At 34.7% G+C, this 60,948-nt stretch overlaps 3 protein-coding genes and 1 pseudogene across 3 annotated transcripts; 3 read left to right on the forward strand and 1 right to left on the reverse strand.

Moving 5' to 3' along the window:
• The first annotated feature begins 2,058 nt into the window (after positions 1 to 2,058).
• LOC128215183 (probable thiopurine S-methyltransferase) lies at positions 2,059 to 10,011 on the forward strand. Its single transcript, XM_052921894.1, has 9 exons — positions 2,059 to 2,107; positions 2,488 to 2,620; positions 3,606 to 3,698; positions 6,803 to 6,932; positions 7,578 to 7,633; positions 8,090 to 8,164; positions 9,102 to 9,187; positions 9,471 to 9,515; positions 9,711 to 10,011. Exons 1-9 carry the CDS (start codon positions 2,059 to 2,061, stop codon positions 9,821 to 9,823), a joined length of 780 nt encoding a protein of 259 aa, XP_052777854.1. The 3' UTR covers positions 9,824 to 10,011.
• Positions 10,012 to 12,618: 2,607 nt separating this feature from the next.
• On the reverse strand, positions 12,619 to 35,378 carry LOC128215184 (heat shock 70 kDa protein 1-like; annotated as a pseudogene).
• On the forward strand, positions 22,253 to 33,537 carry LOC128214303 (probable thiopurine S-methyltransferase). The gene is made up of 9 exons (XM_052920697.1): positions 22,253 to 22,298; positions 27,295 to 27,427; positions 28,428 to 28,520; positions 30,797 to 30,926; positions 31,692 to 31,747; positions 32,170 to 32,244; positions 32,600 to 32,685; positions 32,991 to 33,035; positions 33,191 to 33,537. The coding sequence occupies exons 1-9, from the start codon at positions 22,280 to 22,282 to the stop codon at positions 33,325 to 33,327; spliced, it is 774 nt and encodes a 257-aa protein (XP_052776657.1). The 5' UTR covers positions 22,253 to 22,279; the 3' UTR covers positions 33,328 to 33,537.
• A 7,140-nt stretch (positions 35,379 to 42,518) lies between the features above and the next one.
• LOC128214304 (probable thiopurine S-methyltransferase) lies at positions 42,519 to 59,884 on the forward strand. Its single transcript, XM_052920698.1, has 9 exons — positions 42,519 to 42,698; positions 51,313 to 51,445; positions 52,454 to 52,546; positions 55,104 to 55,233; positions 56,050 to 56,105; positions 56,641 to 56,715; positions 57,676 to 57,761; positions 58,067 to 58,111; positions 58,287 to 59,884. Exons 1-9 carry the CDS (start codon positions 42,671 to 42,673, stop codon positions 58,397 to 58,399), a joined length of 759 nt encoding a protein of 252 aa, XP_052776658.1. The 5' UTR covers positions 42,519 to 42,670; the 3' UTR covers positions 58,400 to 59,884.
• The last annotated feature ends 1,064 nt before the right edge of the window (positions 59,885 to 60,948 follow it).

Here is a 60,948-nt window from a genome sequence, read left to right on the forward strand (position 1 = left end):
ATCACTTTGCGTCGATCCGTCATGGTTTTTTTTTTCTTTCTTCTCCCTTCTGTTTAGATAGTTCATAAAAAGCTGTGAAATGAAAGTGATACAAAAATAAGACACGAACATACGTTAGGGTTAGAATATTTTTTACAAAATGAATTAATTTCTTGTGTTTAGTTCATTTAAATAGGTTTGAGACCGTAGTTATTCAAAGAATTCCACATTTGATTTAACAACTATTTTCCTTAATTTCGAATTAATTGATAAATTTCAGAACCCTTTTACCTAAGACAACCATACAACATTCCAACAAAGCAGACCAATGTCATAAAAGCCACACGTATATCTACGGCCATTCCATAAACCAATATACGTTCACTTATACTGGTGTACTAAAATTTGTAGAAAATTAATTGGCAAATTCATTTTTTGGAGTTCGCCATACGACAGACACATATACGTTCACATCTGGAGCACCGAAAGTTCGTCAAAAAAAGCAACCGCTGGTAAATATTTTATAAGTCATACGTTCATCATACGACAAACACAAACACGTTCACTTCTGGAGCACCGAACGTTTGTCTTTATCCATTACGCATGCATTTAAAAATGCAACCCCTTATAAGGTATGTATAAAATATTCGTATATATATCGTATGACTCGTGACGACATGACCTTAGCTTTCCATTAAGCGTTGCTACTTCAGTCGTGACGTTTGCATTTAAATACGCGATGTATACGTTTAACGAACACATATATCTTGTGATGAAGTACGTCTGTGTGGGTTATTCGATGGTCAGTTTTTATTACCACCATATGAATCAACCATTTCCTTTAAGACAAACATATTCTAAGATAGAAGTATGGAAATATTAAAGTTTGTAATTGATTCTGTATTGTATTCTTGAGGTGTTATTTTAAACATTTGTCATTTTGCAGAGGCGCTCGTGTAATATCGCGTTATGTTTGTAGATGTAATATACAATTACACGAGTTAAATGTATACCCCATATTGTATGTAATATACAATAACACGAGTTAAATGTATACCCCATGCTGTATCTTCATAGTCTACTTCCCGTCATCATTAAGTTTTTATGATTAAACTACATTAGTATAACGATAAATGTATTACAAACACGCTTATCCGGCCGTGAAAGGTTAAACAATTTGTCATTTCACTTCCTATTTCAGTTAAAATAAGGAACGAAAAATACAAACTGCCGTAAATAGTTCTAAAATGTATACTTCATCATAATGATTATATAGTACACATATATAAGCAATAACCTGTCAAATGATACCTAAATGACATGAGTGGCCAGGCATCAACATTCAATGGTATTGCCAATAGGAATGTATAGATGTTAGTTACTTGTCCCGACGAATATAAGGTTAGCAAAACGGACGATACACCATTTCGATTTCTAGCGTTGTAATTTCACCGACTAATACAAGGTTGATCAAAGCGGATGATATACCATTGTGATTTCTAGCACTTTCCCTTTTTTTATCACATACATTTCGATAACTGCTGAGTAATCTTTTGAATGTTGGTACAACATATCATGGAAGAAATTTTTCGTTTATCTTCCAATAAACACAAAGATGAGTACAAAGAATTTTACAGGGATAAAGCCAATGTCTTTTTGTAAATGTTACTGAATTAACTAGACTTTGTGATATGCCACAAACTCTGGCTAACACAAAGATGAATTGACACGAAATTACCTTTTATTGCAGATTTTGATGACAATGAACAAACATTATTAAAACAATTGCTAATTCTACCTTTACACATCCATCAGTTTTTACTACCGTGTACCATGCATCACCTAATGCTGGTGACTGCAAAATGTTAAAAAAGCGGTGAAGCGTTATGTCAAAGGTCAGAATTTTCCACATTGATTATCTTTTCCTTAAATCTACCTAGTTAACATCCAAAAAGTTGCAAATGTATGAAATGAATAAAAGTGCTTAGTAAAGGCCATAAAATTAGACCTTTAAAATGTAATGCCGAAACGGATTGTACGACACACCAACACACTTGTTGTAAATGACCACAAAGACGAATGGTGCGACTCACCATCAAACTTGCTGTAAACGACCACAAAATGGACGGTGCGATACACCACTAAGCTTGCTGTAAATCACATCAAAACGGATGCTACGAGACACCTCTAATTTGCTGCAAATACCCAAAAGTGAAGCAAATGAGTGATGGTGCGTCATGGCTATAACAGGAGATATAGACGTCCAAAACCTTTTCAATTTAATTGCAAAACAAAAGCAGTATGCAAGGATATAGTATTACGTTTTACAACAACCACAAGCCTTTTATTTCGAACGAATGGGAGACATCGCAATACTTTTCTTATGTAAATATTCAAAACTGGTTGTATCAACGGTAACACTAATTGATCTGAGGCTATGATCTGATTCCGGTATATAAGATTTTATTAACCTGTTGCAGTAACACAAATGTGCTTTTTTAATTTCAGACGGGTGTAAGGCGGTTGAGCGGAAGTTGAACCAGTTCGGAGATTTTGAGGATGTGACGAACATGTCAGTGAACGACTGGGACTATCGCTGGTCCCTCGGTCAAACCAAGTTCCACATGCCCAAAGTGCATCCGTAAGTTCATCTTCATGGTGTTTTCATGCAATAGAAACTTGTGTTATGCGTTCCAAGAGCTGTTTACTTCCCTCAGGACTTTGGTATGTACGGACATTCTTTGATCTCGTTTAGTAGCACAAATTTCAAAAGTCAAATAAAATCGCACCAGAACTAACACAACAATCTCAGCAAACGACACACAGTTGCATCAATGCATATAAATTGTATATCAATAATAGTTTGAAATCCACGTTCCGCCATTCAATACATCGCTTCGTCTTACTTTTTCAGAATATAAACCAAAAATATATCAGTCTATCATGTATAAATTATAGATATTCTCGGAACTCAAACTTTATTTTCGTATCTCGGTTAATTTATGTTTTGCTTGCTATAAGCAAAGAACACTTGCCGTTTGTTGGAGTTTATTTCAAATTGGGTGTTTGATTAAAATAATTCATAATTAAACAAAATCATACAAATTACATTAAGTTAACAGTACACAAGAGCTTATTTTTTTACTTTTTGTCCGATATTTGTTTCGTTTTCGTTGAATTGTGCGTTCCATTTACGTTGAAAATAACAGCTAATACAAATCCAGTGTGATGAATATTATGTTTGAAAGTTAAAAGCTTATTATTAAAAACACGTATGTAGATGTCATTGAACCATTTAAAAAGTTATTCTACTACATCTTCTATTTCCCTCCAATTCCCATTACTGTAATGCTCTTTAAGCAAGAGCATCATTATATTTTGCAGCTTACAGATAATCAAGTAGACTTCTGGCTGCAAGTTTCATTAAATTAAGCACAACAGTAATACAAAATGCCTACATCAGACATTAAAAGCGTTGATGTACATGGGTTGTCTTGAATAACAGATGCATTGGTATAAACCATCTAAAACAACAACGGTCAGATTTAATCCTGTGCAAATTTCCGAGCTCTGCTATTGGTAAGAAATGAAAGCCAAGCTATGAATGGTTTCCATTGTATTTACAGAATGCTGCAAAAACACATGGAAAGGCTGACTAAAGGCAAGAACAAAGCGTCCGTTTTTGTTTCTCTCTGCGGAAAGACACTGGACATGAAATGGTAACTATATTTAGTGAATATTGCGTTGATCTGGTGGAATAATGTATTCTAAACAAAATGTTTTTCAAACTTGAGCAATGCAAAAATAAACTAAATGAATGGATCCAGTGATTAAACAAACCGATATTAGCGTTCCTGTTGCCACAACAACACACACAGTCGGTGAAATTGTACATCATAAATACTTAGGTTTATTTTTATTATTTTGCTACCACTGACAAGGTTTCAGAATTCCCCATTTGTGTCAACAATGCATTTAATAATAACAACTAAAGTGTTTGAAATGCTCCTGTGTTCATCAAAAGGTAATCTTTTATAATCATTTCCCTGTAATGATTTGCTTTATGCGAATCTTAGGATTTCAGCACCAAACATTTACAGCAAAGTCATCTTGAAAATTGCAAACATCATTCTGTAGTATTTTCTGCTTCAAAGACCTAATTTGTAATTCATGATTAAAACAGATTTTGTATAATCTTTTTATAGCATGCTTACGCACAGATTGATTTATTGAAACCAATGCCTTTTTAATACTCTAATAAATTTTGGCCTTGGCGGTAGGCCTTTTCATGCGGACGATGTAAAACATTTTTAATTTAGGTAGCTTTCTTAAGTTAGATTATGCCTTCAAATATTTGTAAAAAAACGTTCTTGTTTATTTTCTTACATTTTAATCGGCTGGGGTATTAATGAGACAGTTCTCTTAGAAAATGGATAGTAATAAACTACCATAGGGGGGTAGGAAACTCGGGCCTAAATGAGATGGTAAACACTGAATGTGTAAGTTCATTTTTAAAGTACACCTTGAGTAACATAATGTGAAAGGCTTAAGTGCACATCCCTGCAGAACACCACAGTACGACTAAGTACTGAGATATTTAAAAATGCACCCACTTCATACAAATGTAAACAACCAACGTTTTCTTCACATGGTTAAGGCTAAATGCTGTGCATTTTTTATATTCAACTGAATGCCACTTAGAGCTGTTCCGCATTCAACCAGAGATAAACAATATACAATGATATAAGTGGGAAAGGTCGGTTTACCTTGGCTGATCCTCAATGCAAAATATTACTTGTTTGCGGAAGCCAAGGAAGTCTTTACCCAGTGTACGATTACCTACGGCACGGCTGATGTGCTATTTGCTGAAATGACATGAATGAAATTCACCTGTCACGATGACTAGTAAGTCTTCAGTCCTTCAACAGCATGGAATGTGTCTTGCGTCCCTGCTATGATTTTGAAAGCATTGGTACCAATCACACCTAGGCTCATTAATCGTCATTCTGGTGAATAAATTAATTTGGTGTTAGAAAATATGCTAAGTCTGTAAGTCTCTCTAGCATTGTATGTATTGTGTAATAAATCGAAATTGGTAGACAAGAAAATAATTGGTTAAAATTGGTATGTTTCAAAATTATTGAATTCGATTTTTTTCTTCAAAGCTACATCATGATGTCTTACTTTTCAATAAATGATGATAACTTTGAAGTAACTAAGGCAATGTGGTTGCAAAATGGTTCACTTGTATCAGTACAGTTTTTGTCAAACAGCGAAAGGTAATGTGTACCATGTACGCTAGCCCTACAAAAGATCACACCTTCATTACAAATCAAAGCACGGATAGTGCTGTACAGATTGATCGATGATTCTTTCTATGTGATATTAAAAAAGATCATATGAATGATAGCATGGCACTCGCTCGCTCGCTCTCACACCTGCCCGTCCAGACACCCACTCTGCCGACATCTGCCCGCCCGCCGACTCACACACTCACCACTCAAAACACACTCACAACCAAATCCAACCACTATATTGATTCGGTGTATATCATGAGCAGCATAATTGCACGTACATAATAGCATAAAAGTGGTATTCAGATTAAACTTAACTTGCATACTAGTCTGTTATTCTATTATGCCTATCAACTTCAAATTTAAGAGAATGTAAGTACAGTTGAAGTGTGTTTATATATACTCATTTAATTCCGATCATAGCTTAAACTAAGAGAGTATAACAAATTATTTTAAAATGTACATACAAATTATCCGTAACAGTACTATATGGAAATAAAACTCATAAAAGTGTTCATAAGCATATGACTTATATAAGCAGGTGTGGATATTTTTTGAACTTGCACACACATACATTGAAATACAGTTGAACATGATTAAGCTTACCAAGAAGTTGGAGTATGAACGCCAATACATGTTTGCAAATCTGAAGTATATATTAATTGATAATGATAAAGGATATAATTATGTTCTTCCATCTAACATACGATGCTACTGGGTATATATCGACCATTAAACTAGTTTCACTGCTAGAGCATTGCAGGCAGATGGGAGAAAAATGTACTGAATAAATTGTGTATTGTATATCTGAGTTCTCTCCGATGTATTATCTTATTTATAGAATTATTATGCAATATAGTTCCAGTGAGTTCAAACCCAGAACCGCAATGTGTTTTCCAGTTTCACCTTTCAAATCTATGTTTTTATGTGTGTTTTACTGTTAGTATACGCAACATATTACATACACGTACATGAACTTTTTTGGTAAATCAAACATAATTCCAGATATGTTTCACATATTGATTTTCATTGAAATATGTATTTTTTTAATATGATGTTCAACTGCACATGGTCTCCGTTGAATTTCTATGGTCTATTACAAAAGTCTTGAGCTAAAGATCGAGCCTAAAATCACTTATATAAACAGAATGTTAAAAATAAAATAGGCAACCAATGCTGGCCATGACATTTGGGTGAATTTTTTTCCATTATATTTGTTTAAGAAGTGATGGAAATAAACATTTTGCAGGACACAAACATTTTTTTTGGAATTGTCGATGATCTAGCAATCAGAACGTTTTCGAAAACAACTCGCAACGATGTCCAAGAAATGGGGTCACAGTTGTAATACAATGCTTATGTTATAACAACTAGTGTCAAAAAACCAAACCGGCCCTTAGTAAGAGCCCGGCTTACAATCATAAACATGTCGAAGGTATTAGTCAATGGTAAATGGAAAAAAGAAGCAAAGCATAGAATAAACATGCTTTATTTACCCAGGTTGTTTTAGCCAGGAATTTACTATACAGGTTGTTGGACGAGGGACATGAGGTCATTGGTAACGAATTTGTAGACAGTGCCTGCAGGCAGTTCTTCGAAGAACACAACATTCCTTACACCAGTACCCCTCTTACAGGGATAGAGGGCGTCCTGTATCAGGTATAAAGACGCTTCTATTATACTGTATATGTTTAGTTGCTTAAGTGGCACAACATACGCCATTCCAGTCCTCCCCTTTTGTCGAGCGTCCTCTAGCAAATGTAAGACGTAGGTTTTAAACAAATGCATACACGTATTATTCTTTGCGGTCCGCAACAAAGACCACGATTAGGCAATGATTAAGGTCATCTTGTATAACGTGTGTTCTATATATTTATCATAGTGTGAAGTATGTGTTAAAACGTTCTGTATGGTACCGGTCTTTAGTGAACACATCAGACCATGCACAAGCAAGTTTCAGATAGACATAGACAATGTTATCAGTTATCTATGGCGTTATCTACGTTTGAAAATAACACTACACATGAAGGTATCTTGCAGAGCACAACATTTCCCATACACCATGACCACTCCCGAAGAAGGAGTACGTCCAAATACGTATGATGCCTAAGTTGATAGTATTAAATAATCACTATGTGCAGTCGCTTTTGTGTCAAAACAACCCCGGTCGTTTACAACCCATTACTTTTTGACGTTTGAAACATGTCAAAATGTTTAAGTATGAAGTGAATAGCTTAGTCTTTACGAACGTCTTTAAATTGAACTATGTACTAGTAAAAGCATTACGATTGTTTTATTTTTCAGGCCACGGATGGTACTCCAATAAAACTATACCGATGTGACTGCTTTGATCTTTCTAGGTAGTACAACGTTATCTTAGTATATAACATATGCCCCGTGCAGTATCAAAATATCAATTAAGACATATAATAATACACCACTTTGATAATATATATCAGTACACACCCATAAATAAATGACGTACTTTTGTAAAATCAAGAAACATGTACTTAGTATCATTACCATATAACTCTATTCCTTACCGCCTCCTTTGTTGACTTGAAGTTATCTTTAACTTTAATTACACTGTGTATAATATACCGCGCATTTCTTTTATCACACATGCTTTTATGTCGAAGTTACCCTCAATCAACGTAACATACTCCATTGAAGAAAACTCTGCTCAATGTTGCAAAAATCTAGCAAAGTTTAGAATTCTGATCACGACTGCGCATACGCTTCCTTATCAAAAAGCATGTGATTAAGTTAGTACATGTCCTAAGAGGAAAAAAAATATGACTTTATTGAAATTTCAGCAAACTCTGTGGACAATTCGACTGCATGTGGGACAGAGGCGGTTTTGTTGCACTTCCGGTGAAAGACAGAACTAGGTAAAATCCAGTTTTAACGTTTTGTATATACATTTATCATTTTAAGAATATTATAACTTAAAAGGTTACGGTGTTAGTAGGTGAGAACTGACGTATATATCACGTCGACAACCTGTTTACATTGATCAACTTATGGGAAATGTTTCAATTATTCTTCGGAATGTGAAAATAGGCGCCATTTTGGTAAGATATAATTTAATGTCTCAACATGGAAAAATATGAGATCACCGCATGACCCGTCTTGGATCAATGGCTTTCCGTTAGTAATGAATATAAACGGAACTATGTTCTCTATATGACCTATATGACCGCCCCGATAGCTCGGTGGCAGAGCGTTCGCTTCGTGTGCAGAAGGTTGGAGTTTAAACCCCTGCCGCGTCAAACCGAAAGACGTTAAAATATGGTACCCGTTGTTCCCTTCTAGCGCTCGGCTTTAAAATGGTAGTAGCGGGAAAATGGTGTACTCTGTAATGGTTCAACGCAGGAAAGTTGTATCCCTCGTAGTGGTGCTTTAGACATAGCACGTTGACAAACCAAAAGGTCCCTTGCAAAGAGCTTAGGTATCGCACACGGATCTCTTGTACTTCACTCTGTTTCTTCAATTCGTCCAATATCGGGATTTGACTGCAAACACGCAGTCACTTCTGTCTTATGTCAAATTTTGCATCATATTCGAAAATTAAAAAATAACTTCTTTAAGAATGTATACAATAGACGTTGGCAGACGTTGATAAACTCAAATAAACAAATTACTATCTATGGCATGAAACAAGGGATGGTTCATTAATGGAAAAACACAAAAATCATCGGTTAGCCCGCATGCAGTGTCCCTACTCCTTATACAAACGTGACGTGATGAGGGATGTTGTATAAATTTCATCAGTTTTAACATGAACAGTTATTGGCATCTATAATATTGTCGTATACTATTCTCCAGGTACGCCCGGGTGATGGCAGACTTGATGAAGAAGGACGGTCGATACCTGCTAGATTGCTTCCTAGTGGACAACAGCGTATTCGGGGGTACGTTCAACCTTTAGCTCTATCATATTTTAAATAAGTCAATGGTGTACATGTTGAAATAGACATATCAGAATTGTATTTCGAATGCTTACAAACTATTTTAGAGACTAGGAAATAGTTTGAGCAAGATTATATGTTTTGCTCGAAACTCATAAATAAATTTTAAACTCAAATTAGTGAAAACAAATCCACTAAATGGGCCACAGGCAACGACCCATGAGGTCTGATTTTGAAATACATCGTCCATTATAATGCAATATTTGACTTTACCTTAACTCTGCAGGTCCTCCGTTCAACTGTGATCAAAACGATGTCAAACAGGCATTTGGTAAGTATCGGTATACTTAGATTCTGCATTCTTTAAACATGTATCATATATTTTGTATATTTCAACGTTTAATTACGTGTTATTGAAATATAATTGAACTTATACATAATTATATAGTTCGTTTTCTATTTTGTAGTATAATTTGCTATATCATATTTTGTCTCAGTCATGTAAACATTGTGTCTTTTCCTACAGGGAAACTTTGCAAAGTGGAAAAGATTGATACCGAGGACGCTTTTACAAAGTGGCAAGAGGCATGGGGAATTGACTCATTCATTGAAGATATTTACCTGCTCGAAAAGAAATAGCTTCGAGAAAATGTACTACAAAGTTCATAACTTCATGTCTTGCATTGGTGGGGTAAAAGGGAGTTTTGACAATGATAACGGCGCTTTTTCGGCGTAGTGGTATAATATGTGTTTTGACATAAACGCTCTTTATTTCCTCTGAACGAGACACATAATTATATTAAATAACATAACAAATGCATCAAATAATGTAAATTGAACGCGGTGTTTAAATGCATGAGTATAACTGTTTTTGATTGGACGATATAAAAAAGTGAAAAGGCACCAAAAGTGTAGGTTAACAAGTCTTTATTTACACTGAACGGTATATGAAACATATTGAATGCATGCTATGTATACGTTTTTGGATATTTTTTATATTTCACTCGTAGCTTTCGGGACCACAACCTTACAAAATTATATAGAGAGCAACATGGTCAATCCTAAAAGCAACTATTAAAAAAGCCCTCCCCGATATACAGTATACATGTATATTAAAACAATGCACTAACGTCCAAGTCACTAGAATTACAGAACTGCTAAAATAGAAAATGATTGAAAAATAATGGTATTCAAATTTGAAAAACAGAATAGCCGTCTTTTCGTTTGAATAAAAATTGTATTATTCTGCGCTTATGTTGCGCAGTTTGACTTAAAATGGCACATGTTTTATGTGTTTCCTTGTTTGATAACCATTGAAATGTCTTTGAAATATGTATTTTAATCGTGTGTGTTTTTGCAATTCATTTTAACTGTTTGCAATCTGATTGTTATAATAAAGATTTTTGTTGATTTCATCTGAGTTGAACGCCAATCGGAATACTTGGTCTGTATCCCAAAATTTTGCCAGTCACGATTGTTTTCAGACCCAAAGATGTTATTTTTCAAACTATATTTAATTCGGTGTCTTAACTTTATTACACGGAACCAAAAAGGGGGAGGCAAATGTAAAAGCATATCTTTCCGTGCAGTTTACAATTTAACAAATCGCAAACATCATTGCATCTGTAAATAATATTTCTTTTTCTATCCTTTTATGGGCAGTATTTTTATATATTAACAGCAATTACTAAAAATTAAGAATTTATGACAGTTTAGCTGCACTGTATAATCACGATTTGATATTGTAAATAGATGTGTACATAAAATGTATTTTGTTTTATTTTTACTTCCATGGTGGTATTTCAACAAAGCTCTTGTAACTGTGATAATATCATATCACCAACACTCACCTAATGGATATCATGTGTATCGTCTTCATCTTAATTGTTTCGCTTTAACTTTGCTTTGCAATTTCTATCATGTGTTCATGAATAAATTTGTATACATCGTGACTCGTGAGTTTGTGTTTCAATGGAATGCAGAAGCGTGAATAAACAAATTATCGCATGTTCCTTTAAATTAAATTAGTATCTACGTATAAAAGCAACTTCTATTGAAAGCAAACTTAATACAGAAACTAATTTAACTCACAGTTGCGAATCTAAAATAAATAAATTATGGACCGCCTAGGGGCCCTGTGTTCACCTAGCATCGTTTAATCTATACTTTTTTTAGCTCGATTGTGACGAAATATGAACTTAGGAATCGTAATCGAGTCCGTTTTATTTGTAAAAAAACAGTACTGGGATCCATTTTTGGGTCTCAATGTTTGTGACTTAGATAGAGAAAGAACACGTGACTTTTTAGGTGAGGGGCTGTGAGCTCTACCATTAGGTAACTTGCACTCTCGACAAGTATAGATGCGTTACGAGTATTTTTTTTCGCATGGTGCTCAGCAATGGAAGGTAATTTTGGGGTACTTTGGGTGTTGATTACTCAGTACTGGTATAATTTTAATTATTATATGACCTATAAATAGACAGTCTTTCCTTCTAGTTGAACATTAATTATTGAATTTGTTGAATTCTATATGATTCTTTGCAGTTTATAGTGTTTTTCTTAGTCTGAGTCTGTAACTCACGGAATAATGACTGTTCGAATTCACGGTCCTGATAAAGTTCGCGAATTGTTTCGTGTTAACCACTTAATTTTCGCGATAATAATCTAGCTATATAGTTACGTTTTCGGTAAGATAAATAACATAAGACTAAAACAGGATTGTTTTCCTAGCCATTGGTATATTTAAATTTTGTATAAGTACACAAACTATGCATCTGTCTATAAAAGGGACATTTAATAAGCTTGGAAAATATACTCCATACCATAGAAACATTTAATCTGCCTCTCCAGACAACATGACAATCTTGCGAGCCGTCCACTACTTCAGTACTTTGATTTTATTGTCTAGTTATGCTCGGTCTTCTTACTAGTGATTTATATCAGAACGAGTTGCTAGCATTTGACTTTGGAAGCATTTTGCACTTCCAAGATCTTTTTTCAAGATTATAATAACACAAACATATAAATATATACCAAATAGTGAAATAATAACAATGTTATTTGTGAATGCACTGTTGCTTTGTATATGATAAAATCAATTTGTGCAGAATCTAACTCTAATATATCAATGGTGTGTATTAAATACTGCAGAACACAAGTTCTTCGAAATAACAGTTGATGTGTTATTCAAGATTCAAAAAATATATACTGAAACGTATTTTGATGAGAATTTTTTTGTACGAAAGTATTAGCTCTGTCAGAGCCAAATATCTATTTATATTATGGTTTTTGGCATAGAGTATATAACGCCGAATGGTATTATATGTTGTTGGATTTTTTCAACACATGACACTGAATTAAAGCTAAGGTATACCTTCATACCGTGTCGTTTGCGAGCGTGATGCGGTTTTGTTTTTTCGTGCTTCTTTCTTCCGCTAAAAATCATGATGCCGTTGTCCGAGTAGGTCGTGAATGTCTGAACGGAATGCCTTCTCCACTGGTTCCATGGTCGCCCGGAACAGGTCCGCGCATAGCTTCTCAAACCTCTCCCTTGTGATTTTGGTGTACAATGCAATACCTTCAAACAGGGAGTAGATCTCGATGCTTGTTTCTATGCTGCTAGACAAAGTTCTTTTGGCGCGTTCACAGATGCTTCGGGAGTTCTTACAAATGTCTTTGCCAGACTGTCGTTTGAAATTCTGCGCAGAGTGATTCATTATTCTTTTGTCAAAGTCCTCGCCATCCAGATGTGTATGGATACATCGCAGCCAAGATAAAATAAATAGTTTTTTTTCGCCGCTCAGATTATTGTCATGTATATAAGGGAAATCGGCGGCTGTCATTGATGATTCTTATAACGTTTATAACGTTATGTCCCGCTATGACACCGGCGTTTTTGGTGGCTCGCCTCTGGCCGTCGTTGAAATTGAAGGGCACGATGATCACGGTTTACCGAGGTACGCTTCCGCCGTTTTTTTTTATTTTGGTCAGCACAATTGAGCTGATCTCTTCCGGTGCCAACTTCGTCGTCTCACCCCAGTACTCGGCCTGGACATTCGGTTTTCCGCCATCGTTTTTAACTTTGAACAGTCAATGTTTTATGTCGTTCTGACCGTTATATCGGCTAATCAGAAGCTTGGCGTCGAAGACCGTATTGGTGGGGGCTCATGTCCGCCTTGATTTTAGCGGCGTCCCCGATCAGCCACTTGGAGTCTATGGATGCCAAATAACTGGGTCACGTGCTGTTGCCTTGGTCGTTGACGATGATCTCCACGTGCGTGCCCAGTAGTTCGTGCCCAGGTCGATACCGATCGCAGCTTTGCTCATACTTATTCGGTGGATTTCATTATCAAAATCAAATGTTGACACAATCTGAAGTCAGATTCTTCGCTTTAGTATTCAAATATGCTTCACAGATGCAGCTTCGTTTGATAAATACTCTAACGATGTTTCGGGATCATTCACATTATTACAACGTTCTTCTCTCGCGCCGTTAAAACGATTCTAGAGCCATGGGGAACAATCCATTAGATACAACACTGTAAACCACGATGTCAATTTTGTATCATTAAAGAAGATAATTCGTAAATAATACGACTTGGTATTTATTAAGTATTCTCCCGTATCGAAGAAAAATTGAAAGACAGCGGCGCTCATTTTGATTGAAATCTGTTTCCCAATTAAACTTAGGATGAAAAATGAAATGTTAAGAACTTTAAACAAGTTTTGTCTCTTTCCCACCTGTGCTTGGTATTGATGTATACGATAATTTGTAAACTATTTTGTTCTAAAATTTATTGAACGTGACCACTGTTTCCGGTGCAATGACAAACCGGTGTAAGAGAACAAACAATGCGGTGAAAATAATAGAAGATCCAGCATGTTCAGTCTGTTTTTGAAATCACATACCATTCAGTTTCAAAACCTATAAATATAGAAGGTAACCGGTCTCAGATGTTATAGCCATGCTTTGATTCACGGTCATGTTTTAATTTGAAGGAAATAAAGCATGTAAAAATGTGTCGGTACTTCCGAATTGATGTAATTTCCCCTTAAACGAAATATTTGACATTGACGGATAAAAACGAACTGATATAAATATATTTACAAGTAGTTACACTGACCTCTTGTATACATGATAAAATATGTATTAACAAGTAGTTACACTGACCCCTTGTACACATTATAGAGGGTCCACTTTAAAGTAGTTGCGATTGGGAACAATAATTTCACGAAACTTCAACTCAGATCGCAGGATTCAAAGTACAGTACACCTAGGGACTTCGGTGAGAAATAACGCATGCAATGAGTTTATAGACTAAGTGGACCGTTACCACCTCTATGAAGCATATATTGGTATTTCAAATTATAGCGAACAAATTGCAATTAATTTGAATTTAGCTTGTTGCATTGGTGGTTCAGTGGTAGAATGCTCGCCTGTCGAGTGGGTGGCCCGGGTTTGATTCCTTGCCTATGAATAGTTTCACTGGTATCTACTTTGTTGTTCTTTTTTACTTCTACTTTCACTAATAACCTCCGCTATGGATACCACTTATACAGTATTAAAAATTTACTTAAAATATTGGACAATCTCAACAAAAAAATCGATATATGAATCTAATGATGCATACGAGGCTACATTCTTCTTAACAGGAATAGTTAAAAAAAACATGATGCCGTCCGCCCACCGTCTGGCATCGCATTCAGGAAATTATATTTATGTGTGTTTGAATGCTCGCCTGCCATGCGGGCGGCCCGGGTTATTTAGCGTTATATTCCTTTTGCTGCTTACTTGGCTTTTGTCGGTATAAAATCAGGAATTTGCACTTTTAATACAATTTTATTAACACTAACTGATATCACCTAATTGCGAATGGGAACAATATAATATATAACGTCGCATTATTATATTATATAAAAGCAAAACATGGTTTGAACCAATCATTTTAATGGAATTTGCAATACTTCGTCTTTTAAAATATGCACTCACAGTAATTTTTGATAGTTCTCTAGCAGGTAAAGTACTTGATACTTAAACACTACGCAAATGTGTGGAGTCAGGGAATCCAGCACGTTTCAAAACTGTAGGAGTGTTTAATTTTCTATTTAAACCTTGGCTGACAATTCCAGGTTGTGTTTCATCAAATTACATTAACCCCAAATCATATCATTATATACAATGTAGTTGGAAAATAGGTAATGCTTTTCATCCTCAATTTGACCTAGCTGACACAGTCTGCATATTCTCTGATCGTTGTTGTTCTCCAATATAACGTCCAGATTCTACTCTCAGGATAAGAGTCCCTTTATCAATTCTAAAATTAATAGTAATGGACTTCTCTGTATTAACTGTTCTTTTGAAATGTCCTTAATTTTGGCACGTGCTGGATTCTCTGACTCCAGACATTTGCGTTGTGTTTTTTAATCAAGTCCTTTGCTTGTTGGAGGTGTTTTTTTGAGACGTATTTGTTATCTCTATTACACTGAACATTTCTTGAAATCGTTTGTCCAATTATTGTTGTGAATATGGCTATTGAAGTGAACGATATACAACTTGGTTATTCTGTCGTCTTCATTTATGTTGATCTGTTCCAGTATCGAACCAAGCAGTACCAGCGTCAATAAAAACTTTAAAGACATCCAGTGTCCCCGACCATGGAGAGAATGGGTGTGAAGCGGTGAACACCAAAAACATATTGCATTTTCCTTTGTTATTTTTATATCCCCAAATGGATAAACAATAATCATGAATTGGCATAACAATGGTTATTTTTCTCATGAAAAACTATTCTGGGGTTCCTCTATTTGCCGACCGTCTAAGGGTATTATCTCAAATTATGATAGTAAAAGCACTCCTCTGAGTTAAAGCGTGTCAAAAATGCATGAATTTGGATCAATTCTGTCCATTTATTTGGATAACAACCCGAATTCAAAATATTTAAATAAAAAAGGTGTATCGTTTTATCCTATTGCGATCATCATCATACACAAAGGTACGTTTCACCACATCGCAGTGCCAAATGTTATTTCTCAACGTCCTGGTGGCAGTTTTTACAGACTATTAAATGGTCAATTTGTAGGAAAATATAAGGTGGTTATTTAAGTTAAGATATATTATTTTTACATTAATTAACATTTCGTCATTAGCAGATCAACTTGATCGTTTTTTATCATTTCCAAACGGTTCAAGTTTCGAAATTATTTATTTTGGTGCATTTTAGAGACGTTAATAGCATCATCATGGCGTAATAACAACACCTATTTTTTAAACTACAACGTTATTAAAAGCAAAAACATGATGACGTATGATGAAAAGGCGGTGTCTTGGATGTTGAAATGTGGAACCTTATATTTTGAGTGAAAGTTATAAAAAATAAAGTACCAGCCTTAAAATAACAGTAGTAAAACAGAGCATATACTCTGGACACACTGTTATTTGCAAATGAATATAGAGAAATTTTAAGAAGTTTTAAAACATTGTTCTTGCCTTGAACACCACCTCAAACCTCCAAGTGGATTCGTAAAATGCAACATTTATAGCATGCCTTTCAATTGACCGACCGATTCGGCTAAAACTGTTTCGTAAAACGTAGAACAAACTACTAAAGAGGTGGGCTTTCCCTCACAAAGCATCCGTACGTGTACAGTTTACACTGGTTTCACTTATCACCACCAATTCATTCATAGCTATAAATACGCTCGCAAGAATGTTGAGGTGACAAACAAATTTCTTTAAAGAGTTGAAAAATATATAGTGCAAAATGATGTACCTGAAGTTAGCGGTCTAGCGGCGTGAAGTTGGCGGCCTAGCGGCGTGAAGCTAGCGGCCTGGCGGCCTAGCGGCTTAGCAGCGTGAAGTTGGCGGCCTAGCGGCCTCACGGCCTAATTTTTTTCTCTATTTGCAAGCAATTGTTAATGCGTTTTTTTAAAACAATGATAAATCAAAGTTTTTAGTCATACAGTTACATAGCGGCATTAAATTATTTTCTATTCAGAAGATTTTTCTATACGTTTTATACAATTTTAATTAACTGTTTTATGCACAAGTTATCACTCTGAAGCGTTTTTAACTTTTTTCAAAAAAGTCGATCAAGCACTTCAGCGGCCTAGCGGACTAGCGGCGTGAAATTAGCGGCCTCAAATAGAATCCTATTTCAAAGCATGTATACATGCATTTTCAAGAACTTTAGTTAGGATATCTTACAGTGTTAAAACTGCATTTGTTCCAAGTGGAATCAAGAGCAATGTTGCTGTAATTAAAAATGGTTTCAGGTAAATATATTTGATAAGAGTAGTGAAGTGATGAAACTGTGACAGGTACATCGAAAGTATATTCGAGAACGTCGTTTTCGATCGATTTCATTGTTATGGCCATGGTCAAGATCTATGATACTTAAGCTAAAATGCATAATGATGAAACTGGCTGTGTAAAATGCTTATGTGAATACCTACTTAAGTATTTCTTTGAAGGTAAATCGGATTAGAGTTATTTTCGCTGTTGCCATAATTTACTTAAGCTCAATAATTAACCTTTATACTTGAAATATATTATTGACATCCGTTTATGCATTGTGTTGAGGTTGAACATCACTTAATTTTATAAGGTTGGAAAATCTATTTAATGTTTTGAAAGTTTTTTAGTTCAAATGTTAGAAAATTAAGAAAATGATTATGCTAAAAGCTACAATGGATGCTGTAGTGTTCACAGCTGAAATTGTTCTTCGGAGCAATATTTGCATTTATAGAAAGTGCCGGCCATTCCATAGAACTCTACCATTACTGCAACTATCTGTAATAAACAACCCTGATGTTGCATCAGTGATATATGTGGATTTATTTGCTTCTGTTATGAACACAAAAAAAAATGAAAAGAGTCGAACCAAGCAAAATATCGGGCCTGAGTAGTCCTTACAAGACCTTGTAAAATATTTATGGCGATTCCAGTGAAATCCAATATGAATGACAAGTGAATGTGAAGTTGTATAGGGAGTCAAAATCAACATGTTTTGTTGTGTTTTTTAAACATATTTTTGTACTAAATTCAGAATATCAAGCACAATTACAGACAAACAATTAACAGAAGTATTGTGGAGATACTACACATATTCAGTACAATAAAAAAGATATACGTACTATCTGCGAGGATGCAACTTTAAATTTATGTGGCAATAAAGTAGCGCAAGATGGCATTTGCAGACCGAATAAAAATAAGTTATTATTTTCAGTTTAATTTTAAAGACTTTACAAAATCCTTCAATAGGGCACATCCTTGAAATCGCCATATCGTGAATTGGGCTCTTTAAAATGTGAAAAGGTGGAAATTGCGTTTTCGGTTCAAGCCTTACTTTATCATGGCCTCAGAAAATTGACTTCGGTACTGGTAACAGACTCGAGAGTGATTCTATAAGCTTTCAGCTCAAGTTGCAAGCTAGCAAAAAATAAAATGATAGCTGATTGGCAAATAATTTTACCATGTGTTTTCACTTGTTTTGCAATATATCGGAATGTTTAATAGAAGTGATGAGCATTGCTTACTGCAACCAATATTTATATTCTTTATTAAGTTGAATTAAACATATATTTAACATCGCATGTTATTTTACGGATTTACATTTGTATTTCATTGATTTTTGGTTGATTTTCTAAAATAATATAATAAAAGCTATTCTGAATTTCCATGTTTTTGTTGAAGTTTTGGCAAAGCATTTGTGTCATAATAGTCATTGTTGTATGTAATTTAAACATTCAAGCAATGTAATACAAAAAGGCAAAGTCAAGTACCCAAAGAGGCACAAGGTCATTGCAAAAGAGACATTGAATAAATAACTATAAACCAAAAATAACACAGTGACTGGCAGCAAAATTGGCCATAGTATTAAGTGTTGGGGTAACTGCCTTGGCATGATTAGTATCACTAGGTATTCAAACTAGTTAATTAGCGTGCATCCAACAAAATTATTATAAGCTTCAAAATAAAAATTGAAGTCTACAAATTTGTCGAATATTTTTAAACAAAAACAACTACATTGAAAGATTCATAACTCTGACTAATACTTATGCTTTTTGATAATAAAGATTTAATTTTTGTATTTTGTATTGGCAATTCAAATTCATCAGGGAGCAAAAGCTTTAAGTATACGCAATAGTAAATTGCAGCTGTGCAAAAGTGATCAAAAAGTTTTTAACAATGGTAAGTAACTTGACTAAATATTTTGTTTTAGGCCTTTTAAGTAAATGTTCAATTGAGTATCTTTTAGTTACTGTTTTTGTTTGTTTATATAAAAGATGGTTTACTCAAATACAATATTAACACTAATCGATTAAGACAAATATATTGTTTATGGAAAATTAATGAGTGAGTTTAGCACAGCCAAGGATGAAATTTGAGCTCTATGTGAAGCATGATCTATCATGAACAAATACTGTATGAAGATAAGTCAAGTTTTGCCTACTTAGCAGACTCGAGGATTTGGCCGCAGTACCAATCACTTTGTATGGTACTCTACCTATTGAACTACATGTAACTTTATGGGTTATCACCACCCCATCCCAACCCCACATGACTGGTAACGCAAAATAAATGTTGAGTGTGCAGCTAGAACCCAATAATGCCGAGACAAAGGCATGCATGGCAATCAACTGATAGAGCTAACTGAGCGTCAAGCTAACGCCCACCCTATCAACACAACCCGAAAAAAATGTACACACTGCATGCAATGTTTTACAGATCGAATAGTAATGTTGTTTTAGCAAACTATGACTTTATACCTACATTTCATAAGAAAATCCTACGATGATTGTGAAAATGCTGACATTTAGTCCATGGATTAAATCCGATGTATGATTTCATATATGCCATGAACTTTGTTTATTTCGATTACTGTCATTTTCTTCGATTTTTCTAGTGGAAACAGTGTGCTTCAGGTAAAAAACAACAACATCTAAACATTCAAATGCGAACATTTTTTGATGTAACAATAAATATCTTCTCTTAAACAAGAACATTTAATGTATCAACACAATTCATTTCCATGTTGTTCATTCAAGTTCTTTACGCGGTTTGAACATTTTCAATCGCCTCATCGCACTTTCGTAAATTCTTACTGCTTTTTACGAGGTCTATCTCGAAACTTGCCGAAGATGGTCGATTTGTTACGATTGTGTCTCTCTATGTCTGATGGTATTTACTTTATCAGGGCGGGTAATCGACTTGCTTTTTGCATATATATTGCACCGTGCTATTGAAATTGTAAACAAAACACCGCCATCTTGGATGCAAAAGGGTATGTTTTTGACTATGTCTTCGTTTATTGAATAAATTTGAAGCAGAAATATAATAATGAACCTGCTCCCCTCTTTTTCTAATTTGTTGGTGCCTATATCGAGTACAAACTCATTTAAGGACAAAAGTTACATTTGCATTGAAAAGTGACAGTCAATTTATACAACCTCCATGGCGGCTTCTGTCGTCAGCTTCAACTGTTCAAAGTATTTTGTTCGTCTTTCCTTCGAGCAAAATCAAAAGCTACGATTTCATTTGCCGAATGCAAACTTAATATGGATTGTTTGCAAGGTAATAAGCCCATAATTTATTACATGTGATTTGCAATTGCTGACGGAGGTAGACAGTGTGACCCTTTACGTTGCTCTATGGTTTTAGGCGGAGCAAGGCGCATTCTTTCAATTCTTCAAAACATTGAAATGCTTACTTCATTTGGAAAAAAGACGTATGTCCCTTTGTAAAAAGTTGTATTTGGCGAAGCAAGGCGAGATCTTTCTATGATTCAAAACGTTGAAATGCTTTATTCATTGGGAAAAAGACGTATGTCCCTTTGTAAAAAGTGGTATTGAGCGGAGCAAAAAGCAAAGGTCATCAAATGCTCCAAAAATCTTAAAATGCTTATTTCATTTGAAAAAAAACCCAGACGTTTCTCCCTTTGTAAAATACTGGTTTTGGGCGGAACAAAAGCCACGATCACTCAATGCTTCAAATCAACATAGTCACAAAACCTGTTTTGATATAGTATATATTATGTACTGTGTTGTTTGTGGAGTTTTGTGCTGTTGTTCCGTGATTCTTGTTTATGATGTTTTGTCTTTGGCGTTTACACTGTGCCATTAAACGGGGTTTATTTTTTTTACTTTTGGCTACTGAGCTTGTTCCTGTAGCTTTTTATACAAGTGTTTAAAAGGATGAAATGCTTCATCTAGTTCATATTTTGGCATACACTGTATGCGGAGAACAAACTTTAAGACGTAAGCCTCAAACACCTTTACTGAACGCAAGGCAGGTATGGTGAGTTTTCAACTTGTTGAACCGTTGTTGTCTATACCAGAGTCGGGAGATATACGCAATCAAAGTTGTGCACGGCAAAATTAAAACACAATTTACTCAGGTTTGGTCTGAAAAGAATAAAATTATTAACGAAAAATAGTATCGTACAATTTGAATATTTAAAATGCCTTTGTAGGTGTTAATAACTTTGAAATAATCTCTACAGTCATGAAAAGAATATAACATTTACCTGTGATTACTAAATAGCTTTGTAAATTTTTCGCTAAATGACAAAATCATCACTAACACAGACCTGATGTTTGTTTCTTTAATCGGTTGTGATGTATCATAAAGATTGCACTTATCAGGAAATGCGGTATATTCGGTGTAAGTGCACTTAACAGGTAATAAGTGATAAATTATCATTGCATGCACAATCACCGTAGAGTGTATTAAATCAAACGGGCGATGACAATTGCGATCATAAATCAAATTTTCAGACTGTCAATGTCATACTTTTTCCTATGGATTATTTCATGTTGCTCCTTCATTTGTTATTTACTGTGCTGATTATAATACTTTTTTTCATCTGAGTGAATCAATTCTGTACTATTCAGTGTACAGCTTTTACTTGAAACCGATAGAAGCGGCTTATAGTAGATATGTACTAAGGGTCCATGTTATTTTACCACTAAACCAAATATATCACGGTTACTTCGCGCATGTGCATTGGTGTTGCAAATTCGTTTAAAAGGAACATATAAAAACCGAACTGCATCAACCAATTTTGTTTTATATTTTGCAGGCTGAAATTGTCGGACATGCAAAACGAAACCACTAGTAAGATTTTAATGTTATTCTTAGATTAATACTTTAAGACGAAGATTATGATTTCTAACTACAGTATTAAATAATGGTACTGATGTAACACTTTTGAATTTCTGTTATTTTCAGACTTGATAATTATCAAAAGATTTTAAATATTTAAATTTATTAAGAATGTTTGAAATATTTACATTATAAAACCGTAAATTAAGTTACCCATAAATGTTAGGTGTGGTTTCCGCGCCATTTCATTTAAAATTGCAGATATATATCGTTTTTATGTTTTCACTCACAGCCACTAACTTTGTTCGTTAATTCGATATTTTATATAACGAAAAATGCATGATTTTGAAACAGACTCGATTATTAAAACAATCCACATGGATGAAAAGATAAATTAAAATATAATTTGAATAAACTGTTTTGATGTGTGTACACTTTACATTACTTTTGAATAGTCAAGTGTGCCTTCGTATTTATGACTAAGGATCAGACACTATGGCCATAGAGTGCAATCTCATTGCATCAACAATACCACGGATATGAATATGCTTCATTATTTCAAAACAAATTTCAATAAACAAACTACTTTACATATTATAAAATGACATTTATATTGCTTGTTCAAACCGATACGCATTTTTCCGGAAACGATCTATTCTCAATTTGAAAAATATAGTTGAGTTCATCAAACGTCGTGTATCTTTATTACTACTTCGAAATTGACATCAAATGCAATTAATATATCTTTCTTTTTTAAGAATAAGTTTACAATATTTGTTTAAAGATATATGTCAGTGTGTGTATACCGCGTGATCAATTACGTCATATATGCTAAGTCGGAAGGCCACAATTTGCTTAAAATAAAGACTTTAATCAAAGATAACTTTTCCTTCACTACACCATTTTAAATAAAACAATGGGCATCATATGTCTCTTAAAAAGCACCGCCGTAGATTTATTACCGAAGTTTGATAAGGTGATTAGTTTCATCAAACACTTCGACAAACCTGTTTACAAAATGATGTTTTAAAGTGCTCCTTCAGACGGTCGTATAGTGAAAAGGTTTGTCGAAATGTTTTAATAAACTAAACTCACAATCAAACTCCGGGAAAAGACCGAAGGTGAGGTCACGTAAGCGGCGTAGACTGCGCTATGTTTCATATAAATGGTCAAAAATAGTGAAGTTCTCTTTGTTTAAAGTCTTTATTAGAAGCAAAATATTGCAATCCGACGTAGCATTTATGACGCAATTTATCACGTGGTATACACACGCTGTATATGTAACGCCGCTCTTTCGAAAACGTTCGTTCTGATACGAAATGCCCTTTCTAAACCTTTTAAATGAAACCTTTAAATCAAAACAGTAAGTCAAAAATGTAACACTTCAAATAGTATTCGGTGTCCACTCAGGTCACTGTCGTCGTATCCAGAAATTTCAAGAAAAACCTACATTGTTCATACTTTAAATTGACCATAAAAGAGGTATTTATGGTTGGATGATGTGGTACGACTTTCATTCGATAAGGTACATTTTCCAGCCTAGGTCCATGACTCCGCTAATGGAATCAACGGACAGATTTACCTTTGATAAGTTATCATTAAGCAGAGCTCTGACAACACAAAATCTTCCAGCAAGTAACATTACCACAACTGTTTCATATAGTACCGAAAGTAATCGTGGTCTTCTTAACGATACGTTACTTATTTCCTTACATCGTATTTATAAGATGATTGTCCAGGAATATCTACTAGGGAGATATTTTATCCTATTTATCAATTAAGTGTTTATAATAATAATCGTGTTCCAATTTCTACTTTCTTATATTGTTTAGGTTGGTGGAGTCGTTTATCAGACTTGCAGATTTGGTTTTAAGGTTATATGCCGCTAGGCCTGTAGACTTTTATAACCACATCTCGGAGATGGAATCGGCAGATCGACATAACAGTTTTAACTTTTGGCGAATTAATGCGCGCACGGGCGTATCAGCCCCAGCACGGTTAAAACTGCGTTGGTCACCGACCTAATTTACATTTACATCGAAAATACCCAGTAAGAAATCTGCTCTAGTAGCTACGTACTGCGGTCTGCATATTAATAAGCTTGGACTATAATGAGTTTCCAAACTATGTTATGCCTTAAATATAGTTTATATAGTTCGAATAAGCTGCGTTTTGCCTTTTGCGTAATATAACCCAATTCAAATTATACAAGAAATTTAATATCGGCGAGTTACAGAACGCAATATAAAAAGCAGAATGAGCAAAACGTTTCAAATTAAACGCGTACTGAATCAAATAAATACATGTATTATAAATCTGTGTTTAGATTTTGCTTCGGCCGATGACCGATAATTATCTACATTTCATTGAAGTTAAGAATAGAATGTTGTTCATCACATTTGGACAGGTTTATTGTCTGGAAATAAACTCTGAGAATTCGTTAAAACCCGGAAAAATATGGATCGTATTATGATGCAATTAAATGTTAATTAGGCGTAAAATATCGATTCATAATGTTTGAAATGAAATTATAATACTTCATTTCATGCTACAATCAGTTTTTTGATGATTGTGGTTCATTCATGCGTATATTTTCTATTTTTTTGATTGCCATAATCGGCTATTACTTGAGCCTATTGAGCCTAATCGGTTATTAATATTGCTATTATCGGCTATTATTATTTGTTTTATTTTTAAGTTTCCTCAAGTTAATGCATACTTTGATTAGATTTACGTTTTACGTTTTTTCTTGTTTTAGGATTGTTGGGATAAGAGTGAGGTTTGCGCACGTAAACTGGTTTAAACCCCGAGTCAATTTACATTTTACTGACCGTTCCACGGCGGTACCTAACAATCCTTGATAAACATACCCGGTTTTTAATATATTTAGCATGTATGCACTGTGTTGTTTGTGGTGTTTTGTGCGGTTCTTCAATGTTTCTTGTTTGTGATTTTTTGTTTTTGTGTTCTATGTCTTTGGCGTTTACCCAGTGCCATTAAACCGGGTTTTTGTTACTGAGCTTGTTTTCACATAAGTGTTGAGATTTTTTTTATTGAGATAGTTAGTTTTTACTTGTGTTTGAAAAATATATGTCGCATAAAACAATTCTCTTGTGTAAGTACATACAAACAACCTTTTAACCATTACTAAATGAGTATTTTACACTTTTACAATTCAAATCCAATCGCGAAATCGTTGACAGGCTATCGACAATTTGTGTCATATAATGCCGAATGAAACGAGATGTACGTGAATATTTTTTCAGTTTGTCTAAGTAATTTCAGTCAAATATCTTGCATATGCATATTTTTTTTCAGATATAGATCTGTTCATTTTCTCCGCGAGTGACATATGTTGAGGCATTATTAAGATACATGTACATCAAAAATACAGGGAATAAACAGTATGTGGGTGATTCGATCCAGATGTATTTGGTGATGTAGAAAGAAGCCTTGAACATAAACCTCATTAATATGTCCAATTCATTTTGTTGGGAAGCATTTGGTTTAGCTGGCATACACTGGTAGTAAAATAAATACGCCTAAGTCAAGTTTGAAGGGTAGAGTAGATTTTACTAAATATTTCTTACTGCTTTATCCGTGGTAGTTCATTGTTTATGGAACCAAAGCTACAGATAAGGTTTTATATGATATTGAGAATTACTCCATACCATATCAGTAACAATTTGGCGTATTCGTATTTCAAGGGACTTATACTTCAAGATCTCATGCAGAATCAACATTAAACTCTAAAAGTTTTCGCAAAGGAAATTATGAGCGAGCATACACTATCTTTAGATGAATATGTTAATAATTATGTTTTACAATTGCATACCTATACTCACAAAACGTTGCAGGCTGAACGCCATTCAACGCTTTAAGCGCTTTGATTATTTTATTTTCTTCATTAATTATGTGAAAAACTACAGAATCAAACTCAGTAGCCAAACATTAATATTAGTGTGTGCTTGATTTTGAGAACTTCTAATGGTTTATTCCTGCTCCTACCAAATCCGTGCCTTATTTTCTATCTGTGAAATTGACATTCGCGTGGGTTTTGCATTAAAATCATTTTATCTAGAAGCAGAAATGAGTGATCACGCTTAAGACTTGAAAACGACTAAACTGATTCCAGATGAGAAGCTCAATAAGCAATTATTCTATGGGCGACAACGGGATGCAGATCAGCAACCATTTGTATACAACCAGGATAATGCGACACACCATCAAACTTTCTGTAAATAACGACAGAACGGATGGTACGAAACACCATCAAACTTGCTGTTAAAGACCACAAAAACGGATGTTGCGATACACCATCAAACTTGCTGTAAATTACCACAGACACGGATGGAACATTACACCACCAAATTTGCAGTATATTACCAAAAACATGGAAGGTACAATACACTATCAAACTTGCTGTAAATGACCACAAACACGGATAATGCGATACACCATAAACCTAGCAGCAAATTACCACAGAAACGGATGGTACGATTCTCCATCAAACTAGCTGTAAATGACCAAAATAAACGATGAAACGAATAAACATCAATTTGTTGTAAATGACCACAAAACAGATGGTGCGATACACCATCAAATTCGCTGTAAATGACAACATAAAACAGATTGTGCGATACACCAAACTTGTTGTAAATAAACAGAATAACTGATGGTACGATACACCATCGAAATTGCTGTAAATAACCAAAATGGATGCAAATGAATAATCGTGTATCATGACTATAATTGAAGATCCAAAACCTTTTATTTATATTGAAATACAAAATGGTATACAGTGATGTATAAATACCTGTTACAACAACCACAACACTTTTATTTGTATATCAAACGAATGGAAGACATCTCAATACAAGTCTCCTCCTGTGAACACGAAAAACTGGTCCAATCAACGGTAAAAAATCGATCTAATGCTATGCTCTGAGGCGGGAATACAAGATTATGTTAACCTGTTGCAGTAACAAATTCCTGATCTCTATTCTAGACGGGTGTAAGACGGTTGAGCGGAAGTTGAACCAGTTCGGAGATTTCGAGGATGTGACGAACATGTCAGTGAACGACTGGGACTATCGCTGGTCCCTCGGCCAAACGAAGTTCCACATGCCCAAAGTGCATCCGTAAGACCATCTTCACAGTGTTTTAATGCAATAGAAACAGTTCCCTTATATTGTTTATTTAAATCATTCGAACACTTGTGCAATGGATTCCAAGTTTACTTGTTTTATCTTGTTTAGCGGCACACAGATCAAAAGTAAAATAAAATGAGGACCGGACAAACATAACAAACATCTCACCACACGACACACAGTTACATCAACACATGTAAATTGTATATCAATAGCTGTTTTAAATTCTCGTTCCTCCATTCGATACATCAATTCGTCTTACTATTTCAGAATGTACTTCAACTCTTTATCCGTCTATGATATACATTACAGGCAGACTTAATTATTCTCGGCACTTAAACTTTATTTTCGTATCTCATTTAATTTCGATTTGGAACACTAGCATTATGTTTGATTTTATTTTATAATGAAAGTATGACTGAAATAATCCAAAACGTAAATAAAAATATCATACAAATTACTGTGTAAAGTTAACAGTGCAAAGTAGTGCTTTATTTTGCTTTAATGTCCGATATTTGTTTCGTTTTTGTTGAAATGCGCGGTGCATTTACGTTAAATTTACCACCATATTTAAATCAAGCGTAATAAATATTATGTTTTAAAGTTAAAAGTTTATCAATACGGTAATTTCTTGGCAACCCAGTTGTCATTTCCTATGACGAGGTCATTGAACCTTCATCATAAAGGTGTTCGTACTTCATCTTTTGTTTCCCTCAATTTTATATCACTGTAATGCTCTACAGCTAAAAGGTAATAAAGTTGACTGCTGGCCGTACCTTTCCTTAAATTATGCATAACAGTCATAAAAAATGCCTATTTCAGACATTGAAAGCGTCGGTGTCCATGGGTTTTCTTGAATAACAGATGCATTTGCATACAACATCTAAAACAACAACCGTCAGATTTTAACATGTGCAATTTACCATTTCAGTGCTCTGCTATTGGCTAAAAACAAGGGCCAAACTATGAATAATTTGCATTTTATTGACAGAATGCTGCAAAAACACATGGACAGGCTAACACAAGGCAATAACAAAGCGTCCGTTTTTGTGCCTCTCTGTGGAAAGACACTGGACATGAAATGGTAACTAAAATAAGTAAATACAGCGTTGTCTTCAAGGGACGATGTATTATAAACAAACAAATTTTATCCAAACTTAAGCAAGGCAAAACAAACAAAAGGAACGGATCCAGTGCCTAGGCCTCCTAGTTGGCACAATCAAACACAGTCAAACTGTGCATCCTACACACTAAGTTTATTTGATGAATTTGCTACCTCTGACAAGGTTTTGGAATTCCTCATTTGAGTCAACATTGCATTTAACAATAATAACTAAAGGGTTTGAATTGCTTCTGTCTTCATAAAAATGAGTTATTTTATATTCATTTCCCTGTAATGATTTGTTTTATTCGAATTTTAAGAATTTCAGAGCAAACATTTACATTAAAGTCATCTTGAAAATGGGTGAGAGTGGTCTAGTGGTAAGGGTGTCCGCCTCTCACCCAAGAGGTTGTGGGTTCGATCCCTATCAGGGGTATTTTCTCATGGCCTCTCAAAAAAGGACACAGTTCTGGTTTCTGTCCGGAAAACGGATTCGAGAGTGATTTTATAAGCTTAGCTTTCGTCACAATCGAACTAAAATAAATTTGTATATCTTGAAAATTGAAACCATCATTCTGTACACAAAAAATAATTCAAAGAACTTATTTGTAATTCATGTTTAAAACACATTTTGAAACGCACAGATTTATTGAAACCAATGCGTATTCACACGATGAAGTCTAAATAATGTCTTGTTTATTATTGAATACCAATTAGAGCTGTTTCACATTCTACCATCGAGATGTACAATATACAATGATATGAATTACATTCACATGTCACGATGACTAGTCAGATCTCAAACCTTCAAAAGCATGGAAAGGGTCTTGCTGCCCTGCCATGATTTTGAAAAGCATAACCGTCATTGGAGCTTATATTTTGACGGGTACTGTCATACTTAGCCTCTTTTATCGTTCTTTTGCTGAATGAATTAATCTGATTTTAGAAATTATGTGAAAGTCTCCTAGTCTCTCTAGCATTGTATGTTTTCTTGTATAATGAATCGAAATTGATAGACAGAAAACAATTGGTTAAAATTGATACTTTTAAAAACATCGTTGAAGGAACATAATGATTCTGATTATTGAGCTATTTGAATGTTCTTTAACATGAAGATTCTTTTTTACCTTTAACTGCATAAAGTCAAGTCCATAAGAGCATGTCCATCGAACAACTTATGATTTCCTAATAATAATGAATATGCTAAACAATCTGAAATTTGGTTGAACTATGAAGCATGATAACTAAGGCAATGTGATTGTTGATTTCTGCACTTGTATCGGTACAATTTTTGCCAAACAACGACAGACAATGTGCACCCTGTACGCTAGTATTACGAAAGGCCACACTTTCATTAAAAAAATCATATAAGCAGAATGTAAAAAATAAAACCAGCAACAAATGCTTTTCATGACATTTTGTTGATGAACAAATGCTCATATATTTGTTTAAGAAGTGAAGGTAATAAACTTCTTACCGGACACAAACAGTAAAAAGAAGGAAGTAGAAAACCCATCATAACGAAAATATTACTCTATTTTTTAAATTGTCGACAGGGCTTTTTCTGCCCATTTTGGTAAAAAGACCCTAGACATTTTGGGAAATTTTGCGTCGTGAAAATATGAAAATTGGGAAATTTTACAGTGAAAAGAAAAAGCTGTCTAGTCTCCTGTGAATTAGGAAATGATTAGGATATTGGTTTATTTTCCCTTTAAAAGACCCACAATGGCTGAAATATCAATCCTTGGGGTGTAAATATCGATTGCAATAAATCATGACAGATAATATTTCATTTCTCTGAATGTGATGAAAACAATGATTTCTGATTTCAATTACTAAAAAAACTTCACATCACATAATTTATTAGGATGTTGAAAAAAGAACCATTACAGGTAAAAAGAATTTCTAAAAAAAAAAAAAAAAAAAATTGGATTGGGATTTTTTTCTGAAGAGTGGGAATATCTTATATTTAGCTTCGGGAATGGGTCCGATAGTCGGACCCGTGGGTACTATAGAAAAAGCCCTGGTCGATAACCTAGAAATCAGAACCTTATCGAACACAACTCGCATAGGATCACTATTTAAATACAATGCTTATATTACAACAAATGGTGTCATAGAACCAATATGGTTCTGAGTAGGAGCCCGGCTTACAGTCATAAACATGTCGAATGTATTTTAAATGGAAAAATGAAATTAAATAATAGAATAAAACATGCTTTACAAATCAAGTAATGTATTTACTTTTTGACCTACAGGTTGTTGGACGAGGGATATGAGGTCATTGGTAACGGATTTGCAGACAGTGCCTGCAGGCGGTTCTTCGAAGAACACAACATTCCTTATACCAGCACCCCTCTAACAGGGACAGAGGGCGTCTTGTATGAGGTACAAAGACGTTTCTGTTATACTGCATATGTTTAGTTTTAAGGGGCACAACATACGCCATACCAGTCATCCCCTTTTGGCGAGCGTCCTCTAGCAAAAATAAGACGTCGGATTTAAGCAAATGCATACACGTACTATTCTTTGTAGGCCATGCCTTAGCAGTGTCAGACGGCATCTTGTATAAGTTGTTTTTCTATTTATTTATCATAATATGTACTATATGTATATGTTTAAACGTTCTCTGTGGTACCGGTCTTTGAGGAAAACGGACGACCATGCACAGGCACAAGCTCGCTTCAGAAATACATAGACGATGTTATTAGTTATCTTTGGAGCTACTTCTGTAGCCGTACAAAGAACACTACACAAGGAGGTATTGGAGAGAACAGCATTTCCTATACTTCTTTGCCTATACCGAAGAAAGAGTACGTCCTAAATGCTTATGATGGCTCAGTTAATAGTATTTTAAAATCCCTATTTGCAGTCGTTTATGTCTAATAACAACCTCTGGTCGTTTACAACCCATGCTAGATGTACGTGGGGTTATTTCTTGGAATAAAGTTTTGTTGTAAAATTTAAAAAAGGTAAATCAACGCATCCATCAGATGAGTAAGTGTTAGAACTACATTGTTGACATAGGAAACATGTAAAACGTTTTAGTATCATGAAGTACATAACTTTGTCATAATACCGGTACTTGCCTTTACTAAGTTCCTGTAATGGAACTATGTACTAGTGTAAGATTATAGATTGTTTTATTTTCAGGCCAAGGACGGTACACCAATAAAACTATACCGATGTGACTGCTTTCATCTTTCTAGGTATGTAAGTTAGTCTTATAGATAAAAATGGCCTCCTTAAAATGTTGTTTTTTTACTTAAATTTCACATTTTAATATATATTTAATTTATAAAATATCACGCATTTCATTTATCACACGTGCTTTGAAGTCAAAGTTTGCATTAATAAACACAAAATAATCCGCTGAAGAAAACTTTGCTCAATGTTGCAAGTATCTAGCCAAGTTTTTTTGTCGTCTGCAATCATAAAGGTTTAAGCAAACCTTTTCACGTGTTTAGTTTGGTACTACACAATTCTGATCACGACTTTGCATACGCTTCCATGCCAATAAGTGTAAATAACCGACTCATATATTTCACTGTTGCATTTTGTATACTACCTAGTATCAATATAATTAAACATGTCCTCTTAGGAAATTGAGTATGACTTTTGGAAATTTCAGCAATCTTTGTGGCCGATTCGACTGCATTTGGGACAGAGCTGGGTTTGTTGCACTTCCGGTTAAAGACAGAATCAGGTAAAATCCAGTCATAACGTTTGGTATGTTTATATTAGTTGGTGACCCATAATGTATATATCACGTCGACCACCTGTTACATTCATCAATTTATTGAAATCAATGTGGTTAGCGTGTGTCCCGTCCTGGACCAAAATGCGTTGCATTTATCATGAATTTAATCGATATTATGTTCTTTATTCTCTATCTGACTGCCCCGTAAGCTCAGTGGCAGATCGTTGTACGGAAGGTGGGTGTTCAAACCCCTGTCGCGTCAAACCGAAAGACGTTAATGTATGGTGACAGTAGGTCTTTTGCCTACCGCCCGACGGTTTAATAACGATAAAAAAACAGAACCTTGTGTACTCTTCTCCAGGTACGCCCGGGTAATGGTGGAGTTGTTGAAGAAGGACGGTCGATACCTGCTAGATTGCTTCCTTGTGGACAACAGCGTATTCGGGGGTATGTTTATTTTTTTACCTCTACCATATTTTATGTAAGACAATGTTGTGTATGTTGAAAGGGATTTTTCGGAATCGTATTTCAAATGCATACAAACTATCTGAGAAACCAAGAAAAAGTTTACATTAAGTTTGAACTGGATTAAATGGTTCGCTAGAAACTCATAAGTAAATTTTAAACTTATATTAGTGAAAACAAACCAACTCAATTGGTCATATGTAGTTACATAAGAAGTATGATTTTGAAATACTTTAGCCTACATCTTAAAAAATAATTAAATATTTGACTTTATTTTTACTTTGAAGGCCCTCCGTTCAACTGTGATCAAAACGATGTCGAAATTGCATTTGGTATGTATCGGTATACATAGAGTGTTTGCTTGAAACAAGTATCTTTTACGTTGTATATAGTTCATTTTATTATGATCATTTGTTTTCTTTCTTCTAATATATTTGGCTGTATGATATTTTTCTTAGTCCAGTTAACATTGTGTCTTTTCCTACAGGGAAACTTTGCAAAGTGGAAAAGTTGGATACCAATGATGCTTTTACAAAGTGGCAAGAGGCATGGGGAAAGGAATCATTCATTGAATGGGGAATTGACTCATTCATCGAAGACGTGTACCTGCTCGAAAAGAAATAGCTACGAGAAAATGTACTTTATGATTTAATGTCTAACTATACTAATCAGGCAATGTAAATTGAACACAGTGACTAAATAAACGAGCATAACAGTTTTTGATTGGTTTATATAAAAAGTGAAACGGCACTAAAAAGGTTAGGTTGCTATGTATTCATTTACACTGAATGCCAGAAGTAACATATTGAATAAATGATATGTGTAAGTTTTTTATCATAACCAGAAACGATTTCTTTCAATATGTTTGCTTTCAGAAGTGCATCACTGAAAAAAAATAGGTCGAAATAGGGCGAATCTCTTGAATCCATGATCTGGATCATGCTCGGCTATTTCCGTGAGATTCACTTTATCTTCCGAGCTTGCCGGATATGGCCAAGTTGTTCCGATTTAGAAATGCATTCATGCACATATTTTACTTATGTCCACTTGCGACAATTGTTCGCCTTTGTAAAAATCGCAAGATGCACTCACCAGATTAATGTCATCATCGGTCTAGTATATAATATGACGTCAGCGGTCAATATTATATTTTTGGTGAGGTCCGGACCGGCCAAAACAATTATATGGACCGCTGACGTCATAAAACTAATGCCAAGTAAGATGCATCGCTATTAACATTTACAAATGTCTGTAATGTCTGTACGGTATCTTAAAAAATATGTTCAAACCCTTGTAGTATTTAAGACATGTTATTTTAATCTCAGATATGAAAACTGTGTACGTGATACATCAGTAAAACAGCTGAATATTGAATGACCTCTTTCCGTTTGGAGGCCAGTCAGGTATGGATCAGCCTCCAAAACGAATTAAGGTGCTCTAGATATGAATAGGCTGGTCCGCACCTTAACATGTCCCTCTTGTAAGTGCTCATTGTGTTATTCAACTTTTTGAATGAGATTTTCTAACAAGCTAAAGTAAAACAATTGTAAACAAATATCATTAGGCCCTAAATAGGATGAACTATCTTGATCGTTTGAAGGTAGACAAATTGCCTTATTGTGTTTCAAATAATGCAGCTAAAAGTTCTTGGCTTTAAAAGTTTTAATGTGCTATTTAAGATAAAAAAAAAATGATCGGAAATTTCCCAATGTAAATTCACCGTCCATTTAGAACTGTTAAGGTGAGGCCAATTGTTTTTTCGTATACAAATACAAATTATTTTGACGAAAGCATTATCCCATTTAGGGACAAATATTTCGCTTTGTTTCGGTTTATTGTGAAGAGTTGATAACGCCAAACGGTGTTACATGAGTTTATGCTTTATCAAAACATGACACCGTATCAAAGCATAGGTAAACCATTTCAGTAAATGGGCTGCTTTCCATTTGTATATCAAGCAGTTCGCAGATGGCCGAAGCTTCGAGAGTTCTTACTAGCGTCTTTGTCAACCTTCCAACTGAATACCTGCGCAAAGTGGTTCACCATTCTATTGTCAGTCCTACCCGACAAAGTGAGTGTCACTGGCAGTAGATTTTACCTCAAATAATGATCCCTCATTAATGGACAATATGGACATCTTTGAACGTACCGTCTCCAAGATCAAAGATAAAAAGGTTCTTTTCACCACTCAGAGCGCGATGACACCGGCGTCTTTTGGTGGTTCACCGATTGGTGTCGTAGGCAGGCACGGCGACAACGGTGTTGCGGACGGATTTCCGATGAAAGCTTCCGCCATCTCTTTTATCTTGGTCAGTACCATTGAGTTGACCTCTTCCTGTGCAAACGTGTTCGTCCCGCATTTGTTCTCCGGCTGGACATTCGGTTTGCCGCCAACGTTTTCTACTTTGAACGGCCAGTGCTTCATGTCTCTCTGGACGTTTGGATCGCTGTAAACCTGGCCAATCAGACACTTGGCGTCGAATATCGTGGGGTTCATGGCCGCCTGGTTCTTAGCGGCGTTCCCAATCAGCCGGCTCGGAGTCCGTAAAGACCATATAGCTGGGCGACGTGCGGTTTCCTTGGACGTTGGTGATGATCTCATTTTGCCTTTCCTTGAACACACCCACGCACGAGTAGGTCGTATCGAAGTCGAAACCGATTGCAGCTTCGCTCATAGTCATTCCTTAAGGTTCACTAATTATTTCTATATGTATATGTATATTGTTATACTTCACAGTTTTACAGTGATCTTCGGTAAATAAAAACATACATGGCTACATTCTTACTAACAGGAATATATTCACATGTCACAGATGATAAATGTGATGCTGTCCGTCAGAAATAACTGTCAAATTTCTTTTCGATGAGAATTTTGACAAAATTAAAAAGAAGGTATTTTAATTCGGTGTGGTTTAGTGGCTGCCACATAGTTGCAATTGGTTATAAATATATTCATTACACTGATTATATGACAATTAATGGTATGAAATCGGCATTGTGCACTTTTAACATCAGTTCTTAGTTTGAACTTATTTATAGTACAGCGATAGTGAAAAAAAGGTATTACAACATTATATTATTCACTCTCGTTGGCACAATGTTACGCGAGAGAGTGGTCTTGTGTTGTGGAAACCGAAGTGTCCCGGTGGAAACCCACTTGTCCGGCTTTTGGTAAAAAAACGTTCTACCAAGTCACTTGAAAGACAAGCGTTTTACCCATTATACCATCTACGGAAGCAGCGTGAGAATTATGCATAAAGTGAGTTTATTCTTTCATTGGGTGGATACCACCACTACGAAGCATTTTTTGGTAAATTCTAATTTGCAACAAAATTGCAACTTTTCGATTCAGAGTACATCAATGACTTTAATGAGTGAGTTTAAAAATTGGTAATTCAGGCAGGACCATATAGTTGTGTGTGTTTGATGGATGATAGTAAATAGCTTTCCAATGTCGTATTGCCCGGAAGTCGGCAACAGTGGGAAATAAAAATTAAAATCGGTAATTCAGTGGTAGAATGCTCGCCTGCCAAGCGGGCGGCCCGAATTCGATACCCGGCCGATGCACAATTTTATTCCCATTTTAAACGTAAATTTTGTTATTAAGCGTGATTTTCCTTTCTCTGCTTAGATTGCTTTCGATGGTAAAACATCAGAAATTTCAATAGTTCACATAGTCGAAATATTCTCTGAACTTATTATTCTCCTATAAACCTAGAGTGTCTACCCTTATTAATAAGATTCCCATTCTCAATTGACACAACTGTGATCTTTCATTCTTTCTAAGATTAAGAGTAATGTACTCCTCTGTATTAAATGCACTTTTGAAATGTCTGAATGTCCTTAATTTTGGTTTATTAGTGTATTTATTAACATTTCTTTATTAGCAGATCAAGTTGGCCATTTTGTTTTCATTTTGAAATTCTTTCCTTTTGATGTATGTTACTTAAGAGACGTTAACAGAATCATCATGGCGAAATTTCAATACATATTCTTCTTTAACGACATCGTTGTAAGAAGCAAGAACATTATGACGTCGGATCAAAAGGCCGTGTCGTGGAATCTACGTTTAAGTGAAAGAATTAAAAAAATGCGACCCTTAAAAGAACAGTTTTAAAAAAGAGAATATATTCTCCGGACACACTGTTATTTGCAAATGAATATAGCTAAATAATGTTTTTTTATACATTTAACTTGATCTTGTCATAAACACCGCCTAATACCTCCAAGTAGATTTTAATAAAAAGTGCAACATCTATAGCAAGCCTCTCGGTTGACCTAGCGATTAGGCTTAACCTGTTCCGTAACACGTAGAACTAACTACTGAAGAGGCGGGCTTAGCCTCTCAAAGCATTCGCACGCGTATAGTTTGCACTGGTTTTACGTATCACGACCAATGCAATCATGGCTATAAATACGCTAGAAAGAATGTTGAGGTAACAAACTAATTTGTATTACATATTGGCGAGTAGTAATAGACTGACAAGAAATAAAATATTATTAATGAAGAAAGGAAAAGAAAAGTTCGACCGTCATAAAGATCACAAAGCTTTGGGGATTGAAAACCAGGTTTTTTTTAAAGAATATTCCTGGTGTTGATATTGGATACGGCGTTTGGCAGACGATGGACATGCGTCAATCTTTCCGTAGAAAATGTTTAGTAGGAATTGAAAGATATTGAATAAACCTGGTGTCCATGTAGTTTATGTGAAGAAGTAGATTTTTCTTGCCCTTGGGTTCATTAGGGTCATAGTCAAGGTCGCCGTTACTATCATGCTTAAACGATTTCCGCTGATAAATTTCGAGTATTGTGGGGTGCATATCCCAGTTACTGTTATTATATATACAAGGAAATGGTTGTCGTGTTGGTAACATATGTATGTCGCACCTTGTTTTTAGGGCTAGTAGGGTAAAGGTGGCTGTTCCTCAAAATTGAAACGGTTTCTGCTTTTGGGTTTGTAGGGTATAAGGTCAAGATCGCTCTTGTTAAAAAGGTTAAACAAATCGCCGGTTTCTGTTTAAAAACTTTAGCTGGGATATCATACAGGGTAAAAACTGCATTTGAGGTCAGTGGAATCAGGATCAATGTTGCGGAAACTAAAAATGGTTTCTGGTCAATGAATTTTGTTAGGGTAGTGTTGTGAAGGAACTTGTTATATGTATATCGAAAGCTTATGAGAGTTCGTTTATAATTGATTTTTTATTTCATTGTTATGGCCTTGGTTAATGTCTATGTTACTAAAGCCAAATGCATAATAATGAAACTTGCCTTGTATGAAGCTTATTTGAATACCTACTTAAGTATTCTTTTAGGGTTGGTTGGATTAGACTTATTTTCGCTGCTGCCACAAACTGCTTCTCCTCAATAATTAAACTGTATAGTTGTCATATATATTTGACACCTGTTAAAGCATTCGTTGAGGTTAAACTTCACTTTATGTGATAAGGTTGGAAAATCTATTTAATGTTTGGAAAGTTTTTATGTTCAAATATTAGAAGATTAAGAAAATAATTATGATAACAGCTAATCTAAACAATGGATAATATACTGTTCATAGCTGAACTTGTTCTTCGGGGCAATATTCGCATTTATAGAAAGAGCCTGCCCTTCCGTAGGACTCTAACATTACTGCAATCATTTAACAGCCTAAGATCTTCTTAGGTCTCTTGCCTTTGTAGAGCTGCATGTGGAAATGTTTTCAGTTGCTGAGGATTGAGGTTAGAACCCAGGACCGCTGTTAGGATAATAGACTAACTCCTTAAGCCTTACATTTGCTTGGAATTATCGTTTAAATCGTTGATACAAATTACTCTCCAGCTTCATGGGTAGAACCTTATACTAGTTTTCTTTTTGGAAAGATCGACTGAGCCACTATCCCATCAAACAAGCAAATCAAGCAAAACATGACAAAATTGTTCTAATACATCGAAATATAAAAATACTTCTTTATTGAAAATTCGATTTTACTTCGTTTTCTAATTATTGTAGTTTTCTTCCGTTTTAAAGCAACACCAGCAGCAAAAACAGAAAAGCATAACAAATTTACTTCTGTTACCACATAATGAAAAAAAATAAATAAACGTTAACAACCATGGTAAGTTATATAAAAATAATATCGATGTCTTGTTTTGTGCCGAAGATTTTTAGCCGCAACGTCCTCGATCTTTGAAGCAATGGTTGACCGTGCATGCACATCGGGTCAGGTACACGGCTCGGCGCTGAAGCGAATACGTACGGAACATGCTCAGTCATTTTTTATTGTAAATATACGTCTTGCAAATCGTCCTCATTATTAAATGCGTAAATTCCATTTTTTATTGTCCACAAGCGTCTAATATCATTGCTATCAAAGGTGTAAATTGTTGGTATCGGATGTGTTCACTTTGTGGGTCTACTTTCTTTGGTATTTGGAACGTCTCTTACTTTTATATCGGACGTCATTAATAAATTCTCAAAATGCCGTCAAATTTCATGATTTATCAGAGTGGCATCATGTCAACTGCATTCTTTACACACGAATTTCCTAGAAAACTTACTTATAGTAACTCTCTATAAAATACTTATTATAAAATTCTATAATGTGTTTGGTGACATTTCAATCAAACGCCATTACTGAACGTGCAAAAATAAAGACATTTTTGTGATCCGTCGAAACTGACGTCACGTCACGTCAGGTTCTATCCTAAACACAGAGATCATATTGTAATATTTCTTAAATGTCAAATTTCTTTCCTAAAATATGTGTTAAATAGATACAATCATTGATCTTAAGTAGACCTTACCGGATATAACGACACACAGCGGAGTCGGTTGCAGCCATCGTAGTATTCAACTCCGGGAGTTACAGGGAATCCAAAACAGTCAAAACACGGTCCTTTATACAGATTTGCAAATATATGGGGATATATTTCAACTGTCAATCAATAATATATATTGCAATAATAACAATATGTTGCGCACATACAAAAAATATAATTAAACCAACATTGTAATGTAACTTATCCAATATATTACAATTTATTGTATTTTAAATTGTCTTTATACTGATTCTATTTAGTTTCATCAATAAATAATGAAAAAAACAACAACAAGATACTTACGGAAGACAAATGGCACAACTGAAATTTGAATGTAAACTTATTTTATACAAGTTTCTTAGTGACCAGACCATCCTGCGATATAAATAGTTATCTGACATCGGCTAAACTTGATTTTAATCCTGAAAACTTTTGATTACAATTCATATTGATTGTCTGTTTATATCCTTCTTAATGGTAAATTTGATAACTCATAATCCCGTAAAAGGAGGAGTGGAACACTATATTCATACATGCGGATGTTCCTGCAATAAGCAAGCACACAAGGACAAGTGCCACCTTCATCTTCGGAGTCATGCACACACCGGCTGAATCGCACAAACTTTTATACGTATTGTAAGATACGCATGGTGACTTCTGTTGATTGATTGATTGCGATGAAGGTGCTTTGTTCAGTTTATCAATTTCATTAACAAGAATAAACCTCAAAATGTAAATCATTGAAATTTAAAAGGAAATAAATCAGTGAAGCAACGATGACATCCGTTGACAACAAGATACTGGCATGCATACAAATATATTTTTTAAAAGATATATGATCGATTTTCTAAACAAAGCAAGAAACGTCTTCATCTAAAATAACAGATGGTAAGTTTCAATGAGAGTTTTTTAGTTATATAAAGGTAATAATAACTCTCTGGAAAGCGTAGAATTGTGTCGGTTGAGCTTCTCGTTTAACATGAATATACCCAAATTGTCGGTACATAAAATGTAACCAATAAATGCCACAAGGCTATCAATTCAATGCAAGAAAGGAAAGAGTTTGAATTATAAGATGACATTTGATCACATTGCTAGCTGGCGGCTAGCGATTTGTTTGTTTTCGTGCTGATGAAGTAGTAGTAGTAGTAGTAGTTGTTGTTGTTGTTGTTGGTGGTGGTGGTGGTGTTGTAGTTGCTTTTTCGTGTGTTTTTTTTTAAAACCTGATCGTATATTAAATAACATATTAAACTTCTCAAACTCGTTATGTGACAACCTGTGACCAACCGGCTTTAGTGTGCACCATCAGGTCGTCAAGGATAAAAAAAAATGTGTATTTGCATGTTCTATATTGTAGTTTCTCGGCTGAAGTGTGGTAAAGTGACTTGAAGTATATCTAACAGCCTCATTAAATTACAATGGCATCGTATTGGCACGTTATTAGAGTTCCGAGATATTGCTTGACAGATAAATATAATTTGATCGTATAACAATTTTGGTTATCATACTTGATTTACGTAACGTTTATATTAATAGTTTCGCGGTAGACCAATAGGATGTAGTATCTTTCTATGACTTGCAAAGCAAAATCCTCATTATTGTAAAATATTAAGATGTCTGATATTTTTTATTTCTATTCAAAGAGTAGAAAACTTATAATCCCTTAAACATTGAATCGACGACTAACTACTTCCCTTTGATAGCATTTTTAAAGCAAGTATTGTTAATTCAGACCGGAGTTTTCATAGTCGCACTAACAATGGGATTTCCTTGGAATGATGGTCTTCATTTGTTTTTGCAATTGTGTGACTGCAATTTGAATGAAGGGTTTGTTGAGTTTTCAACTTCTTGAACCATTGACGTCTATACCAGAGTCCAGGGAGAATCGCAATCAAGATAGTGCACGACATAGTGAAGAAGACACAATTTACTCCGTTTGGGTCTGAAAAGAATTAAATTACTATCGAGAAATATTTAAGTACAATTTGAATATTGAGTCAATCAAACAAATCATAGTGTAGTTAATAGTGAAACGCCTTTATAGGAGTTTTGAAAAGCTAGATAATCTCTACAGTTTTAAAAAAACAGTTTTAGATCATGAAACGTACCTGAGATTACTTAATAGCATGAAGAAATGGTCGGTAAATGACAATACCTTCAATGACGTAGGCTTGATGTTTGTTTCTTTCAGCGGTTAAGATATATAATTAAGCTTACACTCATCAGATAATGCGGCATATTCAATGTATGAAAACTTGACAGGTAAAAAATGGTAAATTATCATGGCATGTGCCCACAGTATAGAGTGTATTTAAGTAAACGCATATCGTTAACTGCAGACCAGAATTTCACTTTGGCTAAAAGACTTAATGATAATATCATGTTTGTTAATTAGACGGCCTAGAGCATTATTTTGCACTATGTTCTATGAAAACGTATATGCAATTGATACATTACATTAAACACTATCGCCTTAGGGCCTCTAACCCGATAACTTCACTCAGCTAGACCAATAATATTCCTTCCTTTGAGAATTATGTTTTTGTGTGAAAAATAAAAATCCTATGATTGTATCTTATTTATATAATTTCAAAACTAGGTATGTCATATTTAAATAGTGTATATGTTGTTGTTGTTGTTGTTTTAAAAAAAGGTAAAAAGGAAAAGACGAGCGTTTACCATACAGAATGAAAGCAGAGGTGTATTAAAAACATAGGATGATAAAATCAGAATAATCGCTTACATTTAATGTGCCATTGAACCGATACCAATGGCGTTGACAATTGCAGTCAATAAATCAAATGTTCAGATTGTGAATGATATACTTCATCCGATGGAGCTCTTGTTTGACTCGATATCTTCAAGTGGCCTCTCTATTTATTATACCTTTGCTAATCATAATACTCTTTCCATCTAACTGAATCAACTTAATATCATTGAGTGTCTCGCTTTTACTTAAACCGAGAGTAGCGGCTTGTAGTAAATACGTACTCTGATCACGGGACCTGGTGTATAGGTCTACGCTATGATTTACCACTAAACCAATTATATCACTGTTTACTTCGCGCATGTGCATTGGTGCTGCAAATTCGTTTAAAGGAACATATATAAACCGAACTGCATCAACCAATTTTGTTTAACATTTGATTGGCTAAAATTTGTAAACAAAATGTCGGGCAAGCAACACGGAACCACAAGTAAGATGTATATTTTATTCTCAATCCTTAAATCGAAGATCATTATTTATGAGTGGAGTATTAAATTATTGTACTGATGTAACGTCTTTGAATTTCAATTATTTTCAGACTTAGTAATCATCACAATATTCTGAATAATTATCTATAATAATAATGTTTAAAGTATGTATATTATAAAATCGTTATTGCTGTAAGCCATGCATGTCAGATGTGGTTTCTGTGCCATTTCATTTAAAAACAGTAGATATATTGTTCTTATGTACTCACTTACAACCTCTATTATTGAACGGTTTTTCTATATTTTATATCACGAAAAAAATGCTTGATTTCACAGTCAGGAATAGCAAAACAATCCACATGTAAAAATAGATGGATTAAAAAAAGTTGAAAATAATTTTGTTAAACTGTATTGATGTGTGTATTTCATACATTATAAATTATATTTGCATTGTCAAGAGATGGTGTAAGAGCTTTTATATGACACTTCTTCGTATCTATCTGTAAGGATATGCACTTAAGGCCATAGCGTGCAATCTTATTGCATCAACAACACTACGGGTGTGAATATGTTTCATGATTTCAAAACAAAATTCAATTTACAGATTGGTCAACATATAATAAAATAATATTTATATTGCTTAATCAAACTGAATAGGGGTTTTTTTTTGGAAATGATTTATTTTCAATTTGACAAGTACAGTTTGGGCACCAAACCTCAAACGGCGTTGCCCTTGTACTACTTATTGTTTGTAAACTGTAGCATTTGACTTCAAATGAAAGGAATATTCCGCTCTCTTTTGGGAATAAATTTATTTACCATATTTTTTAAAGATATATATGAAACACCGCTCTTTCGAAAACGTTCGTTCTGTTTCGGAATGTCATTTCCAAACCTATCATACAAAACCATTTAATCAAAACAGTCGAAAATGTAATGCAACATTATAACATAATACGCCTCCGTTCTAAGACAATCTATGAAAAGCACCTTTTTCGAAAGCTTCTGATCGGTACGTAGCGCATTTTCAGACGTGTCTGTTTCAAGCGATGAACACGTTTGATAAAGCTCGTTTCGCGACGGAACGCCTAAACAATAGCGACGGTTCCCGGTTTCGATAAAGTTCCTTTCGTAACGAAACGCATTTTTGGACGCGTTAATTCCGAAGTAGATTTCGGTTTAAAAGCATTCACAACATGAACGACCATATTTAAATCAAAGATTAAGAGGCGTTTTCGAATTTTTTTTCAACATACCACCCCCTCGTCTCCTGTCATCTTATCGCGGCAATTTACTGATAATTATAAACATGAATATATTGCTTCATGTGAATATTCTACGTGTATTTAATTTAGTTTCGAGTTTTTTCAGATACATCTAATTTATTTAATCTTTACATGACGTCTTAAAACATAAAGCAAATGCACGTTCAAGGATCGGCATTGACCGTACAGTGGCAGAAAACGTCATTCAAATAATACCATCAGCATGTGTTTTGTCATAACTTGCATATATACATACGGTAATAAAGCGGAGACGGAAAGTTAAGAAGAGGTCTTTATGTGTACTGTTTGCGATAAGAGAACAAGTGCCATTTCCTTCCGATGTGACGTCTTAATTTTCTTAAGTATATGCACTTGTATGCGAATATATAGTACGCACAATACCACGTATGTCTTGTATAAAACACTTCCAATAGTATTCATTGTCAGACTCACGCCCATTTTCACTGTCTTAGTAACCCGAAAATTGAAGAAAACGAGAAATTGCCCACACCTCAAATTGTCCATTCTATAGGTTTATTATGTTTGGTTGCTGTGGCAACCATTCGATACGAGGAATAGACACATTTTCATTTTTCATGATGACACATAAATATTCGTAGGTTTGACCAAACTGAGACGCCATTAGAGCTTATGCTCATGCCTCCGCCAATAGTATTGCCGGAATAATTCACATTAAGTTATCATTTAGCAGAGCTCTGAAAACAAAAAATCTTTCAGTAAGTAAGAAAACCACCATTTATTCATATTGTCCCGAAAAAAGCGCTGTTTTCCTATTTAGTCAATAATTTTGGTTCATTAAATGAGTTATTGAGAACCTCACGCATGCGCACTAGCTAATTCAAAGATATACCCGCGGCATTTCGCACGGAACACTAAGAAAGTCAGCATCTATTTTTGGTCTTCTAAACGATTACTTGGCGCCGGGTTGCGCCCGGATTGCCGATTTAAACGTTTAGAACTCCAAAAATAAACACTAACGTCTACTTATTTTCTGACATTTTCGATAGACGAAGGAATATTCTGAAATATCTACCCTAAAGAGATAAAATATTTTATATATCATTTAATAAAGTTTTCATGATAATGATCGTGTTTAGACTTTCGAAAATGCAATATTTTACTCTATTCGGTTGTTTCAGTTGTTGGTGGAACCGTTTATCAGACTTGGTTTTATTTTATTTCTTCAAAATTTGATATATGTTTTTGGTTGATTTTGTGAACTTCTTACGGTTTAAACCTGATCCTGCCAATTCCGTGCTATATTGTCTACCTGTGAAATTGACACTCAAGTAATTTCGAGACACATGAAAAAGGAGAATTATATTATTCTAACATCGACAACGGAAGGCGAGAATCAAAAGTCATTTGTATACAACCATTTTTTTTTTCGTTTGATCAAAATTATCTAAAACGTTTATTGATTGGTCAATGTTTTTCCAATAATAACTTGTTAACAATCAAATCGATTTAATGAGTCAGCTTTCGGACAGATAGCATGCGGACAACAAGTTTTATACAATTGGCTGCTAAAGATTACAATAGTTCACCTTAAGAGTTTCATTTCAAGGTCAGCCAATATAACAATCAAAGCAGAAAGATAACAAGTGTAAATAAGTGCGGTTGTACGCAACTTTGACAGGACTCAGAGTAGGCGGTCCAAGCATGTTAAGCTCCTTTGACAAGATAATTCACACAAGCAACTTCGGGTGATGGATAGATTCGACTACCACAAAGAATGTTTAGTTCACATGATACTTGGTTTAATTATATTTTCTTTAGAACTTGATTTAATATCATGTGCGAATTTTAATAGTTTAAACCCGAGTTTGTTTGTGCACCTGCCATTTTTGTGCTAGTTTTTGCCTGTTAGACAATCGCTTTCTGTTTGCATATAAATTATGTGTTTATTATATTTACCGGGAGGGTATGAAAGAAATGGCAAACTGATTATAACGAAAGTCTATCCAGTATGTATTGTTTTCTGCGCATATCGGACAGCGTACATCTGAAGATCCCAATAGTTCAGATTGAGCGTTCCATTCCAATGTGAGCCGATATAACAATCAAACAAGAAAAAAAACGTATATAAATGCGGTCTTTTGCCAAAAATATCCGATGCTAGACTTAACGCTCAGTTTTAACAGGACTCAGAGTAGGCGGTCAGATAATGCTAAGCTCTTTTGACAACATGATTCATACAAGCAACTTCGCGCGATGGATAATGCGACTTCAATGAAGAATGTTCAGTTCATATGTAAAGGGTAAACAAGTAAATAATGACAAAAAAAGCTTATCCGTTCCATCACTTACCCCTTAAGAAAAGTACATCAAACAAATTAAATTTGAATCTAGTTTTTAAATGAGGTATCGCTGGCTAAGGTTGAATTTACTATTGTTTATCGCTTTTTTCAACGTCTTCGTTTATCTTTACTAGTTTTTGCTTCAAAACTTACTATACAAAAACGAAAAATTAAACAAGACGCACGAATCATGACTTTACAAAATATCAATTTCAACCCGTCATTGTATTGAAAATTTACCACCTTGCCAACGAACGTGAGTTTTGGGTAACTGGAGATACCTAATTATAATAATTGGATGGAGATTTGAAGATGAGTTTCCTTTAAATGAAGACTTCATTATCATGACGGAATTTGGCAGAATACATATAGGAAGTACCGTGCTCCATCTAGATCTGTACTTAATGACAGGGAACGTCACATTAGTTGTAATTTAATCTCTTTTTTGAAAAGCTTGATTTATGATGACCCGTAGAACATGAATATAAATAATTAATATTCAAACTGTACCCCATTATTCCGCCTGCACATAAATAACCCACCGGCGCATTAAAATTCACCAAAGCATTAATGCACTGTCATGTAATTGTCTGTGTGTATAGAGTGGCTTCTTGAAAACCTCATGGGCGAGTCTAAAGTGCAAGGAGAGTTCAATTTTTATAACGACGTAGCAGCATTTTTCGACGTTTATCGTGGGGTAAATGCTAGAAGTTACTGTCGCTATGCGTCCATGTTGTTCTGAATATTGTTCAAAATTCAGAAGAATAAATTGGTATACTATTTCGACACCATTCATTCTGATCGTGGTGGCCATTTGTACCGCCTCATATTCTCGCCCAAAAAAGCTCAGCATGGAATATTATAATTGCTCATCAGAGTATCACGTGATATCCCCGCTAGAGGGTTTAGTTTGTACGTTGGTCTTCAATATATACACTTCATAGCTTTCCCACCCTCCTGCTGCAAACCAACTGTGATGTGTCGAAAATATGACAAATGTCTTCAGTTTGTCAATACTTTGAGCCATGATAGAGTAGAAAAATTGCTTTATCATTGTCCCCTTGTGAACTCTATTAGCATTCCTAAATAAAGATCACTTTCAACACTCCTTGAAATCCTAATATCAAAATGATAAGGTGTCAGATTTACAAGACAGCGTGTTTTAAAAGAATGACGAAATACCCGTTATTCATTTGTTTCTTCCCGTTTGACCATCGCTTTTAACAAAACGTTTTCGCGAGAGTCGTATATACTATGAGCGGTCCTATCCTTAATGGTTTATCATACACTATCATACAAAGTACTTTCCGAATTTGCTTTTAGTTTATGAAGTTCAACAGTTGGAAAGCTTGAGTAAGATGTTTGCGTAAATTCTAATCCGAAGTTTTAGAAATATACTGTCAAAGAGTGTATGTGAGTGCTTTTAATTTAATTTCAAAATGCCAAAATTGACGTGAATGACTATATCAAGCGTACGTGTTATAAATACGAATGTTTGCCATTATTATTTATATACAGATTATGATATACAACTGAATAGGTCATAAACCGTGAATTGCACTATCACTCAGTAAATAGATAAAATATGATAATAATAAGAAATTGCTTCGTCACGGTGAAACAGCAAAAATAAAATACGACGTTCTCATGAATCGCATGCTTATCATTTCTTCACAGTCGTTTATCATACTCAATTGGCCATGCTAAATAAAAATATTATGATTGAACCTTGTTTAGGCATGAAAACTATCTTAATTCAATTAGTTACGCGGAAATTAATTAATAACTTTGTTACATAATGACTTTTATTGTAAATGACAAATTAATAATAATCATTTACGTTGATCAGTCATGGTTTGTATCTTTCTTCTTTCTATATGTAGTTCAATGAAAGCAATGAAATAAAAACTATTATAAACCAAAATCAGACACGAATCGGAGAGGGGGTTAGACTAGTACTTACAATGAGATTTAACGTCTTGCGTTTAGTTTTACAATATTTTGAGAGATTCTTGGCACCATATTTAACTATTTCACTTACTTTCCATTAAACCAATACTATAAAGCAGAGCAATGCCATAAAACACACAAGTATATTTACGGCCATTCCATATACCCAAATACCTTCACTACCGAAAGTTCGTCTAAAATGCGCCTTCTTGTAAGGTCTGTATAAATAATTTACAAAATTATTATTGTTGCGGTTGGCCTTACGACATACACAATTCTTTGTGTTGTGTATATAAATATCGATTTTAGATGTTGTAAAAGTAATGTATAGTATTATTTTTTATGTGCTATAGTCTCTTATAACTCAGACTCTGAGTGGCAATGCATGTTTTAAAGTATATTTATGATGTGATGTATGTATGCTGTATTGATGAGACTTTAATAAACTATCAAATATATACGTTCACTTCTAAAGCACTGAACGTTCATCTTCAGCCATTAAGTTTGCATTTAAACAAGCAACCCCGTGTTAGCTATGTATAAATACTTCATACACATATGACTTGTGACAATATACCTTTGTCTACCCATTAAGCGGTCACTACTGCAATCGTTACGTTTGCTTTTAAAAACGCGAACTCGTGTAAGGTATGCGTACGTTATTCGAACATATACAACTCGTGGCGAAATACGCTTGGCTGAAGTTATGCGATGGTCATTGTTAATTGCCACCATACTATAGTACTTAGCTTTTTTATGACTAGTAGGTGAACGGTCATTTTTATATTCTGCGTTAGTCAACAATATTTGCGACAACAGTCCGTCACAATGTTGTCTATTTGTTTTTGTGCTCAAACTGGAAAATCCAATTCACAATTATTTAAAACGATCACACAATTGTATGATTAACTTTTTACTACCTTATTAACATAACGATTCAAATAATACAGACATGATGTTATGGCCTTGAAGGGTAGAAAAATTGGTCACTTTATTTCCAATTTCAATTAGAATAAGGAACAAAAAATACAAACTGCCGTAACTAGATCTAAAATGTATATTTGATCATTCAGTTTACATGGTAGAATTAAGTAATGAAATGATACCTTAATGACATGGGTGGCCAGGCATCAACATCTAATGTTTTTGCCAATAACAGTGTGTAGATGTTCGTCCCTTTTGCTGACGAATACAAGGTTAGCAAAGCGGATGTGATTTCTAGCATTGTCCTGTTTTTAGATGAGTTTTTTTATCATATACATTTCGATTAATGTTGATTGATCGGTTGATTGTTGATATAACAAAAATGCATGGGAAGTTTTCGTTAAACTTTCAAGAAACAAAAATAATGAAATCTACATGGACAGTGCCACTGGCAGTTCATAAGTCGTGGGGTGAAAGCGAAAAGGTTCCATCTTCTCCTTTGTTTAATGTCACTTAGAACCTTTTCGCATTCACCTCTCGAAGTGTTACTGAACTAACAAGATTTTGGGTTGTGCCACAAAATCTGGCTAACACAAAGATTATTGACTCGAATTAACATTTATTGTAGATTTTGATGACAATGAGCAAAAATAACAATTGTTAATTCTACCATAATACATCCATTACATTTTACTACAGTGAACTTGTAATGGCAATTATGCATCACCTAATAATGGTGACTGCAAAATGTAAAACAAGTGGTGGATCGTTGTGTCAATAGTTAGAATTTTCATCATTAATTGTTTCTCTCCTCAATCAATATCCAAAAAGTTGCAACAGTATAGTTTAGATGCTTCGTAAAGGCCACTAAAATAAACTTGAATGCAAATACGGATGGTGCTATACGCCATCAAACATATTGTAGATGACCACAAAAACGGATGGTGGGATACACTTTCAAACTTATTGTAAATGACAACAAAAACGAATGGTGCGATACACCATCAAACATGTTGTAGATGACCACAAATACGGATGGTGGGATACACTTTCAAACTTATTGTAAATGACAACAAAAACGAATGGTGCGATACACCATCAAACATGTTGTAGATGACCACAAATACGGATGGTGGGATACACTTTCAAACTTATTGTAAATGACAACAAAAACGAATGGTGCGATACACCATCAAACATGTTGTAGATGACCACAAATACGGATGGTGGGATACACTTTCAAACTTATTGTAAATGACAACAAAAACGGATGGTGCGATACACCATCAAACATGTTGTAGATGACCACAAATACGGATGGTGGGATACACTTTCAAACTTATTGTAAATGACAACAAAAACGGATGGTGCGATACGCCATCAAACATGTTGTAGATGACCACAAATACGGATGGTGGGATACACTTTCAAACTTATTGTAAATGACAACAAAAACGAATGGTGCGATACACCATCAAACATGTTGTAGATGACCACAAATACGGATGGTGGGATACACTTTCAAACTTATTGTAAATGACAACAAAAACGAATGGTGCGATACGCCATCAAACATGTTGTAGATGACCACAAAAACAGATGGTGGGATACACTTTCAAACTTATTGCAAATGACAACAAAAACGAATGGTGCGATACACCATCAAACTTGCTGTAAATGAACACAAAAGCGGATGAAGCGTCACACCATCAAACTTGCTGTAATTGAGAACAAAATTGGATGGAGCGATTTACCATCAAACTTCCTGTTAATGAAAAACAGATTTTGCGATACACCATCGAACTTTCTGTAAACGACGACAAAAACGGATGGCGCGATACACTACCAAACTTACTGTAAATAACCAAAAGGAATGCAAATGATTGATGGTGTGTCATGGCTGTAATAGGAGATGTACAAGTCTAAATCCGTTTCAATTTAATTGAAATACAAAAACGGTATGCATTACCTGCTACAACAACCAAAGACCCTTTTATTTGATATCGAACGAATGAGAGACATCGCAATACGAGTCTGCTTATGTGAATATCCAAAACTGGTTCAACGGTAAAACCGATCTGAGGCTATGATCGAAGGCGGGTATACAAGATTTTATTAACCTGTTGCAGTAACAAATCCCTGCTCTTTTATTTCAGACGGGTGTGAGACGGTTGGGCGGAAGTTGAACCAGTTCGGAGATTTCGAGGATGTGACGAATATGTCAGTGAACGACTGGGACTATCGCTGGTCCCTCGGCCAAACCAAGTTCCACATGCCCAAAGTGCATCCGTAAGTCCATCTTCACGGTGTTTTAAAGCAATAGAAACGGTTCCCTTATATATTGTATTAAAATCATTCGAACTCTTATATGCAATGGATTCCAAGAGCGGTTTCCTTGTAACTCCCTCGGAACTTTGGTATGAGCGGATCTTCTTAGTTCTCGCCAACAACAACAATCATCGCATGACACACACTTGCATTAATGGATACAAATAGTTTATCAATAACTTTTTTAAATAAACGAACTCTTTTGTATGCATCGTTTCGTCTTACTCTTTCAGAAAATACACGAACTCTATATCCGCCGATCATATATATTACGGACAAAATTTAATTATTATCGGGCGTCAAACTTTATTTTCGTACCTCGGTTAATTTCGGTTTGCTTGCTTGAAGCAAGAAACACACGCATTATTTTGGATTTTATTTCATAATGAAAATATGATTCAAATACGTATATATCGTAAATAAAACAATCATACAAATAATTTTAAGTTAACAGTACAAGCAAGTGCTTAGATTTGCATTATTGTCTGATATTTGTTTCATTTTTTCTTTGAAATGTGCGTTCTATTTTTGTTGAAAATACCATATTATATAAATCCAGCGTGGTAATTATCATGTTTTGAAAGTTCACAGCTTATCAACTCGGATATTTATTGACAACCGTATTGTTACTGTTCTTTGGTAGAGGACATTGAACCTTTATTTGCAAGGACTACATCTTCCATTTCCCTCAAATTTCCACCACTATAAGGCTTTTTAAGCAAGAGTTGCTTTCAAATTTACAGCTAACAGTTAATTAAGTAGACTGCTGACTGCAAATTTCTATGAATTATGCATAACAAGAGTGAACAAATGGTTACATCAGACATTGAAAGCGTCGCAGTCCGTGGATTTTCTTGAATAATAGATGCATTTGCATAAATTATCTAAAACAAAAACGGTCAGATTTAGTGTGCAGTTTACCATTTCCGAGCACCGCCAAACTATGAATAATTTGCATTTTAATTACAGAATGGTGCAAAAACACATGGAAAGGCTGACTCAAGGCAAGAACAAAGCTTCCGTTTTTGTGGCTCTCTGCGGAAAGACACTGGATATGAAATGGTAACTATATTGAGTGAATACAGCGTTATGTTCATAGGACGATGTATTCTAAACAAAAAAATTTTTTTTTTCCAAATTTGAGCAATGCAAAACAAGCTAAAGGAACGGATTCAGTGATCTTGCAAACCAATGTTAGCGTCCCTGTTGCCAAAATCACACACAGTCAGTGAAATTGTGCATCATAAATACGTAAGTTTATATTGATAAATTTGCTACCACTGACAAGGTTTCGGAATTTCTCATTTGCGTCAACAATGCATTTAACAACAACAACTTAAGTGTTTGAATTGCTCCTGTGTACATAAGAAGCTAATCTTTTATATTCATTTCTCTGTAATGATTTGTTTTATGCGAATGTTAGGATTTCCAGAGCAAATATTTACAGCAAAGTCATCTTGAAATTTGCAAACATCATTCTGTAGTATTTTCTTCTTCAAAGAACTTATTTGTTACTCATGATTAAAACAGATTTTGTATAATCTTTTTATAGCACGCTTACGCACAGATTTATTGGAACCAATGCCTTTTTAATACTCTAATAAATAATTTGGCCATGGCGGTACGTCTTTTCATACGGAAGATGTAAAAATATTTAATTTGCTAGCTTTCTTAAGTTAGATTATACCTTCAAATATTTGTACACTATCGGTCTTGTTTATTTTCTAACAATTTAATCGGTTGGGGTATATTAATGAGACAGTTCTCTTATAAAATGGATAGAAGTAAACTACCATAGGGGGTAGGAAACTCGGGCCTAAAATGAGAGGGTAAACACTGAAGGTGTGAGTTAATTTTCAAAGTACACTTTGAGTAACATAATGCGAAAAGCTTAAGTGCACATCCCTGCAGAACACCACATTACGACTAAGTACTGAGATAATAAAAAGATTCCACTTAAGATCAATGTAAACAACCAACGTTGTCTTCACATGGTGGAAGCTAAATGCTGTGCCTTCTTTATATTCTATTGAATGGCACTTAGAGCTGTTTCGCATTCAACCATCGAAATATACAATATAAAATGATATAAGTGGGAAAGGTTGGTAGACCTTGGCTAATCCTCAATGCCAAATATTTTAAGTGTTTGCGGAAGCCAAGCAAGTCTTTACTCAGTGTATGATTACCTACGGCACGGCTGATGTGCTATTTGCTGAAATGACATGAATGAATTTCACCTGTCACGATGACTAGTCAGTTTACAGTCCTTCAACAGCATGGAATGGGTCTTGATTCCCTGCCATGATTTTGAAAGCATAACCGTCAATGGACTGGATTATATTTTGATTGGTAACAATCATACCTAGGCTCATTAATCTTCTTTCTGGTGAATGAATTAGTCTGGTGTTAGACATTTTGCAATAGTTTCTTAGTCTCTCTGGCAGTGTATGTTTTGCATAACATTTTAATATTTCATTTTTTTAAATAATTGATATGTTTCCAAATGATATATAAGTCGTTGAAGACAAATAATGATGTCGTTTATTGAATTAATTTGAATGTTTTATAACAAGAAGAAATTTTATTTCCTTGTATAAGTGCCTCCCCCCCCCACCTCCACAAAAAAATCCGTTTACTGTACACAACCTCTGTGCATTGATCTTAATCTAGTTGCCTAATTATCTTTTCAGATCTCCGATCTGAGTATCCTACTGTGTAGTTTTGGAGGTTCTATTATAGAAATGGACCCTAAATGACCCTGAGACAATGAACAAATAAACACGATATTGGCCCCTACTGTGACATCAGTGCAATTAGCAGGAGATTCACAACAGGGGATTGTCATGCCAAACATTCATTAAACTAGGTCTTTAAATGCATAATAGTCCTAGAGTACATGCCCACCAAATATTGTTTCAAAATTAATGATTACCAAAGGAATATTTAATATGGTAAACAATCTGAAATGTGTACTATGTCCTTTAATATTCAATTCAACTTTTCTTTAAAGCATCTTCATGATATCTTACTTTTATTTAATAAAGGATAGTAACTCTAAAGGAACTAATGCCGCGATGAATGTGGTTACAAAATGCTACACTTGTATCAGTACACTTTTTGTCAAACGACGCTAAACAATGTGTACCTTGTATCTTAGCTCTACAAAAGGCCACACTTTCATTACAAAAACTCAATTATATACACAAAATGAAAAAATAAATAACCAACCAATGCTGGCCATGACAGGAAAAATTTTCATTACATTTGTTTAAGAAGAGTTGATAATTCACATGTTGTAGGACACAAACAGTAAAAAGAAAGAAGTAAAAATACCATAACGAAATCTGACTGTTTTTGTTTGGAATTGTCGATGATTCAGCAATCCGAATTTTATCGAAAAACATAAAAACTCGCAACGATGTGCAAGAAATGGAATCACAATTGAAATACAATGCTTTTGTTATAATAACTATTGTCATAAAACCAACCCGACTCTTCGTATGAGCCCGGCCTACAATCATAAATATGTCGAAGGTATTTTTAAATGGAAAAAGGGAATTAAATCATAGTATAAAACATGGTTTATGTATCCGAAAATGCATTACCTTTTCCCCTACAGGTTGTTGGACGAGGGGCATGAGGTCATTGGCAACGAATGTGTAGACAGTGCCTGCAGGCAGTTCTTCGAAGAACACAACATTCCTTACACCAGCACCCCTCTTACAGGGATAGAGGGCGTCCTGTATCAGGTATTAAGACGTTTCTTTTATACTGCATAGGTTTTAAGGCACACAACATTTGCCGTAATAGTCCTCCCCTTTTGGCGAGCGTCCTCTAGCACATGTGAGACGTAGGTTATAAAAAAGCGTAAACACGTACTCTTCTTTGCGGCCCGCAACAAAGGTCATGCTTTACCAGTGATAGACGACGCCGTGCATCAGCTGTGTTCTATATATTTAACATAATGTGTACTATGTTTTGAATCGTTCCCTGTCGTACCGCTCGTTGATGAACACATTAGACCATGCACAAGCACACTTCAAAAAGTCATATACAATGTTATTAGCTATCTAGGGTGGTAGCTACGTCTAAGAACCTCTGAAGCAGTTAAAAAAACACAACACAAGAAGGTATCTTGAAGAGCACAGCATTCCAAGGAAGTAAATGTCCTTCTACGTATGATACCTCAGTTGATTTTTATTTTTATTATCCCTTTATACAGCCGTTTATGTCTCATAACAATAGCTGGTCGTTTGCAGCCCTTTCCTTTGCTATATACTATGTACATAGAGTCTTTCCTTCGTCTGTGGTCAAATTTGAAAGATAAATGAACCCATCCATCAGATGTTCAAATAGGACTAATTCAGCCAAATACCAAAGTAACTTTCGTTACAAACGTAACCAAGTTATATTTGACACGATTTTTAAATTCAGGTTTGAATTTCTTTTTTTTCTTGTTTTGACGTGGGAAACACATCAAATGTTTAAGTATCATGAAGTGCTTAGCTTAGGCATAATATCTGTACTATGTACTAGTATAAGATTAAAATTGTTCTTTTTTTCAGGCCACGGATGGTACTCCAATAAAACTATACCGATGTGACTGCTTTGACCTTTCTAGGTGCGTAAATTAGTCTGGTTGATAACATAATTATGTCCCGTGCAGTGTCTAAATATAAATTAAGACAGAGAATTCTACATTTTGATGTTATATAAAAGCACACACAAAAAGTACTTAAAATGAATAACGTATTTTTTTAATTAATGTACCATATAATTTTACTATAATCCGTACGATCTCCTTCATTAAATATATATCATCTTTTGCATTAATAACAATTAATGTATAATTTATATATCTATAGCATTTCGTTTATCACACATGCTTTTATGTCGAAAAAAACACAATCTACGCCGATTAATCCTTTGCAGAAAAAATGTTTACAATGTCGTCTGCAATCATTAAGGTTTCAGCAAACAATTTTCACGTTTTCTGTTCGGATGAACACAATTCTGATCACGACTTTGAATGCGCTTCCATGTTTTTGTTTTTGCATTTTCTGACGACTTTATGTAATATCAAAATAAATAAAACAAAGAATGTGCTTAAGTAAGTATAAGTAAGGGAAATAAATATGTCTTTATTGAAATTTCAGCAAACTTTGTGGACAGTTCGACTGCATTTGGGACAGAGGTGGTTTTGTTGCACTTCCGGTGAAAGACAGAACAAGGTAGAATCCAGCCTAAGCGTTTGGTTTAAATATTTATTATTTTAAGAATTTTATAAATAACGAGGTAAGTAGGTGGCCCTTAACGGTTATATCACTTCGCCAACCTGTTAACATTGATGAATTTATGAAAAATGTTTCATTTATTCATCGGAATGGGAAAAAGACGCCATTTTTGTACGATCTAATTAAGTGTCTTGATATGAAAAAATATGGGATCACCACGTGACCCGTCTTGGACCAATTCCGTTGTGTCGGTCATAAATATAAATGATATTATGTTCTCTATTCATTCTATATCTGACCGTTTAGATAGCTCAGTGGCAGAGCGTTCGCCACGGGTGTGGAAAGTCGGGGCTCAAACCCCGGCCGCGTTAAACAGAAAGACGTTAAAAAATGGTACCCTTAGCTCGCTTGCCTACTGTTTGGCATTAAAAGGGTAGTATTGGGAAAATGTTGTTCTTAGAACTGGTTTATGCCAGGAAAGTTGTATCGCATGAATCGGTGTTTTACACCGATCCATTAAAGAGCCAAAAGGCTAGGGTATCGCACCCTGATCTCTTGTAACTCACTCTTACTTTCTTCAAGTCTTTTTATGACAGAGTTGACTGCCAATTAAAGTCACTTCTATCTCATGACAATTATGGCATTTAAAACAAAATTAAAGTCGTGATGGGGTCGCGGCTCGGTCAAGTCATAATGCAACCAATAGACCCAGGCAGACGTTAATAATCTTAAATACATGTAAACAAATTAGTATCCATATATGGCATGAAAAGGGGCGGTTTATGAACGGAAAAAGCATTTGCAAAAACATCGATTTGCCCACATGAAGTGTCCCTACTCTTGTGGATAAACGTGACGTTATGAGGGATGATCTGTAAATTTCATAGTTTTAAAATGAGCATTAATTGTCATCTACCATAATACATAATGGACTGTGTGTCGTATACTACTCTCCAGGTACGCCCGGGTGATGGCGGACTTGATGAAGAAGGACGGTCGATACCTGCTAGATTGCTTCCTTGTGGACAACAGCGTTTTCGGTGGTACGTTCATTTTTAGCTCTACCATATTTTATGTAAGACAATGTTGTACATGTTGAAAGGAATGTATTGGAATTATATACCTCAAATGCTTACAAACTATCTGAGAGACTAGGAAATAGTTTACATTAAGTTTGACCTGGACTATATGTTTCGCTCGAAACTCATAAGTAAATTTTAAACTAAAATAAGTGATAACAAACACAATTAATGGGCAATAGGTAACTAACTTAGAGGTCTGATTGTGAAATACATAAGGCTACATCTTTCATAATAACTAAATATTTGTTTTTTCGTTTACTCTGCAGGTCCTCCGTTTAACTCTGATCAAAACGATGTCAAACAGGCGTTTGGTAAGTATCGGTATATTCAGATTTTGTTTGCTTTAAACATGTATCTTAAACGTTGTATTTGTCACATTTACTAACATTTCATTGAATTAGTACATAATAGTACTAATTCATAACTATGTAGTTCGATATATCATAGTTTGTCGAAGTCCAGTAAACATTGTTTCTTTTCCTACAGGGAAACTGTGCAAAGTGGAAAAGATAGATACCAAAGACGCTTTTACAAAGTGGCAAGAGGCATGGGGAATTGACTCATTCATTGAAGATGTTTACCTGCTCGGAAAGAAATAGCTGCGAGAAAATGAACAATACAATTACATAACTATTGCTTGTATTGATGGGGTAAAAGGGAGTTTCCAAATTAGTAGCGGTGCCTTTTCTGCATAGTTGTATAACAGGTGTTTTGACATGTATTCTGGACTAATCAAGTAATGTCATTTGAATGCAGTGTTTGAATACCCGAGCATAACAGTTTTTGATTGGTCCATATAAACAGTGAAAAGACTCCAAAAGGGTAGGTTAACAGGTTTTTAGTTACGCTGAATGGTAGAAGAAACATAGTAAATGAATGTTATGTGTATGTTTTATATCAAAAACAGGAACAATTTCATGCAATATCATTGCTTTCAGTAATGTATCACTTTCAAAAAGGCCTTAATAGTGCGAATCCCTTGAGTCCAAGCATTGGATCCTGCTCGGCTATTTCCGTGAAACTATGACTTTATCTTCCGAGCTTGCCGGAGATGACCAAGTTGCTCCGATTTAGAAATGCATACATGCACTTAGATTTCACTCATAAACCTCGGGACCACAACCCGATAATATATATATAAAGCAACTGGTCTTACCTTAAACCCCTTCTTAAAATAGCCCTCCCCGATATACATTATACATGTATATTAAAACAATGTACTAACGTCCAAGTCACTAGAATTACAGAATTGTTGAATTAGAAGATTATTTATATAGAACAGTATTGAAAAATAATGGTATTCAAGATTGGGAAAAAACTGAATGACCGTCTTTTCGTTGGAATGCAAATTGTATTATTCTATGTTTATATTGCGCAGTTTGACTTAAAATTGCATGTGGTTTAAGCAAAACCTTGCTTGACTACCATTGAAATTTCTTTAAAATGTGTGTTATTAGTGTGTGTGTTTTTGCAATTCATTTTAAGTGTATGCAATTTGGGCGTAATAGTTAAGATTTAAGTTGATTTTAGCGGAGTTGATAGCCAATCGAAATACCTGGCCTGGCTTCCAAAAGTTTCCCGGTCACGTTTGTTATCAGACCCAAAGATGTTATCTTTCAAAATATATATAATTTATTGTCTTATTTTACTACACAGTACCAAAATATAGGAGACAATTATAAAATCAAATCTTTTCTGTTCAATTTACAATCTAACACACTGTAAACATCGTTTGATCTGCGCTATTAGTTTCAAAAGATATTACTTTTTCTTTTTCGCCTGAGCTAGACCGAGCAGTATTTTTATATTTTAACCTTCATAAATTTAAAATGAGAATTAATATCAGTTTAACTGCTTTGCATAGTCACGATTTGATAATGTAAATAGGTGTGTACATAAAATGTATTTTGTTTTATTTTTACTTCCATGGAGTATTTAACAAAGCTCTTGTTACTGTGATAATATCATATCACCAACACTCACCTATTGGCTATCATGTTTATCGTCTTCATCGTAAAGGTTTCGTTTTAACTTTGCTTTGTCATTACTTTTAATTTTTATGAATAAATTTGTATATATCGTGACTCGTGAGTTTGTGTTTCAATGGAATGCAGAAGCGTGAATAAACAAGTTATCGCATGTGCCTTTATATTTAATAAGTATCTACGTATGAAAGAATTTTCTTAAGTCACAGGTGTGAATTTAAATTAAATGATCCTGTGCTCGGTGGTGTGTAAGCTCATTTGTACTCGCACTCTGGCCCATTCGGCGAGTGCTTTAATAAGATTGTTAGTCATTTAAAGTTTTTGGAGCATAGTGCATAGACAGAATGTAACTCTGGTTAGAGCTACCCTGGCTCATTACAGTACACCATTGTAAAGCAATGTCACACGAGACCCCCATTTAACGTCCTTCCTGGGAGACAATTAGTATTTTTAGTGATGCAACTGGGGATCGAGCATGCGACCCCTGGGCTGATGGTCCGCGGATCCGCCACAACCGCCCTGTGCTCAACTAGCATATTTTACTCACACTGATCTTTCAGCTCAATTGTTATAAATAAGCGGAATGGAGTCAATTTCCACTGTATAAACTACTACGACTGTCCATTTTGAGTGGCCTAGAGTGAGATAGAACCCGTTACCTTCAGAGCAAGGTTCTGTGACCAATAGAAAACTTGAACCCGAGCCAATATTTATATAAATAACGACAGAAACAAGCACAGTAGTCGAAAGATTAAACATTAACCTCGTTTAATGGTACAGGGTCAACGCCAAAGACATAAAGCACAAAACAATTAATTACCAACCAGAAACATGGAACTACAGCACAAATCTCCACAAACAACACAGTACATACATAGTAAATATATACTATATAAAAATAAGGGATGTTTATCAAGTATGAAAGTGTTCCTAGTAATTTTACCGCATGGTGCTTAGGAATAGAGGGTAGTCTTTTTTGGAATGTTGAGTATTCACTACTGGTATAATCTTAATTGTTGACATTTCATAAGCTTAGAAAATATACATGCCGTTAAAACATTTAATCTGCCTCTCCAGGCAACATGACAATCTTGGGAACCAGTCCCATGCAGTACTTCAAGTACTTTGATTTCATTGTCAAGTTATGCTGGATCTTTTAATGA

Source organism: Mya arenaria, chromosome 13 (genome assembly GCF_026914265.1).
Source record: "Mya arenaria isolate MELC-2E11 chromosome 13, ASM2691426v1".
Lineage (NCBI taxonomy): Eukaryota > Metazoa > Mollusca > Bivalvia > Myida > Myidae > Mya > Mya arenaria.

What these genes read in the sequence shown, in the direction of transcription:
- LOC128214303 (XM_052920697.1), top strand. An exon ending in CACATGCCCAAAGTGCATCC is followed by an intron (nt 27,428 to 28,427) that starts GTAAGACCATCT and finishes TTTTATTGACAG; the next exon opens with AATGCTGCAAAAACACATGG. An exon ending in CAGAGGGCGTCTTGTATGAG is followed by an intron (nt 30,927 to 31,691) that starts GTACAAAGACGT and finishes TTTTATTTTCAG; the next exon opens with GCCAAGGACGGTACACCAAT.
- LOC128214304 (XM_052920698.1), top strand. Translation starts at nt 42,671, where the DNA reads ATGTCGGGCAAGCAACACGGAACCACAA. An exon ending in CAAGCAACACGGAACCACAA is followed by an intron (nt 42,699 to 51,312) that starts GTAAGATGTATA and finishes CTTTTATTTCAG; the next exon opens with ACGGGTGTGAGACGGTTGGG. An exon ending in CACATGCCCAAAGTGCATCC is followed by an intron (nt 51,446 to 52,453) that starts GTAAGTCCATCT and finishes TTTTAATTACAG; the next exon opens with AATGGTGCAAAAACACATGG.
- LOC128215183 (XM_052921894.1), top strand. Translation starts at nt 2,059, where the DNA reads ATGGTGCGACTCACCATCAAACTTGCTGTAAACGACCACAAAATGGAC. An exon ending in CACATGCCCAAAGTGCATCC is followed by an intron (nt 2,621 to 3,605) that starts GTAAGTTCATCT and finishes TTGTATTTACAG; the next exon opens with AATGCTGCAAAAACACATGG. An exon ending in TAGAGGGCGTCCTGTATCAG is followed by an intron (nt 6,933 to 7,577) that starts GTATAAAGACGC and finishes TTTATTTTTCAG; the next exon opens with GCCACGGATGGTACTCCAAT.